Raw genomic sequence first — 72,089 nt, 5'->3', positions numbered from 1 at the left:
CCCAGAAAACTATTGAAGAGGATTAGACATACTGATAGCTTCCCTTAGTATGTTAAATTGCTCACGAGCCAAGGGCTTCGTAAAGATATCCGTAAGCTGTTCATCTGTTGGAATGTAGGTCAGCTTGATCTCACCCTTGAGTACATGGTCTCTGATGAAGTGATGCCTAATATTGACATGCTTCATCCTGCTGTGTTGGATTGGATTTTTGGATAAGTCAATGGCACTCTTGTTGTCGCATTTGACTTCGATTGTTTCAGTTTGTACTCCATAATCCTCCAGATGTTGTTTAATCTATAGGACCTGGGCCACACAGCTTCCAGCAGCAATGTACTCAGCTTCAGTCATTGACAGGGCCACTGACGATTGCTTCTTACTGAACCAAGACACTAGACAACTTTCAAGGAAGTGACATCCTCCTGAAGTACTCTTACGCTCTAACTTATCTCATCCATAGTCAGCGTCAGTGTATCCGATGAGTGTGAAGTCATTTGTATTTGGATACCATAAACCTGCATTAACTGAGTTCTGCAAATATCTAAAAATTCTTTTGACAACTATATAGTGAGATTCCCTGGGGTCAGCTTGATATCTTGCACAATAACATACTGAGTACTGAATGTCAGGCCTACTAGCAGTTAGATAAAGTAGAGAGCCAATCATACCTCGATATAACTTGCTGTCTACAGACTTACCTTTCTCGTCAGCACAAAGCACAGTGTCAGTACCCATTGGGGTAGATATGGGTTTACATTCTTCCATATCGAATTTCTTCAATATTTCTTTGGCATACTTAGATTGACTAATGAAGATGCCGTTCTTCCCTTGCTTAATTTGAAGTCCAAGGAAGAAGTTGAGTTCGCCCATCATTGACATTTTGAACTCAGTTTGCATCTGTTTACTAAATTCCTTGCACATAGTTTCATTAGTAGCACCAAAGATAATATAATCTATGTAAATTTGTGCCAGCAGGGTATCTTTACCCTTTTTCTTAATGAATAAGGTTGTGTCAGCTTTACCTCTGACATAGTTCCTGGTCAGTAGGAAATTGGTCAACCTTTCGTACCAAGCACGTGGTGCTTGTTTCAGGCCGTACAAGGCCTTCTTGAGTTTATAAACGTGGTTTGGAAATTTTAGATCTTCAAACCCAGGAGGCTGACTAACATATACCTCTTCGTTTATAAATCCATTAAGAAATGCACTTTTGACGTCCATTTGAAATAGTTTGAAGTTCATGAAACTAGCATATGCACATAATATTCGTATAGCCTCTAACCTAGCAACGGGAGCCTTCTTGCTGACTATAGCCTTGAGCTACAAGTCGGGCTTTGTTCCTGACTACATTACCTTGCTCATCTAGCTTATTTTGGAAGACCCACTTAGTTCCTATGGTCTTTTGATTCCTAGGTTTCGGCACTAAATCCCATACTCATTTCTCTTGAACTGATCAAGCTCTTCTTGCATAGCATTGATCCATAATTCGTCGTGCTCAGCTTCGGTGAAGTTCTTTGGTTCATGGACTGAGACAAACGCAACATTGCTAAGATATCTCCTGAGTTGATTTCTAGTCATCAGGCTGTTCTCAACAGCATCAAGAATGAACTTCTCCGAGTGTCCTCTTGGAATTTTGATCTCTTTGGGTAGTGTTGAGTTGTCAGGAGCAGGTGTTTCAACAATCTCTGCAGTTTTAGATTGGTCAGCAAAGGTAATTTCAGGTTCGTTTTTACCTTTGGTCAGCCCGTGTGGTAATGACTCAGCGGCTCCATTTTGGTCAGCGGAAGCTGAGCATGTGTCATCTTCGACAGACTGACTTGACTTACCTGCAGGGTCAGTTTCATCAAACTCGATATGGACGGACTCTTCTACTACTTGAGTTCGTTTATTGAACACCCTATATGCTTTACTGTTAGTTGAGTATCCTAGAAAGATCGCTTCGTCAACTTTAGAATCAAACTTGGCTAGGTTGTCTTTCGTATTGAGTATAAAACATTTACAACCAAAGGCACGAAAATATCCAATATTGGTTTTTCGTCCTTTGCAAAGTTCATAGGGAGTTTTCTTAAGTATAGGTCTAACTAAAGCCCTATTGAGTATATAGCACGTTGTGTTGATAGCTTCACCCCAGAAATACTTTGGAAGCTTATTCTCACTCAGCATTGTCCTAGCTATTTCAACTAATGTTCTGTTCTTCCTCTCAACTACCCCATTTTGTTGAGGAGTTCTAGGAGCAGAAAAATTATGGTCAGTGCCGCTGACTTCACAGAATTCATCAAACTATTGGTTTTTGAATTCTCCGCCATTATCACTACGGATGTGAGCTAATTTTAAATCTTTGTCATTTTCAAGTTTTCTGATCAGTGTTGAGAACATCTCAAAAGCTTCATCCTTGCTACTCAGCAAGATGACCCAAGTATACCGAGAGAAATCATCTATAATAACTAAGGAAAATTTCTTACCGCCCAAGCTGAGTGGCTGGACAGGTCCGAAAAGATCCAAGTGTAGCAATTCCAATGGTCGTTTGGTTGAGACAATATTTTTACTTTGAAAATACTTTTTGGTTTGTTTACCTTGCTGACAGGCATTACATAATTGATATTTCTCAAATCTAAGTTTGGGCAAATCCTCAACTAATTGCTTTCTTGCTAATTTGGCAAGGAGGTCCATGCTTACATGACCAAATCTCCTATGCCATAGCCAGGAATTATCTTCCTTTGATACTAAGCATATATTTTTTGAAAATTTCTTTTCTAAACTCAACATGAACACATTGTCAACATGAGGGGCAGTTAAAATCAAATCATTTGTTTTTCCCTCGAGTATCCGACACTCAGTGGCATCAAATACAACCTTTCTACCACTATCACACATCTGAGCTACGCTCAATAGGTTATATTTGAGACCCCTGACTAAGGAGACTGACTCAATAGTAGGGTTTCCTCCGATAGTACCTGATCCTACTATCTTACCCTTTTTGTTGTCTCCGAAGCTTACACTTCCACCTCGTTTACGCACAAGTGTGATGAACTGAGTTTCATCACCAGTCATATGCCTCGAGCATGTGCTGTCAATATACCAAAGCTTTGACTTCTCCGCGCACCTCAGGCTCACCTGAAATTTAAACTATTCATCTTTAGGTACCCAATTATTTTTGGGTCCTCGTCGGTTAGCATGAACTGGTGACACATCATATTTTATTTTGTGACGACATACATTTATAGAGTGGCCATCTTTTCCACAGAAGTCACAATAAGCTACCCTTTGAGGGTGATTTTGTTTTTGGTCAGCACGATTATGCGGAGCATGCCAGCATACCTTAGTGGTATGGCATTTCTTTCCGTAGAAGTCGCATTGGACATTCTGCCGAGTATACCAACACACATCTATGGTGTGTCCTCTTTTTCTACAACAGTCACACTGACTGTTCTGCTGAGTGTACCGTCCATGCTGACCAGTACCATGATACTCAGCATTGGGATAGAACCTTTTCTTAGCCGATGTACTCAGCTGGTTCTGTATAGTTATGATGTCCTTTCTCAGCTTCTTGGAATCTGATTGGACTTTCGAGACAAACCGATGCATGATTTTTAGATTTTCATCTTGCCTGGTGTTGTCCTGGAGCAGATGTCGGAGGTCACTCAGTTTGACCTCCTCAATCTCATCACATCGCCTGCTAAGTGCCTTTATTTTCTTCTTACACTTTTTGGTCAGTGTATATAGATCACTCAGGGCGTTAACCATTTCATTTCTAAGCAAGAGAAGAGATGTTACCTCATTGGAGTGTTCCTCTTGGTCAGATTCATCTAAGAGGTCAGCTTGCTCAGATCGGCATTGGTCAGCAGATTCATCAGCCATAAAACATATGTTTGCTGACTCCGTGGCATCAGCTTCTGATGAGGTTGACTCATCACTGTCACTCCATATTGCCACCATTGCTTTTCTGCTGCCTTTCTTTTCTTTCTTTAGAGTGGGACAGCTTGATTTAATATGCCCAGTTTGATGGCATTCAAAGCATGTGACAGGCTTCGAGCTGTCCTTTTTGTATCTGCTGTCGCTGGGCTCAGCTTTGTATTTATCGCTTCTTCTGAATGGCCTTTTGTTGTTCTTTTCGTTCTTTCTGAACAGTTTCTTCATCTTTCTTGTGAACATGGCCATCTCCTCATCATCTGATGAGTCAGCTTTCATGATAAGATATTTTTGCTTCTTGTCCTCTGATTTTTCTTTAGCTTCAAAGTTTTTCATGGAGATCTCGTGGGTCAGCAGAGATCCGATCAGCTCATCATATTTGTATGTGGTCAAGTCCTGAGCCTCTTCCACAGCTGTCTTCTTAGCTTGCCAGCTCTTGGGTAGACTTCTCAAGATTTTCTTCACCTGCTCTTCTTCTGTGAAGTTCTTGCCGAGTCTTTTCAGCTCATTTATGATGTTGGTGAATCTTGCGTTCATTTTAGAGATGTCTTCATTGTCATTCATCTCGAACAGCTCGTATAGTCTCATGTGTTGGTTCACCTTTGATTCATTGACCTTGCTGGTACCTTCATAGGTCACTTCCAGCTTCTTCCATATTTCCTGTGCTAACTCACAACCTGAAATTTTGTTGTACTCTGCAACATCTAACGCACAGTGAAGCATATTGATAGCCGAAGCATTATTTTGCAGTTTGCTAAGGTCATCCTCTAACCACTCAGTTTCACTCTTAACAACTTTCTCGTTGTTTACCATTTTGTAAGGCACAAACGAGCCTTGGACTATTGCAAGCCATGCACTCATGTTTGTAGCCTGAATAAAAATTTTCATCCTGTTCTTCCAAAATGTATAATTTGATCCAAAGAACAAGGGAGGCCGACTAATAGATAATCCCTCGGGGAGTATCTGTGTTGTTTGATTTCCAGGAAGGAAACGAGTGCTGTTCTCAGCCATTTACAGGGATCAGCTCAAGATAGTTTTATTTTTGAGTAGTGAGCTACTGAGCTCTGATACCACTTGTTGGTCCCGTGTAATTAGTTCCAAGGGGGGCGTTAGGAACTAATGTAACTTTTTCCCTTAATTGCTGACTTAATTTAATTCTTTGAACAACTTAACTCAGTTTAGGTCAGCAAGGCTGAGCGCGAAGCAAGACAGCTTCAGTCAGAGGCTGACTAGAACTGTTTTATTTGTTAGTTGGGAAATAACACTTAAGGTCAGCTTCCAACTCAGCACTCTGATTACTCAGCGTCAGCTTATACAGATTATATACTGAGTAATTTAAACAAGCAACACATACATATATATATATATATATATCAAGAGAAGGGTTAGAAATTACTCAACAGTCTTATCCTGGTTCGACCTCACCGCCTACGTCCAGTCCCCAGAATCCTTCCGGGCTTTTTCAATCCACTACTGAGCTCTTTAAAGGTAGAGCACAAACCGTTTACAAGCAATTGAGTATGCAAGAGTACCGTCCTCTATTCGTCTACTCAACCCTACTAAGCGCTATAACCAAACACTCAGATTTTCTCTACCGCTGAGTACTAAAACCAAGTACTCAGCACCACTCTCTCAATCTTTATAATTGATACAAATTTGTTCTTTTTAGATGAAGAACATTTTAGATGAATACAAATTCAATCTAGACTTTTACACAGAGATAGGATTTGGGTGTAAGTATTTGCTTTTCTTGTTTGTATTTTCTTTTGTACTTCGGCAAAAGATCCAAATGATGAACTTGTCCTTTTATAGTGAAATCTGATGCTTCAATCATTTGAATTCGGATGTATCCGTTGAATTCAAACGGTCTTCTTGCGTCATTCACTGGTCAACATACAGTTTTGTAGGGCAATCCTGTCGTCTGATTTTAGCAGGCGTCAGACTTGTCTTCTTCCGCCAGGTTCGTCTTCTAGCGCCAGTTTCGTCTTTTAGCCACATGCCAGTTGACCCATGCGTCTCGAAACTGTATCCTTGCGTAATTCCAAAACTTCTGAATTGGCGCAGATCCTTGTCAGTTTTTATCTTTTAGTTAACGGATCATTGACGCTGTCCTGATGAACACTCAGCTTGACTTTAATAGACGTTGTCTTCGATCTTTATCTTTGGCAAGGCTGAGTCACGTTCTACTCAGCTTCTTCGGTCAACTTCGTCTTCAAGCGTTTGTTCTGAATAAGACTTTTCTCCTATGATGCTGAGTTGTGTTCTACTCAGCTTCTGTGGCTCATGCTGACTTCATTCTGTCTTACTTTTTATTTCTGTTCTCATTTATAATTATACTCAACATTGAACAAACACATTAGTACAATTAAATCAAAGCACTTAAATTTAATTGTCTTAATCATGGGATTAACTTAAATAATCTTGTCAAATCAAAATCATGTGGAAATGTGTTTCAACAAGGGTAACCTAGCTATAAATAGATAGCTATTGAGGCTAAAACTCTAACACAAGTTAAGACAACATAATAGAAAAGAGACTCTCTCTCTCTTTCTCTCTCTCCTATGCGCCCCCTCTCTATTCTTTATCTTGGAGTTTCGTTCTTAGTTCGTGAATCAAGGGTGATTACTCCTTTGGTGTGGTAACCTCATAGATCGGTGATACGGAGCCAATGTCAATTACTTCCGCTGCTATTCAACGGATATGCACTATAAGAGATAAACCTAAATCTATTTATTTACTTATTGATTAAATCCAGGTTCATTACTCGTCCATTAAAGGTTAAAGAAATACATTAGTCTTCTCCATTGAAGCCTTCATTGGTATCAGAACCCTTTACCTCTATGTTCCATCAGTTAGGAACATTTTATGCATGATTTATGATTCTATTAATTTATTTGATTGAATAAATACATTAGTTGAGTCAAGTTTCAAATCCGTGGTTGTCTTAAGATGCTTTTAGTCTGCCGAAATCATCTCGGGGGTTGCTGGAATTTTATGGCGATTTTTAGTGGTTTAACATGCGCTATCTAGGATATGTTTGCTCTATAACGTCTATTTTTAGTCACCGAAACTTGAAACCGACCACACTATCGAACTCAGAACCCCCCCCCTCCCCAAAGTTTCCAAGTCATCGAAAGCCGGGAGGGCGGCGCGTGGCCCACACGTGCAGTAGGGTCACCACGCACACACGCACGACGTGCGTTGTCTTTCTCGAACTCCGTCCGACGTCGAATTTTACAAGCTTTCTCATAATATTACTTGGGATTTTTCTATAATTTTTAATTTATTTTCAAATGTACAGAATAATTAATATTGAATTAATTAGGTTTCTGTAATTTTTAATTTATTTTCGGATGCACAAAATAATTAATATTGATTATTAATTAGGTTTCTATAATTTTTAATTTATTTTTGGATGCACAGAATAATTAATATTGATTATTAATTAATGATACTATTTTTAATATTTTTGCCTATAGTTATATGACTATAGTCAGTAACAAATATTGCATGTCAATATAATCATATAAATACGTAATCTGAAAAATTGTTTTTTTAACATGAGTCATATGTTACTCAAAGAAATGGATTGAAGTTGGTTTTTTATCTCCGAAATATTTAGTTCATGACTTAATCTTTTTTTTTTCTATACCTTGCCAGTCATGGTCGGTACTATGAGATATAACTTTTTATAAATTAATCAAATTTAGCCTCCTTTATTGAGAGCCTGTCTTCAAGACTTAAGATTCACTCTTTCAAGCTAGGCTTGAGAAGAAGCATTCTTTGTGTATTTAAGATTAAAATCCTCGCTTGACGACTGTTCCGTTTCAATTGCGTAAATGATGAGAAGTGAAGTAGAATCAGTGTTAATATACACACTAAAAGTATTTTGAGAAAATTAATTTTAAAAATGTCTAATTTGATAAAAAATAATATTATACCGAATCTAATTATATAAATTGAACATTTTAATTGGATCAGTTTTGTAATTTAACATTTTATTATTCGGTGAGAATCTAATTCCATGAACTATAGATAAGCTAAAAGCCGGCCAAATCATTCCGACGCATCGTTCACGAACTCCTGTCCAAAACGGTGACGTTTATAGTAAGAACACCAAACAGAACTGTATGCGTATGCCATCATTATATTTATAAGTAATTATCAGTGTTTAGGCCTTTTAATAATAATGTAAGGCGACGGAAGAAGAAAGTGAAATTGAAAGCAAAGAGTGTCAGTTTTCAAAGAATATAACAACATTCCGTGAAGAGAATTAAGATAGATCCTCGTAAAAAATGAGAGCTAAATCCAAATCTAAGCAAATCCAACTCCTCCATTAAAACCCTTTTCTGCAGCTTCACAGGAAAGAGATGGTGGTGTTGGTGGTGTTGCATTCATGGATATCTCTTAGAAAATCAATCTGAAAAACCACCCATTACCTAAAAATTCCTTCTTTTTCAGTTTTGCAATTTCTTTTCTTTTTTGGGGCAAAAGGGTAGAGAAAGTTCATCTTTGAGGGAGATAAAGAGAGATGAAGGACCTGTTTGGGAGTCCAGGGAGAGCGAGTGGGCTTGGATTGAGGGTGGGTCAGTTCGTCTTTGCAGCTTCTTCGATTGGGGTTATGGTTTCTGCTCGGGGGTTCTTTAATTCCACTGCTTTCTGGTATTCTCATTTCTTATCTTTCTCCTCTTTGCTTTTTATATATATATATATATATATATACATACATATAGATAGACAATGGTCTTAACTTTATACTAATTAGAGATTGCTGAAATTGATGGTATATTTGAATGGGTTAATGATGTTTGAGCCTATCAAACTTTGGGCTAGTTTCTAATTAGCAATTCGAAGATTAGAGCAATGTCAAGCAGCAACCTTGTTTTTCTTATCTAATCAACGGAAAAATTTGAGAGAAAAAAGGGAAAGGAAAGTAAAGAAAGGAAGGGAAGAACAAGCCCCTGATATTCCCATCCTCTCATGCTTATTTTGAGAGGTCATGTGGAAGTGCAATTGAATTGTTGAGATGTAATTATCCAATTAAACATCATTATTATAAAATTTTGAACTTCTATTCTGAATTGAATAGTTGAGTTGAGATTATTTCAACATGACCTCTCTTCTGTGTATAAACATAAGAGGATTCCTTTGGCAACTAATATCTGTGAGGTTACTTGTCTGGTTAGTACTCAGGATTAATGTGAACAACTTGTAACGTGGAGAATGCGTAATATGGCCATTTTTGTTTATCCCATTGCTCTATAATTCTGGTTCTAGTAAGTGATTGGAGAGTTTTACTTTGTTAATTCCATCATCGCGCCTAACCATAGAGAAAAGGAAGCCTCAGCATAATTGTTTCGCCCTTTCCCTTGATAAATTTGTTCCTTAATGAGAAGGGGAAAATTGAGACTTTTCCATATAGCTTGCAATTAAAACAGATCTAAATTTAATTTTGTTGAAGAGAAAATTAAGCTGTGGTTGACATGGAGTTGATTGTAATGATCTCATTCTAGTTAGAAGATTTGATTGGTTATGAAAAATTATGAGCTTATCCAGCAGTACAGGAAGGATATAATGACGGTATTGGAACTTCCGAATTTGAGATAATGAACCCACATTTTGAAATGAAGAATAATACTTGCTATAAATAAGTTGGTGTTTTATTATGTGCTTTCCTAGTTCCTATCAATGTAGAGTTTCCTGATTTTGAACAACAGAGGGTATGCTATGACTGAAATGATGGAGACACAAGAATGCAAAATACCTTTGCTTTTCTACAATTTATATGGATTTTTAACCTATATTTGAGACCTTGCTTTCTTCCAAACGGCATCATTAGATTACAATAAAGGATGTGACAATGACCAAAATTGAATGACCATGGATGCTTTTCACCCCAAAAATTTGCACCAATTAGCTTTTATGACTGTGCATTGCGTATATAGAGCATTGCCAAGTCAATATTCTAAATGTAGCTCCATTAGATAAAGTTGTTGATAACTGAGCTTCATCTTTGGCTCATCCATGGGGATGATGGATTTGATATAGAAAGCAATTAAATCATTACTTTGAGTGGAAAAAGAATTTTTTATGTTTTTTGTATATGATGTCTTCATTTAAGCATTCATCTCGTAGTAGGCCTTTTACTGTTTTGTTAGTGTTAGGACTTGGTTAGATGGATTTCCAGCCTAAGTTTGTATGCATTTAGGGAAGAATATAATGGACATTGTTATGTTCAATTATCCTCATTCTAATTCTCTATCTGCATATAGTAGCTTTCTTTTTTGCCCCTCGTGAATTTGCCATTTTATTTGTGGCCAGGTGATGGATTTGGAATCTAATCCTAAAGACATTTTATATCCCACAAAATCGCTTATGATTGTAGCATTGTTTTGTATGCTTTCGTTATTTAATAGCCTTGGCATGACTATACTAAGAATTTTGATAAGACGGTCTCTGCAACTCGTCCACATCAATGCTTATTTTTGGTTCTTCCATTTTATGTGTCATTTCTTTTATGTGTTTCTTCTACAATTTTTTTGACTCGTTTGCACTGAACTCAGCTATTTGATCGCATCAATGGGGCTTCAAGTGCTTTGGAGTTTTGGGCTTGCTTGCTTGGATCTGCATGCTCTGAGATCAAAGAGAAACCTGCAAAATCCTGTCTTAGTGAGCCTATTTGTTGTTGGTGACTGGGTAAGCATATTTCTTCGTCCCTCAAGTCTGATTTATACTGATGCATTAACATACTTCTATGCACGTGTATGGAAGGAAAACTTAATAACAATTACATCTTTTGTATTTGTGTTTCGAGCCCATAGATACATTTTGGAAAAGTTGCTTTGCTTATGTAGAATCCTAATTGACTGTTTCTTAGTTTGATTTCTCCTGTTTCGTTACTCAGAAATCATTTTATTTACATCAAATTATATTCTATGATCCAACTTGACTCTGTATAATTATTGTATTTACCTTTATGCCGGAACAAGGTAAAATTTAGTCCTTGTATTTGGCACAATTTGTCATTTTAGTTCATGTTCTTTAATTTTTTGATATATTTGGCCCCTCTATTTGCCACAATTTGTCATTTAGGTCTCATGACTTAACTTTTTAATTCATTTGGCTCCTCTAAGCTGTTTTAGACCCGGTTTTTAATTTGTAATAGTCATGTTATTGAAAAGTTCAGTTCTTTTACCATTTTCAGTTTACTGAAAATTTTGTTGGTTATAATGCAGGTTACATCAATTCTGTCACTCGCAGCAGCATGCGCATCAGCTGGAGTTACAGTTTTATACACAAAAGACTTGCATTACTGCAAATCACCACCGTTTTTCCCATGCATCAGGTTCCAAATCTCGATCGCTTTGGCATTTATTTCATGGGTTCTTCTTGCTATATCTTCTCATGTTATGTTTTGGCTTTTGGCGAACGTTTGAGTTAATCAACATCTCAATGGTATGGAGCCAATATTCTTCATTTGTATATATTGTTATTTCTGGAACATGCCTGTTTTTCTTGGAAATGTCAGAATTTTTCCCTTGATAGCAATTCTCTTTTTCCGACCCCTTAAGTTAGTTTTGTTGCTATCGCATTCCGAAACTCCCTCCCTTTTTTCTTGAATTGACATTATTGTCACAAGGAGAAATGTTGTTTTGTGTATTACATTTTGCTGATGAGGAAATCATTTGTAGTGAAATAGCTAGAGTTAGGTGGTCATGTGTTCAAAACCCGAGTCGCGACGCATTAGCCAGACGACATCTTATTACAGAATGAATGAACACTTTCAGGAAACATAGTGTATTTCTTGACACTTGTTTTGCAGTAAAGCATTGCAGTTATGATAATTTCATGAAATAAGATGCATACTCTTTGTGCCATTTATCTATCTAGCTACTTGCCCATTTAAGAATGCCCCAAACCATATAAAATCTAGGCTATATTGCGTGGAAACGTTTCACATTTCTGAAACGTTTCCAGACACTGAAACGTTTCCAACTGGTATGCTATGCAAGTGGCTGTGGACTAGAATGTTCTGTTAATATTCTATTTGAATTCTTGAAAAGCAACAATTAAATATTTAAATGCACAAGTTTCTTTCTTATATTCTTTATTGGTGCCTCTATACCATGCTATAAAATTACAGTGTAGTAAGTGCCAGTTTGCGGATGTTTCTATTTTTCGGAACTGCCTTTTGCCTTTGAGATAAAAAAATGTATTTAGTATAATTTCGAAATAGTTGCTTTTAGTATGAAAATCAACTAACATCTACTACTTACCAGCAACAACAAACAGATAAACTAAACGCAACGGGTCCTAAATTACACACATTATTATTGAACTTTATCCCAACTAATATTATGACCACTAAATTTCTAACATAAAAGTCACTTAATCTTGACTACTTTTTTAATAATAGGTTACGTTTCATTATAAAACTGATGGAAATGATATTCTAAACAATTTTAATTCTTTAATTTTGAAGTTATTTAGGTATCGTTTGGTTAAGAAAAAGAAAATGAATGTTTAGAAAGAGAAATCTCCGAAAATTGTGATTTTTGAAAAATAAAAAAATGTGGTTTCATCATAAATATGGTTTTAAATAACTTTAACTTTTGTATTTTTTTATTTTGAAGTCGTTAACAGTTATTTTGAGGCTTTAACTATAAGTTATAAAGTGTGGTTTTTATAAGCCTGAGAGAAAAGAATATACTATTGGATAGAGATAAGATTCTTTTTCATCAAACTTGTGAAAACAACGTTTCAACTGCTTTTCAGTTAAATAATCTTTATTCCTTGTCACTGTTATCAATTATTATGATGTGAGGGATTGTATTTTATAACTACAAGTATAGTATTACATATTTTTAATCCATTAAGAGATGACATTTTTGTATTCATACATATAAAAAGGATGAAACATGTATAGTAAAAAAAATTAGGGTAAATTACATCCATGGTCACTGAATTTTATTCATTTTCATGATATGATCACTTAACTTCGAACCGTAATATAACTTCTAAGCAACTTTAATTCTTCAATATTTTCTTTTTGAGATCATTTAAGTGTTTTTTGGTTAGAAGAGAAAAAGTGAATTTATAGAGAGAGAGGACTCCATAAAGGGTGATTTTCGAAAATAAAAATGTGGCTTCATGGTAAATATCGTTTTAAACTATTTTAATTCTTGACCATTTCTATTTTGAGGTCGTTAACGGTCATTTTGAGGTGTAAAATTTAGTGGTTGTAATATGAGAAAGTGTAAAGTTAGGTGGTTTTTATATTACGTTTTAAAATTTAATTGTCATAATTATGCAAACTATTCTAGGTTGGCTTTCTTGGCCTTAACAACCTCTTTCCAGGGCTCACCTTACAATTGATCAAACCAAAACAAGAGACCCGTACAGGCTCCTTTATAGAGTAAATTGCATAATCGATGGCCGGAAGAAGGGGGTTTACCTTTCTTGGCTTTAACAACCTCTTTCTATAAGGCTTATCTTACGATTGATCAAACCAAGACAAAAGACCTGTACAAGCTCCCCTATAGAATAAATTGCATAATCAATGGTCGGTACCTTTCTTGGCTTTAACAACCTCTTTCTATAAGGCTTATTTTACAATTGATCAAACCAATACAAAAGACCCATATAAGCTCCCTTATAGAATAAGCTTATAGAATAAATTGCATAATCGATGGCCGGAAGAAGGGGGCTTACCTTTCTTGGCTTTAACAACCTCTTTCTATAAGGCTTACTTTACGATTGATCAAACCAAGACAAAAGATCCGTACAAGCTCCCTTATAGAATAAACTGCAGAATCAATGGTTGGAAGAGGGGGGCTTCCCTTTACCTTAAGACTCCCTATAAAACCAAGGTCATTATCGCTCCACCTTGTATTCTTGGCCGGTTTCAGTCTCAAAAGTGGTGGCATTCAGTTCTCCTCTGCCTTCAAGCCTTTTTCAGTTGGAGTTTCTTTTGTGAGAGTTTTCAATTGAAAAGTCAGCAGAAGAAGAAAGCGAAAAGTTGGTAGTAGGAAGGTCACCAATATGTCTAATGTAGAAGAACTCCCTTCAAGAAGCAATTTCTCGTTTTTTGGACCAACCTATGTCATACTGTACAAATGAGTAAAGTAAAAGTTAGTGGCCATGGGTGCAATTTATCCTAAAAAAAGTTATGCATAAGGAAACACGTTTTACATTTTCTTTAATGTAAAAACGAATTTGGAAAATATTAAACATTACGGGAATGTTTGTTACCTACTTTTCTCCTCTTGTTTGTCTTTTCACTTTAAAATGCAGAGTTTTAGGTGGTTTGGTTAGACACCTGCTTACCTTTTAAAGCTGAAAAGCAGCTTTTCTACTTTTTGGAAAAAAAAAACAGTTTTTTACAACAACAAACAACAGGTAAACAAATGGGCTCTAAATAATCCAAACGAAAGAGATATTAAATAATGCATTAATTTCTCTAGGGATGCAAGTGGGGCGGTGACCCGTCCCGACGACGATGGAGAATCGCCGATAAGAATCCCTATGGGACGGGGATATTGATAATTTTATCCCCTGTGAGTGAGATGGGACGGGGATGGGGAATGGTATCCCCGCCCGTGGGGATCCCCGATCCCGCCTCGTTAATCCCCGATGAGGAATCCCCGACGGATCCCCAATTATTCCACATTATAATTAAAATTATACTTTAAATATTATAATTTATAACATTTAACTTAAATTAAATAGACTTATTTTCAAATAAAAAATTAAATGGGATAAATAAAAAATTAGCCAAGGACTAAATGGATATTTTCCCTAACTTAAACTAAACTAAATGCATAGTATCTCTGTCATTCTTTTTAACAAGGCCTAGAATTAGAAAGGAAAAGAGAAAATAAATATATACTGATTTTTTTTTTAATATAAATGGTGATTTCCCGCGGGAACAGGGATGTGGAATAGGAAAAAAATGTTTTTAAACGGGGACGGGGATTTCCGCGGGGAAGGAGATTCTCCGCGGGACGGGGATGGAAGACAAATCTATCCCCGTCTAACTCGTGGGGATGGGGACGGGGAATCCCTGACTAGTCGGGGACGGGGATGGAAAATGCATTCCCCGCCCTGCCCCGCCCCGTTTGCATCCCTAAATTTTTCTGAACTTGTTCAAAAAAGGAAGAAGTGAGTTCTCTGGTTCGGTTGATGTTTAGTTTTTAAATATCCATCAAACCTGATTGAATCATTTGAACCAGTTGAGTTAATTGCAAATCGGTCTGGTTGAACGATATGGTTCAATTCATATTTCACCCATATTTAATTTTAAAATATATATGTGGAGACAAATGTTTGAACTTGAGCCACTCATTGAGTATTAAACATGTACTACTACTAAGTTAACTTTCCACTCGTGACTATTATTAACAATATAAATTTACATTTTTTTTTTATAGAAATTGGGACGAGACAGAACTTGGGCGGGGTGAGCACCTGTGGCCCAAGAACTGACAAACCCGCAATATATTAATAAACGAAAAATGAGTGTTTGAACAAAAGAAGAGGAAGGAGAACAAACAAAAAGAAGGGGGAGGAGAAAAGTTTAGGAAAGTCAAGAAAAACGCAAGTGAGAAATACTACAAATGTCATCATTGATAAACCTGTGGCAAAAAGCAGAAGCTGAAGGCCACCAATTGATCACTGAGGAAGAGACTCCAAACTTTGCCAGTGCATCAGCAACTCTATTTCCTTCCCTAAAGATATGTGAAAAAAGAATATTCATCCTAGAGCAAATGCTGAGACAATGCAACCATTCTTGACGAATACTCCAATGAACATCCATGGAACGATGTCTAAGCAGATTAACAACGTACATTGAGTCTGACTCAACCCAAAGCTGATGCCAATTTTTCTCCCAAGCAAGTTCAATTGCAAAAATAACGGCTCTCAATTCAGCCATATAAGCAAAAGAAGGAGAGGTAGAAAAAGCAAAACAACCTTTGGGAAATCCACGATAGTTGCGAAAAATACCTCCCGCTCCTGCCTCGCTTGGAGTGCCAAAAGCAGAGCCGTCCACATTGACTTTAACCCAGCCCGGAGGAGGTTTAAGCCAATGGACCGGTATAATGTTGGGAGCCGGAGGCGGCCTAGGAGAAGCCAGAAGACGGGATAAGATAACATCATCTCTCCGTGAAGAGCAAAAACCTTTAGAAGTGGCAAAGGACTCTCGAATCATTCGAAAGAGGGTGATCTTCGAGTGCTGAATAGAAGGAGAAACTTCCTTAAAGATTGCTTCATTCCTGCAATGTCAGATTAACCAGATGCAAGTGACATCGGCAACACGCCAGATCATCGACACCTGTGAGCCAAAATAAATGCTACTAAGAGAGCTGAAGAAGTGGATGAATTGTGAATAACGAGGCAAAGAGGAGTCAAAGTGAAACTCAAGGGCCCTTCAAAGAGAATATGCAAAAGAACAGCTAATGAATAGGTGGTTAATGGACTCAACATCCCTACCACATAGAACACAACGAGAGGCAAAGGATTTCCAAGATGTGCAGGAGGTCGTGAGTCGGAACCCGACCATGCAAAACTCTCCAGAAAGTGAAGGAACGAGAAGGGGGAGTGTGAGCATTCCAAACAAATTTATATCAGTCCACCGAAGATGAACTAGGACTGATAATCGAATAGTACTCTTTGGCAGAGAAAATACCCTTCGTAGAGGGCTGCCAAGCGCAGAAATCAAGATCATCTCTACCCCTGTGAATAGATCGAATACTGTCTTGAACAACCAAAGGAGTGCCTAAGTCAAGCCACTCCGAATTAACCAAAAAATATCAACAGAATTAAAGCGTGAACGCTTATCCTAATGAGACCCAATTTGTCCGCCACCGATGGAATGATCCACCTATCTGTCCAGAAATTGAGCTTTGAAGACTGGCCAATCCACCAAAAGGTCTGGTCCCAAATGGATGAATAAACATACTTACAAGAAGACCAAATCGATGACGGAGCAATGGAAGATTTAGGCAAACCAGAGACAGCCAGAAATCTAGACTTCATCAGAGAAATAGCAAGACTGGTGCCTTGAATTAATTCCCAACACATCTTACCCAATAGAGCCTGGTTAAAGATCCTAAAGTCCTTAATGCCCAAACCTCCATCCTCTAAACTTTTGCAACAAGTTTGCCCGGGAACCGTGATTCACTTCCTCTGGTCAACACAACCCGTCCAAAGGAAATTCCTAACACTTCTATTGAGCTTATTCAACAAACCCATTGGCCACTTATAGATCAAGAATGAGTGAACCAGAGAACCAGTAATAGCAGATTTAATTAGAGTTAAACGCCCTGCAAATGAGAGAGAGCTACCTTTCCACTTGCTAAATTAAGAGAGAAATTTGTCTACAAGGCTGCTGAGATAACAATCTCTTGGAGCTCCTTTAAATAGAGGGACTCCTAAGTAACTGAAGGGGAGAGACTCCAGACGGATGCCAAGACAGTGAGCAAGACGAACCCTCCTCGGGGAACTCACCTGAGAACCAAAAAAGACAGCAGATTTGTCCCAACTAACCTGCTGACCGGAGATCTGTCCATATAGCAGGAAGAAATTCTTGAGAGCATGCAAATTGCTCAAGGATGCCACTCCAAAAATGAGCATGTCATCAACAAAAAGAAGGTGAGAGGGAAAAGAATTTCCACCAGAATAATACATAGGAGAATAAGTACCCTCCTTCACCATCTTAGCAAGCCAACGAGAGAAAAAGTCCTCAGCAATGTCAAACAGAAGAGGAGAGAGGGGGTCCCCTTGTCTAACCCCTCTAGAACAAGAAAAGTAACCCTTTGGAGAACCGTTAATCATCACAGAAATACGAGTAGATGCCAGAATGTTTAGGATCCAATCTCTGAAAGTGAGAGAAAACCCAAAAGAGTCCAATACAGCCAAGAGGAAGTTCCAATCTAAAGTATCAAAAGTCTTACAAATATCAATTTTTAAGGCCATGTGACCACCAAAACGTTTTCTGTCAAGCATATTAACTCCCTCAGAAGCTAAGACAATGCACTGGTGAATGTTTCTACCTTTAAGGAAACCATACTGGTTGGGAGAGACAATCCTTGCTGCAATAACTACAAGTCAATCTGCAAGAATTTTTGAGATGATTTTGAAACCAAAGTTACTCATTACAATTGGACGAAAATTCTCTATTCTGTCAGCTTCAACAACTTTAGGAATTAGAGACATAATACTAGAGTTTAAGCCAGAAAGGATGCAACCATGATCAAAGAAAGCATGAACCATATTGCAAACATCCTCCCCTACAATATCCCAAAAGAAACGGTAAAAAGTTCCCCCAAAACCATCAGGACCAGGGGCACTGTCAGGATCCATGGAAAAGACCGTATCTTTAATAGCTTCAATGATAGGTTTAGAAATTAATTCCTCATTCTCCAAGGAAGTTACTAAGTTAGGAATTACCTCATTAATTGGAGAAAGATCAATATGCTCCCTAGAACTACGAAATAGATTAGAGAAATACTCAATAACATGATCAGCTAATCTTACCGTGTCAGAAGTGGGACCCCCATCGCCGATTCTTAAATGATGAATGTCGGCCCAAGTCTTTCCAACTTTAGCAGACCTTTGGAAAAAAACTAGTGTTTCTATCCCCCTCTTTAAGCCACTTAACACGACTTTGCTCTTTGTACATCATCTCCTGCCGAAGAAGTTGTAAATCAAGGTTGGAGCAGGCGGCAGAAGCAGCACTACTCAACTCCGGAGAATCTCATTGCTCTGAAATTTGCTTTTGAATATCGGCAAGATGAACTTTTGCCAGATGGATATTAGAATCAATTCTGCCAAACACGTTTTTATTCCAATCCCTGAGAATAGGCCTAAAAGTGCGAAGTTTATGACATAATAGTTGTGCAGGAGGGAGAGAGATGTGGGATGTTGTCCAGTGATTAGCAATTACCCCCTTTAAAGAATCATTAGTGGTCCACATGGAATGGAATCTGAACCTCGCAATCCTTGGTTCCCCAAATCTGCATTGAAGGAGCATCGGGCAATGATCAGAACTATACTTTGCCAAAGCCGTGCAAAAGATAGACCCAAGAATCTAAAAAGCCATCGGACACCAAAGTTCTATCCAGACGACATTCAACATGAGCCGCCCCATGCCGACCATTGGACCAAGTAAACCTCTGACCCAAAGTATCAATATCAATAAGATCACAATCATATAAATTTACATATTATACTAATACTTAAATATTAAAAATTTAAAATATTGTTTAGTATTTTTTTATATTTCGATAAAATTATTTAAAATTTAATTTATTTACAATATAATCAAAAGGTTTACTTAATATTTAAATTTTAAGTATACACAAAACAAAATTTAAAAGTGGTGTAGATTCTATAATAATATATATTATGATTAATTGTAGAGAAATTTATTTTATATATATATATATATATATATATATATATATATATATATATATATATATTATTTATTGATGTCATCGAGTTTAATCAATTTGAGTCAACCGGTCAAACTCATTGACTCTTGATTCAATTTCAATTTGATTCAACTTCTAGTCTGACTTTTAAAACATTGCTTTTTAATAATAATTTTATACTTACAAGTTCTTTATTGATAAATTAATCACTTATAACTATAAAAATTAAATCAAAAGGTGGTGAAACAAAACAAATAGAAATAAAGTTAATTTTAAAAAAAATAATAATTAAATAAAATGTATAAGAAGGATATTTTAAAAAAAAAATAATAATTTTAAAACAAATAAAAGTAAATAATAAAATTGAAATAAAATGGCTAGTCTGAAGATAAAAGAAGTAAAAGTAAATAAGTATAACTGATATTAATATAGAGAAAAAAAAGTAAATATAATAAATACAGGGATAAAAAAATTAAAATTAAAATAGTGACTAAAATAAAACATTCTTATATAATGTTTGATATTTGAATTTTTCCATTCACAGAAAAAAAAGTTTGTTATCCTCATTTATAACTACATTAAGTACATTAGATATATATAAAAATATCTTTCTAAAATATAATGTCTTGTGTAAATTGCATCAATAGTTGGTAAAGTTTGGGATTGGTTTTAAAAAGATCACTGAAATTGAGGTTAGTGTAAAAAAATATTAAGTTTCAATAAAGTCATTAAACTTTTTTTTTATTTCAATAAAATTATTCTAACCAATTTAGATAAAAAAACTGGAATACTAACATGATAACCACGTTATAAAAAGCTTTTTTTTTTTTTTTTTGCATAACATGACAATCACATTACATTTGCAATCACGTATATCTTGCGTGACATAAAAAAGTACATTAAATAAAAAAATATAATATTTTTATATCTCATATCACGATAAGAATGAATTATTTCCAATGTGGTTGTCACGTTACTATTTTGGTGATTTCTTTTATTTGAAATAATTAAAATAATTTTATTAAAATAAAAAAAAAAGTTAACAAAATAAAATAATTTTCCTTTAAAAAATAAGTTGATTTAAAAAATAAAAAATTGGCTCTAAATTTCAGAAATCATTGTTACAATTTTTTTTTTTAAAGTTATGCACAATGCACTTACATTAAACAAAGAAATATTACATTAAAGAGAAAAGAAAACCCTCAACCCACCCATCCATGTGATTCGAACCTATAACCTCTAGGATCATAGGTAAGCTCTCAACCAACTGACTAAGAGTTTCACCATAATCATTGTTACAATTTACACTGAAATAAATTACACATTTGTTTTTGCTGATTTTGATATTTAATTTATTAATCAACTGTTTAATGTATTAAATTAAAAGATTCAGAATTCCATATAGAAAAAATCAGGAGCTCATAATTTTTTTTTTTTGAATCATAATGTGAACGAGTGCGATGGTAGGTCCATGTACATGATATTGGTAGGCCATTTATCTCTTAGCAATAATGCATAATGTATTTTATTATGGATGAGTGTTATTATAATCATTGATTTCTCTTTTCACCTGAATTTTTCCAAAAGTTTGGTTCGCTCTCTAAACTTTTAAAGTATCCTAATAATTCTCTGAACTTACATAGAATATTCAGTTAATTTCATGAACTTGCATAAAATGTAATCAGTTAATCACTCGATTGTAAAAAAGTAAACTAAATACAAAAGATATGTTGCACGTGCCTTATAATGTTATTACATAATTCACAAAATAAATTAAAATATATTAAAAAAAAATTACTTGTTCAACTATAAAACTTTTACTTCTCTAATATTAGAATTGCTAACCCTAACATTGATCATTTTACTTTTTTAAGATGTGTGTAACACATCTTCTGCATTTAACTTATTTTTTTACAACCGAGTGATTAATTGATTAGATTTTATGCAAGTTCATGAAGATAACTAAACAATTTATGCAAGTTCATGGGCTATTGGGACTTTAAAAGTTCAAGATGTCAATCAAGCTTTTTAGACAAATTCATGAGACAAATGATATATTAAGCCATTTCTCATCAATAAGAAACTCAAATAATGATAAATTTGGTAAATTATATTATGCCATTTTTGAACAACTTTACTTTTATTAATATTATGTCTACTTAATTTCAAAACCTATTTAAAAATCATTCAATTTTGCTATTTAAAAATCATTCAATTTTTCTATTTATTAATAATGGAGTATTTTTTTTTTTTTTTTTGATAAAAGTGCCATATTTCATTCCATAGAATCATAAAGTACAAATACAACACAATAAAACTTCCCACCCATACAGGCTATAGCCAGAATAAGATCCACAAAGGGAAGAAAATAGACTACAAAGAGCAAGAAAAAGACTATAAAGAGTAAGAAAAAGACTACAAAGAGCAATAAAAACCCACAAAGGGTACAAATACAACAAAATAGAAATCATATACTTCTCGGAAGTCGAATCCCATTGAAAAACAGCTATAATCCATTCTTCATCATCTAGCATCTTCCGGACATTCGGATCTGAGTCCTTTCCTTTTTTGCAACCACGCAGATCTATAGATCTGCGGACAAGATGAACCTTTTTCGCTCTTTCTAAGACCGAAAAAAGAATAAACGATAAAAGTATAGCTAACAGGTGTAGATCTGACGGAAAAGAGATTCGAGAAAGTATATAGACTTCAAACTAGGAAGAAAAGATAAAACTGAAGCTAAAAAAACAAAAACTAAAACATAAATGGGAGGAAGAAGGAAGACAAGCTTCCTCCTTCCTCCTCTAAAAGAACCTGAACAAAAGGAGGCGAAACGGTGATGGTGGCGGAAGCTTGAAAAGAAAAGGAGCAAAGGGGAAGAAAAAGGGTTGAGAAATGGAGGAGCCCTTGAAAGGTTTAATAATGGAGTATTACTTACTATTAGAATGGTAAAGATTGAGTGACTTTAAGTTAATAAATTATAAAGTTGAATCATAACTTTTATGTCAAAGTTTAAAGTTAAATGACTGTAATATTAATAAGCGGAAAAATTGAGTGATCATCGGTATAATGTATTCTTCTAAATTTGTTAATTTATTAACAGATCTGGATATTTCATATCTAATGTTGAGGGGCTAATTAAAATAAATATATTTTTTAAGATAAAAAAAATAAATATTTTTTTTACAATTAATTAAAATAAATATTGAGATGGAAAAACAAGTCTATCTTTGTATGCTTACCATGTCACCGTATCGGTATCTAATTTTATTGCATTCGTGATTTATTTTTAATTTAATTTTGTTTAAGTTCCACTACACTTTTGAAACTCTTTTTTTGTTGTTTAGTAATATTTGGAAGTCAACATAAGACAGTAAAGTCGTCCTCCAAAAATAGTTTTTTTTTTCTTCTTAGTACATATTTGATTCAAAAAGTTGATTGATATTTAATTACGAAATTTTCAAAACAATTTTTTAAATTTACTTAAAATAATATATCGATCAATTTAATTAATTTAACATAATATATTAATCATTGAATTTGTTTAAAATAATATAGATTTCAATTGTCACTAAAGTAACATACAAACGTCCATTTAATTTATCTAGTGTTTGCGGTTGGAAAAGACTATGCAAGTATTTTTTTTTAATTTTAGGAAAAAGCTATTTTTCAAGCATAAAAGCAAATAGTAATTTTCTAACCAAACATTTGAAACTCTCATTTTTAATAGGAAAATGTAAATGAAAACCGGATACATATTTATGATGATTATAATTGAAAGCAACATATTTAAATCCAAATAGACAAGAGATTAACAACTAATCCACATATATTGAAAGTAGGGTCTTATAAATATGAAATTATAAACAGCCTTTCATAATCAAATTTATTAAATACCAACAATGGTATCAAATTGGGACCCTATTATGATTATGTACATTTTCATATATTCATTAAACATATGGGCTTTCCTGTCTTTATTAATGCCCACTTCTTCTAATTTTTAATTCTTTCATTTATCTCATACAACTACCCTTTTTGGGTCCACCATATTTTTGCATTCTAACCCTTTTTATTGGGTTAAATTACACCCATAGCCACCAAACTTTAAAATGTAACATAAATATCATTCAATTTCATACTTATAACATAAAACTCACTCAATCTTAACCGCTTTAGTAACAAGTAACCCTCCATTGTAAAACTTATGAAAATAATATTCTAAACAATTTTAATTTTTTTACCTTTTGATTAAGGTCATTTAAGTGTTATTCAGTTAGGAGGGAGAAACTGAATATTCAGAGAGAAAATTTTCTAAAAATGGCGGTAATAGAAAATCGAAAACGTTAATGACAATTATGGTTCTAAACTTTCATTTTTAGACTTTTTCATTTTGACATTTACTTTAAAAGACTAGAATGTTACAAAATGTACACAGTTTGAAACTTAAATGGTCATTATAAAATTTAGGGATAAACTTCAGTAGCCATGAATATAATTGACCTTTTTTATTATTATTAATGATCCACCAAACCAGCATAATATGGCCAAATCTATGCAATAATAATAATAATAATAATAATAATATAAAGTAACTCAATTATCAATTCACTGCATTTATGAGAAAGATTTCAAATTTATAAATTTAATTCTTCCTAAAAATATCTGCAGAAAAGGGAAAAATGTAATTAAATACCAAACATGATTAAATCAATAAAAATACATGTTATTAATTGAAAAGAAAAATGCAGTAATTGAATAATAAAGGAAAAATTTTCTATGAAAATTACATGAGCATTGAAAAAGAAAATTCATAATTATGCCCCTAATAAAATAATCAAAGAAAAATGACCCATAAACAATGAACTTTTTGCTCCTAATAAAATTACAGAAAGCCTGAACATACAAGTATAGAAATTTTATTCCTATATACATACATAGCAAAGTAAAACTTCTCACACTTATGACCTCCATTACAGACAACAGAAAGAACCAAACACATTAAATTCCTTCACTTCACATAACTATCTCAGGCTTCAAAATACTTGTTTTGATCTCTTTATGGGGTAAAACCACACCCCCATTGCTATAAATTTCATCACATACATGAACATCCTCACCCAGGATCGTCATGTTCTCTACACGAGCCCATTGGCCGACGGTCGAGTGCCATCCAATGATGCTGCTAGATATACAAGCATGCTTCTTGATGCGAACACCACGCATCACAGTGCACCGGGAGAGTCTGACTCCTGACTCAACAACACAGCCTGGACCTATTGCAACATCAGGTCCAATTAAACATCCCTCTCCGATCTTGGCTGTCTCATCGACCAAAACGTTTCCTACAATGTGGGATCCAGAGGCCAACCTAGTCGGAGAATTTTTCCGTAGAGATTCTAGATAGAGTCTCAGGCCAGTAATGTAATCTCTTGGTTGTCCAATGTCCATCCAGAACCCTGGAAGGACCATTGCAAAGAGCTGTTTATCAGATGCAATTTTCGGGAAGACCTCTTTCTCAATTGAAGTCGGCCTCAGTTGAATTCGATCAAGAACAGATGGGTTCAACAGATAAATTCCAGCATTGATTTTGTTGCCAACAAATATCTTTGGTTTTTCAACAAATCTTTCAACTTTCCCTGTGGAATCTTCCATAACTACAACACCATATTTTGATGGCTCATCCACCTATTCAATCGTTGCAATTAATAAAACATTGTTTTCAGTTTCAGAACATCTCCAAGTGCATAGAAATAAGTTTACAATAGTTGTTACCTTTGTCACCATTATGGAAGCTTCTGCGCCGTGGGCCTTGTGGAACTCAATCATTTGTTTCAGTGGGTACTCACTGATGACATCACTGTTGAGAACAAAAAATGGATCACCAGATTCATCAATCAATTTGTCTCTAGCCAAAGCCAGAGGACCAGCAGTGCCTAGTGGCTCAGTCTCTTGTGAGCATGTTATCGTGATCCCCAGCTTCGCCTCAAATTCCTTCAAGAAGTTCAACATCACCTGCAGAAAAATACAGCAAGAACTTCATAAGAATCAAACTCTCCGGCATGACAAGGAAACCAAGAGAGCGAAGTGTTGATTCATTCTTTACCTCTGGTTGGTAGTTAATAGCCAAGACCACTTCAGTCACTCCAATTGCCTTAAGCGCTTCAATCTGTAAGAAACACCAGAGTCATAAATTAAGGGGAGAGGAGCTCATATAATGTCTACTATGAGGTCAACCTTTTGTAACTACCTAGATTTAAGATTTAATTGTTTTGCAATCACGGATCTCATTAACCGATGATAAACCAGAAATAAGCATTTGTCATGAATCTGGTAAACCAAGTATTCAATATATTCTAGTTTTCAAGAACCATGATACTGGCAAATACAATACCTGATGCAGGATCATTGGTTTGTTGGCAAACTCAACAAGTGGTTTTGGGACACTGAGTGTCAACGGCCTCAACCGAGTACCAAATCCTCCAACAAGAATTAGAGCCTTCATTCTGTTATGCTCCTACTTTTCCTGTAAATTAAGGTCAGAAATTAAGCAGCAGTTCAGCAAAGACTAAAACAGTTAGAATCTAAGACATTATCCATAGTAGCAAAACCTTTATAAATAGCAAGACTTTTACTTTGTCTCACATGACAAAGTTGATACAACTCAATTATTAGGCATGAAAATTAGCTTGTACAAATTGAAGACAGAAAGTACGGGAAGAGGACCATAGATTGAGATAAATTTTTAGTGAAGCACAACACTTGCCCTAAGATTCTGAACACATGACAGAGAATAGCCAAAAGAGCAAAGCCTAATTGTCCAAATGACTTAGCTGGTATTAGCAAACTTCCAGCTAGATCACAGGTTGGATATTTTAATTAGATAGAGACTAAATTGATTTTATTTGTCATAGGTTTTTCCAAAAAGGACATGGAATCTTAACTGGAATGTATACTAAATATCTTTTAGTTCAATCAAATGACAAATATTATAAACTCTTCATCGAAAAAACAAGAAAAATCTAACCCACCTTTATCTCAATGATACTGAGAGCATCTCTATCCTTCAATTCCCAATGCCAGAAAATCGTTTTTTTGATTTATAATTTTCTAGTCAGAAAACATATTTTCATAAAAAAAATCCTGCAAAAAGAAGCAAGCCACAAAAAGCCTGCAATAACAAATCAAAGAGAGGCAACGCAGACAGAGGTGAGGAAAAAACAAACACCGCACAAAGAAGCCTGCAATAACAAATCAAAGAAAGGCAACGCAGACAGAGGTAAGGAAAGGGAATGAGCGTGAGCGTACATGGATTGGGAAGGAAAGGGAATCTAAATCCCCAATCTCACATTTGGAGTTATCCAAGAAATATTTTGCATTTTCTCATGTACCATAAAGCAATAATCCCAATTTACGAGTTTAAAAGTTGCTTAAACAAAAGCAAAATTGCAGCTATCATTGCAGAAGGTTAAGATGCCAAGTAGCCTATATTACTCAAACAGAAAAAGGGGAATGCCCACAGTTTTTTTGTGATGCAAAAATAAAGTTAGTCGCGCATAAAGCACCTTCCATAACATAGAAGAGCTTAAAACTCTAGAAAAATATACCTGAGACATTAACACAACTTAGAAAACTCGACTTACTACACAAATTGGCCTACATATTTATATTTAGAAAGATCTTAGACATGGAAAGAAACAAAATTAATTATAAGAAAAGTCTATAGTTTTCACAGAAATGACCAAGTAAATGGAGACACCTGACCTGCACCTAAAAACCAGATCGCTCTCCCTTTACTGGATCTAATAACACAATACACAAAAATACCTCACCAATTAACGCCATCAAAAACGCATAATTTGGAAATGGAGACAGAATGAAAAAAAAAATTGAGAAAAGAAGTTGAAAAGAAAAAGTCATGATAAAGTTGAACATTATCCACATTCCAAACACCCAAAATCACACCGACACCACAACAAACACCTCGAGAAAACACAAAAGAAGAATCAGAAGAACCATAATGTAGAACAGATAGATCCAATTAGAAGCAGCAATTACCATTAGCAACACAGGAGAATTACCTCAAAAGTCTCACCAAGCTCAACAAAATTCGAATCAAGCAAAGCTCGAACTGAAATCCGGCCGAGTCAGAACGGGGCAAACTGAGTCGACTCGGCTATCTCCTCTCTAACTTCTACCGGTAATTGAGATGTACACAGAGCGTGAATCGAAGAGAAGTTTATTTATATTCAGGAGAAAGGAAGCCATTAACTAACGTGAAATTGGCGGATTTATATAAAATACTAAATCTTATTTTATTTATGGAACTTTACTTTTTATTCAAGAAATTGCATTTTTATTTATTGAGGACAAATGTTACAACAAATTACGAAACTACCTCGAAATTTATTGGGAAAAGAACGCATTAAGGTCAATTTGGTGTTTTTCTAGCATAATATATTTTTTTCTAAATCCTAATCTAATAAGTTACTACAGAATTGTTTAAATGCAGACAGAAAACTATCAATTATTTAAGTTTAAGCATTTAGTCATATATTATTGAAAATATGAAAAGTCTAACCCACTATTATTAAAACTTAAAACTAAATCAGTCACATATAAATTAAGTATAAGTTGTTTTTTTTTTTTTTTTTTTTTTTATCAAAATGTGTAAAATATTTACTATTATATTAGTATATAGTTACAAATAACTAACCAAAAATATACGAATTGCTTCAGTTTATCGATAAATAATTAGAGGATCCAACATGACAGTTAAATAACAGTCAATCCAGTATTTTTAAATTTTCGATAACATATGTCTAAAATTGATCTTGCTTGAAAATATTAGAATTAAATTTGTACCATTTTGACAGTATGTATTAGTGTGGGAAGAAACAAGTGTTATCCCCCTTCCTCTCTCTAACTCAAATTCTCTGTACTCTTCTTCTCTCATCCGAACATCCACCCCACTTACCATCTAAGACCGTTGCTTCCTCCCCCTCCACCGACTGTGACACTATTTTGGACGGAGAAGACGTCTTCCTCAAGGTGGTGCCAAGCGTTCCATCGGCACTAAACGTCTTTTCACCGCACGATGGATGTCTTGCTTCTTGAAATCCATCGTATTGTTTCTTCCCACCTGTAACAATATATCTATCTTTTTTCTGAACAAAAGTAACTACATCTACTTGGAGGAAGGAGAATAAAGATTGTCTTCCTTCTTCCTCCTCTCATCTCTATGTTTACTCTCACAATTTTAGTGTTATTTCCTTTTTCAGTGTTTTTATTTCCGTTGAAATTCATACATCTTTTCGGATTTGTTCCGTCTGATTACATTTGTCAACTATAACTCTTTCATTTACACTTTTTTTCAGGTTTACCAAGAGTGGAAACGTATTATCTTATATGTAGATCACTTGATTTACAAGGTTGCACCAGTAGAAAAGACTCAGATCCGATTAGCCGGAAGAAACTAAACGATGAAAATTCTTTTGTAACTTTTTTTTTTTTTTGCAGATTTGGATTTATGAGAAGTATGAGACTTGTCATCTTTTTGTTTTAGTTGTATTATTTATGGTTTTTATTATCCTATGTCGTCTTTTTCTTTCCTTTGTGAATCTTGTACCCGCTGTAATCTGTATTTATATGAGATTTTATTTCTATTTATGTTCGTGTTGTATTTTTTTTCTTAATGGAATGAAATATGTTTTTTCATAAAAAAAATGTATGTAATACCTTCAAACATTAGAGTTATCCCTAAAATAATACATTAAATTGTTCCTTCGTAAGTTTAGTGTTAGTTCACCGAAATTACTTTTTCTACTAATAATTTATAAACTCCCTGATACATAATTTCTGAATTTGTCCAAAATAGTAGATTGATTTTTTAAATTTTATAAATGTCTCACCAGTTCTATAAACTTATTTATTTCGTACCAGTTCCCTAAACTTGTCAATAAAAGTAGATTAGGTTCCTGAACTTTGCAAGTGTTTCACCAACTCCAAAAACTTGCTTATTCTGTAACAACTAAATACAAAAACTTATTAAATCTAAATTCAGAATAAGTAAGTCTAGAGAGTTGGTAAAACACTTACAAAATTTAGAGAGCTAATATATTTTTATGGACAAGTTTAAAGAGGTAGTGATACGAAATAAACAAATTTAAAAAACTAGTGAAATACTCAATCTACTAAAGTTCAAGGAGAGCTGGTGGTAAATGAGTGGATTAGAAAAGCGTGACAACTATAGCTGATTATATGGTGGCATCATTATGATGACATGATTTTCCATTTTGATTTTTTTTTCTTTTATTATAAAAATGTCATATTTCATACCATTAAATCACAAAGTATAAATACAGTACGATAAAACCTTCCATCCTACAGGCTACATCCAATATAAGATCCACAAAGAGCAAAAAAAAAAGACTATAAAGAGCAACAAAAACCATAAAAGGTACAAATACAACAAAAACATAAATAATATACTCATCGTAAGTCGAATCTCATTGAAAAACAGTTGTAATTCATTCATCATTTAGCCTTTTCCGGACATTCGGATCTGAGTCCTTAGAGGAGGTAATGGAAGAGGAAGGAAAGTGATGGAAATAAAGGTTAAAATTTACCATTGTTTGAGAGTTGATGGAATGTAAATAAGAGTTAAAAAGCAAGTTTACATTAAAAAGTTTACGTTACTCCCATTAACCCCCGTTTTGGAGTTGTGGTAAACTATTAACTTTCATTAATCTTTATTTACTCTCAACAAGAAGCTCCTAAAAAAAGTTAGTTTGAAATTTTACATATCATTACTTCCATTAACCTCCTTTCAAACAAGGACTAAGTAGAGTTTTACGAAAAACTTTTGAAGATATCTAAAAATCTCATCGTTAAGAAACTGTCGTATTCTTTATAGAGGTTTAGAATTTTTTTTCTAACTTTTAACCGAAAGATAAGTCTCTTTGCTTTGTTTTTTTTATTGAATAATTTTTTTGATTAGACCTACATATAGTAGCTAGATTTGGTAGTTTCTTGTTTATTTGTAATTTGTTGTTTTTTTTTCTTTTATAGGTTGTTGTAGTATGTCTCCTTATATGGGCGGTTGTCGTCTGTCTCCATATATGGTGAGGGCCATGGTATGAAAGACTGTAGGCAACTCGTTTCCAAGCTGGAGAAACTAGCGACTCAAGGAAAGCTAGATCATTTCTTGAGAAGGTTCAGACAAGGTTTGGCGTCTATAAAAGACGAAGAAGGTGGTAAGAGCAGAGCCCCCCAAGGTGTTATCAATGCCGTCTTCGAAGGTCATAGCCTAAGACAGCCATTCAAAAGAGGAAGTACCCCGAGAAGGATGGGTCTGACAAACCAATAAACTTCTTATTCGTCAAGACATGAATTACCCCTAGAAAAGCACATGATGATGCATTGGTAATCAAAGTCTGAATTGATACAGGAAGTTCAGTTAATATCATCACAAAGAAAGCCTATGAGGCACTTCGCCTCGACCCAAGCATGTTAATTCTCACAAAGACTCCTCTAACAAGAATCAGCGGGCACTCAATCCCATTTTTAGGCAGTATGGTCATGAAAATCGAAATTGGGGACTACTGTACAACATAGTCATTGACTGACCCTTGTTATCTGACTCAGGTGGCACACTATCCATTCGACACTTGGCATGGCAGATCCCCACCTCCAAAGGAATGGCCATCACATAAGAAAATCATGTGATAGCCCAATAAGCATACATGGCGTCGCTAGAAATGAAACCACCAGAGGTTGAGTCCAACGAAGAGGAGCATGGGAGAGCAAAACCAGTAGGGACCCTGGAACCCGTATGCCTAGAAGAAGGAAAATTATTGCAGACCTCAATAGGAATCCCTTCTGTAGTAAAAGAAGAGATTATCCAAACTTTAAAAGACAATATCAGAATGTTCTTCTGGTGCCCTACAGACGTAATGAGAGTATCTCCTGATGTTATGCTCTTGTAGTGTAGCAAAGACCGTAGCTAGGTCAGTTGAGGTTATGCTCTTGCAGTGTAGCGAAGATCGTAGCTAGGTCAATTGCATGTTTCTATACGGTTTGACTTTTCACAATCATATCGTCCATATATATTTCAACTTTAACTCATATTATATCCTTGAAGATCTTAGCACTAGTCTTTAGTACATAGCTCCTGCATTTTTTTTAACCAAAAGACATTACGTTGTAATCATAAATACCTTCATGAGTTCAAAATCATGTCTTTATTAGATCTTCTGGATTCATCGAGATCTTGTGATATCATGCTACTGCATCTAGGAGCGAATAGATTGCATACCCTACCGTTGAATCAATCAACATATCAATACATGGCAGCCGATATGAATCCTTCGAGTATGCTTTATTAAGGTCTGTGAAGTCAAGACATAAGCGCCATGTTTCGCTAGCCTTCTTAACTAGAATAACATTGCCCACCCATTTGGGATAGTAGACTTCTTTAATATGGCTGCAATCCTTCAATTTTTTTTTTACTTTAGCCTGAATAATCTTTTGTTTTTCAGCCCCATGGTTCCTTTTCTTCTGGATGACTGGTGTTGCTTCTGCATTGATATTTAGAGAGTGCATCATAAAGTCACGAGATACTCCTGTTACATCTTCAGGACTGTTGAGCGATTTCCGCAAGTGCACGGTATACGCTTGTAGTAATAAAAGATATCGATCCCACAGGGAACGTTTTTCGAAACAAAACTTATTTATAATTGGTTAAATTTACTTTAAGGTTTATAATATGGAAAATCGTTTAATCGATTTTGGTTTTGAAATTGCTAGAATGAGAATTAGGTTAGAGTATGAAAACGTTAGAAAATACTCTGATTTAAGAATGAATTTTCAAGATAGGAACGTTTAGTACTTTTTAGAAAAGTAAACAAATGTATTTGTTTGCATTAAGCAAAGAAAACAACTTTAAACTTTGTATGAATTATAAAGATGAAATAAATGACGGAACCTCTAATTATTTGGCTTTGAACATGACAAAACCCTATCCGGGATAATTGCCCTTAATCAAATTAAAACTCTTTCGAGATAATAATTTGCTTAAGTGTTCAACAAAGTTTCCTTGTAAAGATTTTGAATTAAATACGTTTTAATGAAAACACCGGCATCCACTTCGGATCCTTTACCAAAGTGCTGCATAACAATCTATCGAATAGAACAGACTTTATTAGATGAAATATAAATTGATACAAGTTTACAGAGAACATGGAGCATGAAAACATTCGACGGCTTGCAAGTGAACGGGTTGTCAATCCTTTCCTTGGGTTTCGTTATAGTTTGTCAGGCTCAAGGGCGGATCCTCTACTCAATCTTCTCGTTGAATCTTCGTAATAGAGACTGGGTCGGTCTACTACCAAAATGAAAACTAAATTGGAACAATGTCTAAATGCTACTAAACTTGTTATTATTGAATAAACAATGTGTGTACATCATATTGCTTTTTACAGAATCGAAATCTAACTTCTGAATCACTTGACTCGGAATTTCTGCATAAATTCTATACTAATCTCTTTCTTCTACATATATTCAACTCTCCATCAACTCTTTATTTATAGATGTTGAAGAGTCTTGATTGAAGTGTCGTGTCCGTTATGGAGAGTCGTATTGCGAAAGGACGTCTTTATCCACCCGAACGATCGTGTTTCGTCGAAAACGAAAGTGTGTAACTAGGCCTCTACAGACTCCTGCTCGTACCGAGAATGTTAAATTCTCTACCGAGAATGGGGGAGCATCAATTGGTCTTCAAACGAAGGGAAGGAGAAGCTGAAGAACGCGTGTCGTGACCGAGAATTTGGGGGCCGCGGTCGCGGCACGGAACGTTTTTCACTTCTTCGGCTTTCGTTCTCGTCCTTGACTTGGCGTTATTAATTTTCGTCGTCTTCGACTCCTTTTGTAGGGTTTTTCTTCTGTTTTTGAGCTCTTTTCATTCCTATTTGGATTTTACCAAATATTTATGTACCTTACAAGAAAGAAACATATTCGAGAGTAAAAGCTTTCTAAACAGTTATAAATAGCATAAATTCGTAGCAATATTGATGTAATTATTGATGATATTTTAGGTATATTTTGGGCTTAACAAATCTCCACACTTAATCTTTTGCTAGTCCCGAGCAAAATTTCACTGAATTTAGTCTTTAACTAATCTCTTTATGAAAATAAAACATATATCTCTGTATTACCTTTTGAATTAGTTAAGCCGAAAAGACTAGCTTCGCATGGCAAATTTATACGCAAAACATCAAACTAACTTAGTATAAATACGATATATCATTCGTCTTGTATTTTCAATTTGGAATTGAAGCATTCAGGACGATATAAGCACGCATGTTATTGAGTCTTTCGTCTCAAGGCATTTCAAAGCACAAAATTTCTTTCCCAAACCTAAACTAATATGTGAGATATATTAAATTAAAATAAGTACTTAGGTTAATTTGCTTAGTTACGCCCGAGATAAGGGTGGTCTTGATCGTAACTTTATACGTATTTTATTGCTTTGTGTTCGCTTAAGAGGTACCGACCATGCCATGGGTGGACACAATCGTTACTTTAAACTTAAACACGCTTATTATTTTTATTGCTTTTAACGTTCCTTCCATACCTCGATTGTGATAAGGGCGGTCGCAACCATGGCCAAAAGTAAAGGTACTTAATTTTCTTCCCTTTCATACCTCGATTGTGATAAGGTTGGTCTCAATCGTGGCCAAAAGTTAAGAATTCAACTAATTCATTAATTAATATGAATTTTGTAAAATTGTAACTTTGGAAAAAAGAAAGATAGCACATTCATCCTATATTGACTTAAAATTCAACATGTATTATGGCTAAAGTTTCCTTAAAAACTTCAATTGGTGTTAATGTAAGACGAAATCAAACCGAGCTAAAAATGTTAGTTCAATTTAATGCCTATAAACCTAATTGAAAATTTAAAATAAGATTTATTGTATCATGAATTGCATGATATAAAATAGAGATTAAAATAAAGAATTTATTTAATTAAAATATATTCACTGGAGACAATTTTACTAAAAATCGTATCGGAGATTTGTGAAAAATTTGAAAAATATTATTGTCCGTATAGAAATATTATTTCTAACGATAATGATAACCTAAAAACAATCATAAGTTAAAAATATTTTAAACATATATAAAAAAAATGTAACGTTATGAAAAAATAATGTTTAAGAAATTGTGTTGCAATATATGTTGCATTTGCATAAAACAAGTGTTGCAAAATGTTGCTAAAAAAAAAAAATTCGTTGCATTTATTCGTATATATGTAAATGATATATGTATATCTCCTCCCACACTTAAATTGGACCATGTCCTCATTGGTGCAAAAATGGAGAAAACATAAAAAGTAAGGACGAAATAAGGCATACGATAATAAAGATATAAATTGTAGCAAATAAAACATTAAAAAAAAATGGAAAATTCTACCATACATAGTAAAATTAAAATTGTACCAAATGATAACATGATAAAAATAAAATTAAAGAAAACAACCTACGCTTGAGGCGGGGAATCCGGAGGTGTAGGTGAAGTCTCCACATTGTGGCGTCGGAAAAAGGAAAGCATCCGATGCCGAGTCGATCTATGCTCACGCCTCAAAAGGTTGAGGTTGTCATTCATCACCATGTTGTTTTCTACCAAATCATCAATTCTTAAGTTCATTTGATGATTGTTGGAATTGATTTGGTTCAAAATCCTCCGTAAATCCACCGGATCATCCGTTTGAGGTGCTTGGGGTTGTGGGTGAGCTTGGGGTTCATCCTCCTCTCCTTCCGCCTCTCCACCGCCTTCGGTACCTACAAATTGAGAACTTGAAGCGCCACCACCCATAGTGCCACGAAGATGGGCAATACGGGAGGCATACGAAATAAAGACGGGGGGACCTTGCGGAAGCAATAAATGAGCCCGCTCAAGAGCCGAGATGTCCAAAAGTGGAACATACCCACGGTAGGTGGACATGTCAAAATCAGCCAATTCACCCCGTGCTCCCAACACAATAGCGGTGATAAAATTACAAAGAGGGATCTGAATGGTAGTAGCCCTCGAAGCACGGAACAAATTATCAAACAACATACCAATGCTATCAATCCTCAAGCCTTTAAACAAACTATCCAAAACATACAAATCCCGAACCTGAATCTTTGAACTCTCAACACGCCCAAACAAGGAGAAACTCAAAAATTTGTGAAAGAAGAACACACAGTTGTCCTTAATCAACTTGCTTGAGGTGTTTTTCGAATTAAAATAGTCTTGGTCCGAAAGAGTTTGCCAAACAGCATCATTATCAAAATCCTTAGGCTTGTCATAGAAATCAGAAGTTAGGGAAACCAAACATGTTTCCCATCGCTTCATAATCAATGGTGTAAGTGGTACCATTATTCCTAAAAGAGATTGAGGTTTTCTTCTTGTTCATGGTCAAAATGACCAAAAATTCCACCACATACTCATTAATACGCGGAAAACGCATATTAACGAATTCTTGCCAACCCAACGCCTCAATAAAAGCATCAATTCTAGTAGAGAAATTCAATGCTCTTACCGAATGGAAATCTAGGAAGTGCATATCCACAAATTGGCGATCGACTTGTGAAAAATGTTTGAAACGAGCGGCTTCCTCCTCCGAAGCGATGTCGAAATAAGCTCCACATTGAACCCGAAGGCGATTAGCTTCCGTAACAGCGGGCTTGTTACCAACACGCTTAGTCCTTACCATGGTAATGGTGTTTAGGGTGTTTAGGGTTTGAGAAGAAGAAGAAGAAAAAGGAATTGAGAGAAAGAGTAAAGCTTGAAGATGAGTTTGAGAGTTGTAATTGGAAATGATTGAATGGAAAAGATGATAGAAATTGGAATGAATAAATTGGGAAGAGTAAAAGTAGGTTTATGGGGAAGAGTTTGGAGTAAGTGATTGGGTAAAAATAGAGGTGATGTGAGGTTTGTGTAAGAGGTAGGTTTATATAGGGTGATTAGGTAGATGTATAGGTAGAATAGGAATAGGAATAGGCAAAAATTGTGTCAAAATCGGAATCAAAAGGGCATGTAACACGCGTGTCGCGACCGCGAATAGCAAAGCCGCAGCCACGGCACGCGACTTTCAGGGAATTTTTCCCCTGAAATCCGTCCGTTTTTGCTGCTCATACCGAGAATTATTAATTCTCGGTAGAGAATTAGTCAAAATGGGCTATTCGGGTGCCTAATGACTTGGTTTGTGCAATTTTGTTGATGGATTGGTTCCTGAATGTAATATAAAGTGTCCCTGCACTTAAAAACTAAAATAAATAACATTAATTGCAAGGAAAACCAAAGATTTAACCTTAATAAATTGAATTAAAGTGGAATAAATTGGTATATGAAGAATTAATGAAACTTAAATGTTCAGTTATGCATATAAGTTAAAAGAATCATATTAAGTGCATAATAAGTGCATATAAATATATATTAATTATATGAATTTAATCAATTGAATGAATTAATGTTTTAAACTTAATGAATGAAGTTTGTGAAATTGGATTATGTGTGAATATATGTGTTAATTAATAAAACCATGATTGTTCAACATTATGGATTATATATAGATTTAACCATGATTATATAAGAAATAGAACAATCATATATCTAACCTTTGTAAAATTAATAAATGAACTAAAATGAAATAGAAATTTTATTGAATAAAACAAAGTAGAAAAACAAAGAATGAACACAAAATACACAAATATTTACAAAAATAAAACTTATAAACCTAGACTATTCTATATATTCATCCCGTTCAAGCGGGATATTTCTAGCCTTAATACGTTCAATTTGAAACTGCACGAAAGTTTCACGTTCCGGTGCAGACAGAAAGTGAGGCCCTGCTCGAAAGACAAGTTTCACAAGTCCTTCGTGCTCGAGAAATTCATAGTCTATCGTCGAGAAGAATTAATCATCACTCCAGGGAACATCAATTGTACCCTTGGTACCAAGAATTATTCCACAAATTATATTGCCGAACCCAATCTTTTTATCCTTGGATCGAGAAGCGGCGACAAGACCCTCCATCAGAATCTTTGAAGAATCTACTGCATTTCCCTGGAATACATCTCCAAGAACATAAAGATCTGTGTCACGGACCACACTACTAAATGTGCGACCGAATAAACTGTGACACAAGAATTTGTGCAAATACAGCATGGAGTTGGAGCGAAAGGAGTGATTATAGGCGAGTTTTGAATTGAATCGCCAGAAACCGGAAAGCATTCTCTAAACATCCGTGGATGTCATGTCTCTTCCAGGATGACGTTTGATTGTATCCCTCGGGGGAAACCAAACCAAGCATGTAATTCGGGATCCGAAAGTGAAGATTTCGCCATCTCGACGAAAACTGAGACGTACCCGTCGTTTGTTAGTGAAACGAACGGTACAAAAGAATTCAAGTATCCAGTCGCCTATTATTGGAAATCGCATTTTGGCGAATTTTGCCCACCCTAGGCGTTCCATATAGCGGCTTATGTCATCACTAATGCCAAGTTGGTTGTTAAGAAAATCATCCATATACAACATTCCAGTGAAGAATTTGTAACGGAGATTCCAGTAACGCCTACCTTCATCGTGATTGAAGATAGGAAAAAGCGCCCCATATCGCTTGGATAAGTCTGGGCGTTTGTTGCTTGAGGTAGCATTGTGCCTTGAAGGTTTGTATTTGGTAGGCATGGTGTTGAGTTTGAAGAAACAAAGTTTCTGTACTTAATGAAAAATGGTGTTTTTGAAGAAATCAGAAATCTGATAAAGATGAAAAGAGTTGTAACAGAACTTGAATCTTCTAGGACTAATTTATAAGATTTTAGATGAAAGGAGGTGTTGTTTTAATCATGAAAAGGTATAAAATTACACCTTTCAGGAATGAAGAAACTTAAGGTTTCGTTTATCAAAGGGTTCGTCTAAAGGTTTAGGATGATTCAGACCTGAATGTGTAGGAAAAACGCGTGTCGCGACCGAGAATTCCAAATTCGCGATCGCAACACGCTGATTTCCTTGCGGAAATCAGGCGTCGTAACCTATTTCCTGGTTCAGAGAAAATCTAACCTATTTGGACAAATCTGAAAAATAGAATTCTCGGCAGAGAATTGCCTGAAACTTCAATTTCATTCAAATTTTCTAAAATTAAATCTAAAATCATGAAATAAACATATTTTATACATTTAAATCATAACATAAAGTCATCTAATCACAAAAATTGGCATTTGGAAAAATAAAATAAAATAAAATAAAATTAAAAATAAAATAAAGTAACAATAAAATGAACAAAAATATAAAAAGAAATAAAACAAAAGAAACTGTGATCGAAAAACTGAGTGATTTATACGTCAGATAATCTTGTTACGAACGGAATTCCTATTTTTGAAATATTTTCGTAATAGATTTTACATCGATTACCATTAACTTTGAAACGAATTCCGTTAGGACCTTCCAGTTCTAAAGAACCATAATCGAACGTTTTGACGACTAAATATGGTCCTATCCATCTGGACTTAAGTTTTCCTGGAAATAAACGAAGTCGTGAATTAAATAACAGCACTTTATCCCCAACATTAAAGTGTTTGACTTTAATTTTGACATCGTGCCATTTTTTCACTTTTTTTTTTATAAATCTTTGCATTTTCGTAAGATAGATGGCGTAACTCATCTAACTCATTTAAATCGAGCAAACGTTTCTTACATGCTTGTCGTAAATCAAAGTTAAGTTCCCTAATAGCCCAAAAGGCTTTATGTTCTAATTCGACTGGCAAATGACATGCCTTCCCATACACTAAGCGGTATGGAGTCATTCCTATTGGTGTTTGAAATGCAGTACTGTATGCCGATAACGCATTATTTAGTTTACAAGACCAATCTTTTCTTGAGGATGAAACTGTTTTCTCTAGAATCCATTTGAGTTCTCTATTTGATATCTCCGCCTGACCATTTGACTGAGGATGGTATGGCGTTGATACGCGGTGGCGTACTCCGTATTTTTTCATAAGCGTTTCAAAACTTCGGTTTATAAAATGAGTACCGCCATCACTAACGACGACTCTTGGACAACCAAATCTACAAAATATATCGTCAAGAAAATTAACGACAACTTTAGAATCGTTCGTCGGTGTTGCAATTGCTTCAACCCACTTTGAAACATAATCGACGGCAACTAATATGTAAGTTTTACCATTAGAAGGAGGAAAAGGTCCCATGAAATCTATTCCCCACATATCGAAGACTTCAACTTCTAATATGGTTGTGAGGGGCATCTCATCTTTCCTTCCTAGATTTCCTGTTTTTTGGCACTTATCACAACGAGTAATAAATGAACGGACGTCTTTAAACATCGTAGGCCAAAAGAAACCACATTCAAATATTCTAGCTGTTGTCTTGTTAGCTCCATTATGTCCTCCATAAGAGCTAGAATGGCATTCCGACATTATGAATTCAAATTCATTTTCACCAACGCATCTCCTAATTATCCCGTCACCACAAGTTTTGAACAAAAAAGGATCTTCCCAAAAGTACTGTTTAATGTCGAAGAAAAATTTCTTCTTTTGTTGGAAATTTAATCCTTCCGGAACAATATTGGCTGCAAGATAATTAGCAATATCCGCATACTATGGTGACATGATGCTTTTCATTTGATAGAGATGTTCATCAGGGAAATCATCTCGTATACCGTTAGTTTCACCTATAGGACCGTTCTCATCTTCAAGTCTCGATAGATGATCAGCGACAAGGTTTTCTACTCCCTTTTTGTCTTTTATTTCTATATCAAATTCTTGTAACAATAAAACCCATCTAATTAGACGCGGTTTTGCATCATTTTTAGCAAATAAATATCTTAATGCTGCATGATCAGTATAAATAATAACTTTCGAACCTAACAAGTATAACCTAAACTTATCACATGCAAAAACTACAGCTAACATTTCTTTCTCAGTTGTGGTGTAGTTTAATTGTGCACCGGAAAGTGTGTGACTTGCATAATAAATGACATGAAGTTTCTTATCCTTCCTTTGACCTAAAACACATCCGACATCTAAATCACTTGCATCACACATAATTTCAAATGGTAAATCCCAATCAGGTTTAGCAATAATAGGTGCACTGACTAAAGCTGTTTTCAATGTTTCGAAAGCTTTAACGCAATCTTCATTAAAATCAAAGGTGGAATCTTTCATGAGTAGATTAGTGAGTGGTTTGGAAATCACAGAAAAATTCTTAATAAATCTTCTGTAAAAACCGGCATGTCCTAAAAATGATCTTACTCCCTTAACAGTAGTTGGAGGGGGTAATTTTTCTATTACTGAAGTTTTTGCTCTATCCACTTATAATCATTTTTTAGATATTTTGTGACCTAAAACAATTCCTTCGTCAACCATGAAATGACATTTTTCCCAGTTTAATACCAAATTTGTTTCTTCACACCTAGACAAAACTTTATCCAAGTTTTCTAGGCACGAATCAAAAGAATCTCTATAAACTGAAAAATCGTCCATAAAAACTTCCATGATATCTTCAATGAAATCATTAAAAATCGCAGTCATACAGCGTTGAAATGTTGCAGGTACGTTACATAGACCAAAGGGCATTCTCCTATATGCAAATGTTCCGTAAGGACATGTGAAGGTTGTTTTATCTTGGTCATCCAGGTAAATGTATATTTGAAAGAATCCGGAGTAACCATCTAGAAAATAGTAGAAAGCATGACCAGCTATCCTTTCGATCATTTGATCAATGAAAGGTAGAGGAAAATGATCTTTCCTAGTTGCTTTATTTAGATTTCTATAATCTATACAAACTCTCCAACCAGTGGTGGTTCGTGTAGGTATTAATTCACCTTCTTCATTCCTTACAACTGTTATGCCTCCCTTTTTAGGTACACAATGGATTGGACTAACCCATTCACTATCCGAAATAGGGTAGATGATTCCATTGTCCAGAAGTTTAGTAATCTCATTTTTGACTACTTCCTTCATATTGGGATTTAGGCGTCTTTGCCTATCCGCTTTAGGTGGTTTATCTTCTTCTAAGTGAATTCTGTGCATTACGATGCTTGGATTGATACCTTTTAAGTCTGAAATTTGCCAACCCATACTTCCTATCCTATTTCTAACAACTTCTTTCAATTTCTCTTCTTGATCTTGTGTTAATTTGTTAGAGATAATTATAGGTAGAGAATCGCCTTCCCCTAAGAAAGCGTACCTCAAATGACTTGGTAATTCTTTAAGTTCTAATTTAGGTGGAACTATAATCGAAGGCGGAACTGGTCCATCTTCTCGAATCAAAGGTTCTGGGTCCTTATCTTCTAGTTCCTCACTTATTATAGGTTCTATTATTTCTTCTTTTTGAACAATGTCATTTACACATTCTTCAATCAAATCAAGTTTCATATAAGCGAAATCCTCCATAGGATATTTCATCGCTTGATTCATATCAAACTCAATCTTATCATCTCTTATTCTTAAAACTACTTTCCCTTCCGACACATCAACTAGAGCACGTCCCGTGTTCATGAACGGTCTACCAAAGATTAGCGGACAATTTACGTCATAAGCAAAATCTAAAATAACGAAATCGGTAGGAAAAATAAATTTGTCAACTTTAACTAAAACATCCTCAATTATACCGTATGGTCTTTTAGTGGTTTGATCCGCTAATTGCAAAACCATATTAGTACGTTTGATGTCTTCTTCTAGGCCTAACTTATTAAAAATAGATAATGACATCAAGTTAATGCTTGCTCCTAAATCACAGAGACAACTAGGAAATTCAATATCTCCCAATTTACACGGAATGGTGAAACATCCGGGATCTTTGAGTTTTATGGGCAAATTGCTTGACACAATCGAACTGCAATCTTCAGTTAGCGAAATGGATGAAATTTCTTCCCAACTGATTTTCTTTGAAATTAAATCTTTGAGGAATTTACCATAATTGGGAATTTGCGTAATCGCATCCATAAACGTTAAATTAATATGCAAATTTTTAAGTTTGTCTAAAAATGTTAAAAGTTGTTTATCATAGTCCTTATTGCGGACTTTGTGTGGAAAAGGTGGTTTGGGTACAAAAGTTTTTGTACTAGAGTCAATTGGTGCATCTTTTTGTTTCAAAGTATCTTCTTTGGGCTTTGGTAAATCAGTTCCAGGTAAGGTCGAATTTCCGGGCATTTACGGGCCTATGTAATTTTTCCCTGAACGAAGAGTGATAGCCTTAACATGCTCTTTCGGATTTTCTTCCGTATGGCTTGGAAGACTTCCCTCTTTGCGGGATGGAATTGATTTAGCGAGTTGTCCAATTTGAATCTCCAAATTATGGATGCTAGATGATTGGTTTTTAATAAGCTGATCGAATTTATTCTCGATCCGTTTAAAACCATCGTCGTGATTACTTATTTTTCCGCTTATAGCATCAATAAATTTATCGATTTTAGAAGATAAAGTGCTAATCATATCTCTTGATTGATTTTGATAATTAGCAGTACGATTTTGACTAGCATTAGTATTATTATTATTATCTCTCCAGTTAAAGTTAGGATGATTTCTCCACCCAGGATTATATGTATTGGAGTAAGGGTTATTAGGTTGGTTTTGCCCTTGGACAAAATTTACCTGTTCAATTTCACTCATACCTTCGTAGTCCACATCCGTTTGGATTGGCTTACCATTAGAATCACACGGTGCCATAAACCTATCAATTTTGTGCGATAAGGCAGAAAACTGGGCTTGCAACATCGCAACTGGATCAAGATTCACTATACCTTTAACTGATGACGTAGTTGAGGATGATGGTTTCGCTAATGGTACGTGTCCACGTTCCGCGGGCCACATACTGTTGTTGATTGCCATTTCCTCCAAAAGTTCTCTTGCTTGGGCAGATGTTTTCTTCATGAATAACCCTCCAAACATAGCGTCCAATGAACCTCTAGTTGTAGGATTTAGTCTATTATAAAATGTCTGCATTAAAAGTTCAACGGGCAACTGGTGGTGTGGGCATAAACGTTGAAGTTCTTTAAAACGTTCCCAAGCCTCATAAAGAGTTTCATTATCATTTTGAGAAAAAGATGTTAACTCTTTAATGACTCTTGCGGTTTTTGCTAAAGGAAAATTTTTTGATAAAAATGCTTGGGCTAATTGTTCCCAAGTCTCAAATGATGCGGCTGGCATAGAAGTTAACCATTCTTTGGCTCGATCCTTCAAAGTAAAAGGAAAAAGGCGAAGTTTGATTGCTTCTGCAGTTACATCAGTAATTTTAAAAGTGTCACAAATTTCTAAGAAATTTGTCAAATGGGTGTTAGGATTTTCGTTAGGTAACCCGTAAAATGTTACGTTATTTTGCAACATATTAAGCAATGCTGGCTTAATTTCAAAATGGTGTGTATTAATTTGGGGTCTAACTATACTGTTTGTTACACCGGCCACTCCTGGCCTAGCGTAATCCATAAGTGTGGCCATAACTTCTGGCTCGGTAATTCTAGTTTTTATTGGGGTTTTGTTTTTGTTTTTCTTTTCTTTCTTGTTCTTTTTAAGAGTTCTTTCAATTTCTGGGTCAATAGGATTTGGTGACGTGCCTGAACTTCGAGAACTGCGCATGAACCTGAAATTTCGCACGAATCGAAACTACCTACAAAACAGAATTTGAAAAATAAATATGTTAGTAATTTAAAATAAATAAAATATAAAAGTTTGAATAAGTATAAATAACCTAGATTCGAAATAAAACACGAAAGATTTAAAATTTTGTCGAAAATTTTGGCGTTCCCCGGCAACGGCGCCAAAAACTTGTTGAGCGATTTCTGCAAGTGCACGGTATACGCTTGTAGTAATAAAAGATATCGATCCCACAGGGAACGTTTTTCGAAACAAAACTTATTTATAATTAGTTAAATTTACTTTAAGGTTTATAATATGGAAAATCGTTTAATCGATTTTGGTTTTGAAATTGCTAGAATGAGAATTAGGTTAGAGTATGAAAACGTTAGAAAATACTTTGATTTAAGAATGAATTTGCAAGATAGGAACGTTTAGTACTTTTTAGAAAAGTAAACAAATGTATTTGTTTGCATTAAGCAAAGAAAACAACTTTAAACTTTGTATGAATCATAAAGATGAAATAAATGACGGAACCTCTAATTATTTGGCTTTGAACATGACAAAACCCTATCCGGGATAATTGCCCTTAATCAAATTAAAACTCTTTTGAGATAATAATTTGCTTTAGTGTTCAACAAAGTTTCCTTGTAAAGATTTTGAATTAAATACGTTTTAATGAAAACACCAGCATCCACTTCGGTTCCTTTACCAAAGTGCTGCATAACAATCTATCGAATAGAACAGACTTTATTAGATGAAATATAAATTGATACAAGTTTACAGAGAACATGGAGCATGGAAACATTCGACGGCTTGCAAGTGAACGGGTTGTCAATCCTTTCCTTGGGTTTCGTTAGAGTTTGTCAGGCTCAAGGGCGGATCCTCTACTCAATCTTCTCGTTGAATCTTCATAATAGAGTCTGGGTCGGTCTACTACCAAAATGAAAACTAAATTGGAACAATGTCTAAACGCTACTAAACTTGTTATTATTGAATAAACAATGTGTGTACATCATATTGCTTTTTACAGAATCGAAATCTAACTTCTGAATCACTTGACTCGGAATTTCTGCATAAATTCTATACTAATCTCTTTCTTCTACATATATTCAACTCTTTATTTATAGATGTTGAAGAGTCTTGATTGAAGTGTCGTGTCCATTATGGAGAGTCGTATCCGTTGCGAAAGGACGTCTTTATCCACCCGAACGATCGTGTTTCGTCGAAAACGAAAGTGTGTACCATTTTGGGCTTAACAAGGACACCACGCAAAAGCCTTGATATTTGCTTTTAAAGTTTCAACAACCACTACCTTCGTTTGCTCTGGAATTTTTGTAGAAATCTAAATAGATTTTCCTTCGGGTAATTAGATTGTCTCTAGAGTGCCCACAAGTTATGCTCCTTCTTTCTCCTATTCCATAGGATCCTGCAGTGGTATCATATTCAAAGAAGAAATATATGTTTCTTGAGCAACAATTTGGTTCCACTGTGCCATTGTCATGCCTCTTTAAGTTGGGATCTACCATGCCAGATGATGAGTAGAAGTGGCCTTTGCTAATTCTGATAAGAGTAGCCTTCCAATAATCACACTATAAGGAAGAACATAATCAATTACCAAGAATTCAACCTTAGTGTACCATTTTGTCGGGTCACCCCTATTGCCACTCTCATTTACGCACTGCCGAGAAATGGAATCGAATGGCCAAAAATACCTACAAAAGGTGATAAAGTAAGATCTAATCGCTCCGGGTCTAGGCATAATGCTTTAAACTATTTTCACGTTTTTATGTTGACCGAACTGCCTATATCGATGAATCAATTGTTCATCCAAAATTTCAGCACCCTAGTAGCCCCACTAACTGAATGCCTGAAGAAGCGAAAGGGATTCAAATGGGAAAGAGTGCAGGAAAATAGTTTTTCATTGACCAAAGAGAAATTGAGTACAACGTCTGTGTTAGCCTTTCCTGATTTCGATAACTGTTTGAAGTTGAGTGTGATCCCATGGAGCTATATGAAGCAACGCAAACGTGGGCTACTTATGATCAAGAGTTCTATATCGTGGTCAGGGCTTTGAAGACATGGGAGCATTACCTGGTGGGGGAAAGAATTTTTCCTTTACACGGACCCCCAAGCTCTTAAGTATTTAGGGAGTTAGAAGTAGCTCTGAAGCTCCATGCATGCCCGATGGTCCGCCTTCGTAGATAAGTTCCCCTATAAACTTATCTATAAGGCTGAACAATAGAACAAAATGGTGGACGCCTTAAGCAAAAGGGTGGAAGTTTTGAAGACAGTGAATCTCGAGATAGATTGTTTCGAGCACATCCGAGGAGACTATAGGGCGGATCCGAACTTTGGAAAAATTTGGGAGAGTTGTAGAAGCCAACCTGGGGATGGGGGTGTATCATCTTCTTGATGAATATCCTATGAGAGGAAACAAGTTTTGCTTACCGTGCACCTCCATCCGGGAGAAGGTCATCCGAGATTTACACGGTGGGAGTCTTGGAGGGCACTTCGGGAGAGACAAGACCTATGAGGCAGTGAACTCCTGGTACTTTTGGCCTAAGATGAGAAAGGATGTCATGTACTTGGTGGAACGGTGCTATATCTGCCAAACTACCAAGGGACATGCGACCAACGCCTGCCTACACCTTCCACAACTCGTGCCAGTGGTAGTATGTGAAGACTTATCTATGGATTTTATGCTCGGATTACCCAGAACCAAGAGGGGCATGGATTCCATTTTCGTTGTGGTTGACAAGTTCTCCAAAATGGCCCACTTTATCCTATACTGGAAGACGAATGATGTCCCAACGATCGTCAAACTGTTCTTCAAGGAGGTAGTAAGATTAGACGGGGTACCAAAGAGTATCATTTCAGATCGAGATACGAAGTTTCTAAGCCACTTTTGGCGGACGGTATGGGCTCTCTTCGATACGACCTTAAAGTTCAGTACTACCGCCCACCCGTAAACTGATGGTTAGAGAGAAGTGGTTAGTCGAACCCTAAGTAACTTGTTAAGAAGCAAGTGTAAGGACAAGCCCAGGATATGGGACTTGGTTCTGGCTCATGTAGAGTTTGCTTATAACGGCTCAGTACATTCAGGAACTAGGAAGTCACCATTTGAAATGGCATATACAATAATCCTCAATCACACCCTGGATATAGCAAACCTTCCAAAAGGAGATAAGGGAAATGTAACCGCCCACTAGCTGGCGAATGAATATCTGCAGATGCATCAAGAGGTGAACAAAACTCTTGAGGAGCGAAACCAAAAGTTGAAAGCTAAGGTAGATGAGCGTAGAAGATATCTTCAGTTCGAGGTAGGGGAAGAAGTACTGGTATACCTAAGCAAGGAAAGACTCGCCAATGCCCCAAATAGCAAACTTTGACCAAGAAAATATAGACCGTATAGAGTGACCAAGAAGACCAATGCCAATACTTATCACGTGGCCCTACTAAATTAGCTACGCAAGATGTCACCTATTGGTCCCTAGTAATTAGTTCCAAAGGGGGGGGATAGGAACTAATGTAACTTTTTCGCTTTTAATTATGCTGACTTAATGTTATTTTAAGAGTTTGTTAACTCAACGTGTTGGTCAGTATGGCCGATTGATTAGTCAGACAGTTTTAGTTCTATGCTGACTAAGACTGCTTGACTTGAGAGTTGGGAATTGACTCTTGAGAGGTCAGCTTCCAACTCAGCACTCAGATTTACTCAGTTTCAGTTTTAACAATTTATATGCTGAGTAAATATCACAAGCAACACATGCACATATATATATATATATATTGAGAGAAAGAGTTTAGAAGTTACTCAGCACGACTTATCCTGGTTCGGCCTCTGTGCCTACGTCCAGTCCCCAGTTCCTCCTGGGATTTTCAATCCAATACTGAGCTCTTTCAAGGTAGAGCACAAACCCTTTACAAGGAAGTGAGTATGCAAGAGTACGTCCTCTATTCGTCTACTCAGCTCCTACTAAGTACTACAACCCAGCACTTAGATTTTTCTACCACTGAATGCTTACAACCAAGCACTCAGCATACACTCTCAATATTACAATTGATAAAAACTTGTTCTCTTTTCAGTAAAGAACACTTTAGAAGATTACACAGAATCACTCTAGCATTTACACAAAGAATAGAAGATTTGGTGTAAGATCTTTGTATTTGAGTGCTTTGAAGATTTCTCTCTTGGATTTTTCTTCTTTGTAATTCGACAATGATCCAAGGTTCTTGATTGTCCTTTTATAGATGGAAATCTGCAGATGGATCATTTGAATTGTTTTAGCCGTAAACACCAAAACGACTCTTTTAGGGAACATCTTCTAGTCAGCTTCAGACTGTACATGCCATTTCCTTCCTCTGTTTTCTTCAGGCGTCAGGCTTTGTCTTCTTGCGTCAGACTTGTCTTTTTTGTGCAGTTGTCTTTTACCAATAATCCATTGACCCATGTTTCTTGGAATTAGTCTTCTGTGTATTTTCGAGGCTTCAATTATTGGTGTAGAAGATTGGCAGACTTTGTCCTTTAGTGAACGGATCCTTCATGCTATTCTGACTGTCACTCAGCTCCATTCGTTATCTTCGAATGTTCAACTTCCATGCTGAGTTCCTTCTTAGTCAGCTCCGTTCTGTTTATACAATTCTTAAGGAGTCTTCTAATTTAGTCAGCCTCGTTCTGGCAACTTTGAAGGAGACTTCTGATACTGAGTTCTACTCCACTCAGCTTCTATTCTTTCATGCTGAGTTCCGTTCCACTCAGCTTGGCTTATGCTGACTTTTGTCCTGTCTAACTTTATATATACATTTTTGCACTCAATATTGAACAAACACATTAGTACAATTAAATCAAAGCATTTAAATTTAATTGCCTCTTAATCATGGATGATTTTGTCAAATCAAAATCTTGTGGAAAGGTGTTTCAACAAACTCCCCCATTTTGATGTTGGCAAAATACATAATTATGGAACTCAGTTATAAGTTACCCCATGATTGATATATTTTTGAAATAACTCCCCCGTAAGGGTTGCACATATTGTCTTAACTTAATTCTAAACCTTCCAAGATTTAATTGAATTAACCTTAAGACATTTGTGTATACTGACTTAGTTTAATGTTAGATTTGTCAAGATCTGAGCTAATTGGATTTAAGTCAGTTTTCAAAAATATTAGAAGTATGTTGTTACTTAGTTTATTACATAAGTATTTTAGTATTAATGTATACTGAGTATGTTTTACTTCTTAATTTGTTTGTTCAATTTTATCAGCCAGGTTGAGAAAATGGTACTTGTCATAGATTAAGCAAAAACATATGAGGAAAGATTCTATGCTAAGTTCTAAACATTGACTAAGCTATATCTAGTTCTTCTTCTTTTCCTTCATATTGACCTTGTTGAAACACCTTTCCACAAGATTTTGATTTGACAAAATCATCCATGATTAAGAGGCAATTAAATTTAAATGCTTTGATTTAATTGTACTAATGTGTTTGTTCAATATTGAGTGCAAGAATATATATATAAAGTAAAGACAGGACAAAAGACAGCACACGCAAAGCTGAGCAAAACGAAAACTCAATGTAAGCGGAGTGAAGTAGAACTCAGAAGCAAAACGAAGCTGACTAAAGTTAAAGATTTCTTCAGAAGCGGTTAAACAGAACGGAGCTGACCAAGAAGGAACTCAGCTCAGAAGTTGAACATCCAAAGATAACAAATAAAGCTGAGTGACAGTCAGGACAGCATGAAGGATCCGTTCACTAAAGGACAAAGTCTGCCAATCTTCTGCACCAATAATTGGAAACTCGAAGACACACAAAAGACCAATTCCAAGAGACATGGGTCATTGGATTATTGGTAAAAGACAACTGGCACAAAAAGACAAGCCAGACGCAAAAAGACAAATCTGACGCCTGAAGAAAACAGAGAAAGGGAATGGCGGAGCAGTCTGAAGCTGACCAGAAATTGTTCCCCAAAAGAGCCATTTTGGTGTTAACGGTAACAACAATTCAAACGATCCAAATCTACAATCTCCTTCTATAAAAGGACAATGAAGAACCTTGGATTATAACTGAAGCATCAAGAGAAAAATACAAAGAGAGAAAATCTTGAAAGCACTCAAATACAAAAAGATCTTACACCAATTTTTCTATTCTCTGTGTAAATGCTAGATTGATTGTTGTGTAATCATCTAAAGTGTTCTTTAGTATAAAAAGAACAAGTTTCGTGATCAATAGGAATATTGAGAGTGTTAAGCTGAGTGCCTGGTTGTAAGCATTTAGTGGTAGAGAAATCTAGGTGATGGGTTGTAGCACTTAGTAGGAGTTGAGTAGACGAATATAGGAAGGTACTCTTGCATATTCAACTGCCTTGTAATTGGTTTGTGCTCTACCGTTAAAGAGCTCAGTATTGGATTCAAAAAGCCCGGAGGACTCTGGGGACTGGACGTAGGCAGAGAGGCCGAACCAGGATAAGTGATACTGAGTAATCTCTGAACTCTCTCTTATATTGTATGTGTTGTTTGCTATATTTAATCAGCATATAAATTGCCTAAGCTGACCTTGAGTAAATAAGTGGTGCTGAGTTAGAAGCTGACCTCCAAGAGTGTCAATTCTTAACTCACAAGAAAACAACTTTAGTCAACATCTGACTAAAGCTGTCTTGAAATATATCTCACCAAGCTGACCAAAAGCTGAGTTAATAAACTCTCAAAATAACTTCCAGTCAGCTTAATTAAAACGCGAAAAAGTTATATTAGTTCCTAACCACCCCCTTGGAACTAATTACCAGGGACCAACAAGTGGTATCAGAGCCTAAGCTCACTACTCAAAGATTTGACAATCTTGAGCTGATCCCTAAAAATGGGTGAGAATAGCACTCGGTTCCTTCCAAGAAACCAAACAACACAGATACTCCCTGAGGGACTATCAATCACTAGACCTCCCCTATTCTTTGGGTCAAATTATACATTCTGGAAGAATAGGATGAAAAACTTTATTCAAGCCACAAACATGAGTGCATGGCTTGCAATTGTTCAAGGTCCACATGTGCCATACAAAACTGTTAACGATGAGAAAATTGTTAAAAGTGAGGCTGAGTGGACAGAGGATGACCTCAGAAAATTACAAGATAATGCTTCGGCTATAAACATGCTTCACTGTGCGTTAGATGCTGCAGAATACAATAAGATTTCAGGTTGCGAGTCAGCACAGGAGATTTGGAAGAAGCTTGAAGTAACCTATGAAGGCACAAGCAAAGTTAAGGAGTCTAAAGTCAATCAACATATGAGACTCTACGAGCTGTTTGAAATGAATGAGAATGAAGACATCTCAGAAATGAACGCAAGGTTCACAAATATTATAAACGAGCTAAAAAGGCTTGGAAAGAACTTCACTGAAGAGGAACAGGTGAAGAAAATTCTGAGAAGTCTGCCTAAGAGTTGGCAAGCAAAGAAAACAGTCGTAGAAGAAGCTCAAGACTTGACTACCTATAAATATGATGAGTTGATCGGATCCCTGCTGACCCATGAAATCTCTATGAAAAACTTTGAAGCTAAAGAGAAAGAAAAATCAGAAGATAAGAAACAAAAGTCACTTGTCATGAAAGCTGACTCGACTAAAGCTGAGTCAACTGATGATGAGGAAATAGCCATGTTCACCAGAAAGATGAAGAAGCTGTTCAGAAGGAATGATAGAAACGGCAAAAGGTCATTTAGAAGAAATGACAAGTATAAAGCCGAGTCAAGTGACAAGTACAAGAAGGACAGCTCAAAGTCTGTCACATGCTTTGAGTGTCATCAAACTGGGCACATCAAGTCAAGTTGTCCCAACCTCAAAAAGGAGAAGAAGGGAAGCAAAAAGGCTATGGTAGCCACATGGAGTGACAGTGATGTGTCAACATCATTCGAAGCTGAGCAAAATGAAACAGCCAACATATGTTTCATGGCAGATGATGGAGCTGACCAATCCCAATCTGAGCAAGCTGACCTCTCTGAAGATTTCGAGCAGGAGGAAAACAACAATGAGGTAACATCCTTACTTTTGCTTAGAAATGAAATGGTAAATGCCCTGAGTGACTTATATACACTAACTAAGAAGTGTAACAAAAAGATTAAGGCACTCAGCAGGCGCTGTGATGAGATTGAAGAGGTCAAACTGAGTGACCTCCGATATCTTCTCCAGGACAACTCTGACTTGCATACCAACATGCAAATCTTACATAAGTTTGTCACGGAGGTTCAATCTGAGTCAAAGAAACTTAGAAAGGATATCACAATGTTACAGAGTCAAGGGAAGGGCTCAAATAGAAATAAACCCCATGCTGAGTACGCAAATACTAGTCAGCATAAGCAATTTACTCAATGTGAGTGTTGTGGAAAAAGGGGACACACAAAGGATGTGTGTTGGCATAACAAGCGGATTGTCCAATGTGACTTCTACGGAAGAAAAGGGCATACCACAAAAGTATGTTGGCATGCCCAACACAATAATGCTGACCATACTCAGTTCAACCCACAAAGGGTACCTTTTTGTGATTTCTGTGGTAAGCCAGGCCACACCATAAAAGTATGTCGTCACAAGTTAAAATATGATTTTGCACCTGTTTATACTAACAAGAAAGGACCCAAAAGGAATTGGGTACCTAAAAATGAATAGTTTAAACTGCAGGTCAGCTTGACATGCATGGAGAAGTCAAAACTATGGTATATAGACAGCGCATGCTCAAGGCATATGACAGGTGATGAAACTCAGTTCATCACACTAGAGCTTAAACGAGGTGGAAGTGTAAGCTTTGGAGACAAAAAGAAGGGTAAGATAGTCGGCTCAGGTACTATCGGAGGTAACCCAACTATTGAGTCTGTCTCCTTAGTTAAAGGTCTCAAATACAATCTGCTGAGTGTAGCTCAGCTTTGCAAGAGCGGCAGAAAGGTTCTATTTGATGATACTAAGTGTCAAATACTCGAGGGAAATACAAATGAATTGATTCTAACTGTCCCTCGTGTAGAAAATGTATACATGTTAAACCTAGAAAAACAGTTTTCTAAAAACATATGCTTGGTGTCTAAAGAGGACAACTCCTGGCTATGGCATAGAAGACTTGGGCATGTCAGCATGGACCTTCTTGCCAAATTAGCTAGAAAGCAATTAGTTGAGGGATTACCCAAATTAAAGTTTGAAAAAGATCAACTGTGTAAAGCTTGTCAGCAAGGCAAACAAACTAAAAAGTCATATCATAGCAAAAATATTGTCTCAACCAAAAGACCATTGGAATTACTACACTTGGATCTTTTCGGAACTATCCAGCCACTCAGCTTGGGAGGTAAGAAATTCTCCTTGGTTATTGTAGATGATTTCTCTCGGTACACTTGCATCATCTTGCTGAGCAGTAAGGATGAAACTTTTGAGATGTTTACCACACTGATTAAAAAGCTTGAAAATGACAAAGACCTAAGAGTAGCTCACATTAGAAGCGACAATGGTGGAGAATTCAAAAACCAACAGTTTGATGAATTCTGTGAAACCAGTGGTATTGACCACAACTTCTCTGCTCCTAGAACACCTCAACAAAATGGGGTCGTTGAAAGGAAAAATAGAACTATTGTCGAAATAGCTAGGACAATGCTGAGTGAAAATAGGCTTCCAAAGTACTTCTGGGGTGAAGCTGTTCACACGGCATGTTACATACTGAATAGGGCTCTAGTTAGACCTATACTTAAGAAAACCCCATATGAGCTTTGGAAAGGACGAAAGCCCAACATTGGATACTTTCGTGCCTTTGGGTGTAAATGCTTTATACTCAATACAAAAGACAACCTTGCTAAATTTGATGCTAAAGCTGACGAGGCGATCTTTTTAGGGTACTCAACAAACAGTAAAGCATATAGAGTATTTAACAAAAGAACTCAGGTTGTAGAAGAGTCTGTGCATGTTGAGTTTGATGAAACTGACCCTACAGGTAAGCCAGCTCAGCCTGAAGAAGATGAACCAAGCTCAGCTTCCGCTGATCAACCAGAAGCCTCTGTGTCATCTATACAGGAGCTGACCTAAGGTAAGCAAGAAATTGAAATATCATTTGCTGACCAATCTATTCCTATAGAGATTGTAGAAACACCTCTTCCAAACGACTCAACATTGCCCAAGGAAATAAAGATCCCAAGAGGACATACAGAACATGCCATTCTTGATGCTGCCAACAACAAGTTGATGACCAGAGATCAGCTTAGAAAATACCTTAGCAATGTTGCCTTCGTCTCAATGCTTGAGCCAAAGAATTTTGCTGATGCTGAGCAAGATGAATATTGGATAAATGCCATGCAAGAAGAACTTGATCAATTCACCAGAAATGAGGTATGGGATCTAGTACCTAGACCTAGGAATCAAAAGCCCATAGGAACCAAGTGGGTCTTTAGAAATAAACTAGATGAGCATGGAAATGTGATTAGAAACAAAGCTCGACTTGTAGCCCAAGGCTATCGTCAGCAAGAAGGTATAGACTATAGAGAAACATTTGCACCTGTTGCTAGGCTAGAAGCTATACGTATATTGTGTGCCTATGCTAGTTTCATGAATTTTAAACTATACCAAATGGATGTAAAAAGTGCATTTCTTAATGGCCTTATAAACGAAGAGGTACATGTTAATCAACCTCCTGGGTTTGAAGACTCAAAGTTTCCAAACCACGTTTATAAACTCAAAAAGGCCTTATATGGCCTGAAACAAGCTCCAAGAGCTTGGTATGAGAGGTTGACCAATTTCCTGCTGACCAGGAACTATGTCAGAGGAAAAGCTGACACAACCTTGTTTATTAAGAAAAAGGGTAAATATACCCTACTTGCACAGATATACGTAGATGATATAATATTTGGTGCTACTAACGAGTCCTTGTGCAAAGAATTTAGCCAACAGATGCAAACTGAGTTTGAAATGTCAATGATGGGTGAACTCAACTTCTTCCTTGGACTTCAAATCAAGCAAGGTAAGAATGGCATCTTTATAAGTCAGTCTAAGTACACCAAGGAAATGTTAAAGAAATTCAGCATGGTAGATTGCAAACCAATATCAACCCCCATGGGTACTGATACTGTCCTATGCAAGGATGAGAAGAGTAAGTCAGTTGATAGTAAACTCTATCGAGGTATGATAGGTTCTTTACTCTATCTCACTGCTAGTAGACCGGATATTCAATACTCAGTATGCTATTGTGCTAGATATCAAGCTGACCCCAGGGAATCTCATCTAACTGCAGTGAAAAGAATTTTTAGATACTTGCAAAGCTCAGTTGATGCAGGTCTATGGTATCCAACCTCAAATGACTTCACACTCATTGGATATACTGATGCTGACTATGGACGAGATAAGCTAGAACGGAAGAGTACTTCGGGAGGATGTCATTTCCTTGGAAGCTGTCTAGTATCTTGGTTCAGCAAGAAGCAATCATCCGTAGCTCTGTCTACAACTGAGGCTGAGTACGTGGCTGTTGGAAGCTGTGTTGCACAAGTCCTATGGATAAAGCAACAGCTTGAGGATTATGGAGTCAAAACAAAGACAATAGAGATCAAATGCGACAACAAAAGTGCCATTGATCTATCTAAGAATCCAGTCCAACACAGCAGGATGAAGCATATTAGCATAAGGCATCACTTCATCAGAGACCATGTACTAAAAGATGAGATCAAGCTGACCTATGTGCCAACAAATGATCAGCTTGCAGATATCTTCACTAAGCCCTTAGCACGAGATCAATTCAATACACTGAGGGAAGCCATTGGTATGTCAAATCCACTCTAAATAATTCTGTATGATTGAATGACTGCTATACTGAGTGGAAATTTGAATGAATGTGCAAATGTCATGCTAAGTAAATTAACAATAAGTATCTACTCTCTATTAAGTTTAAAAATAGAAAAATAACCTCATGCTAAATAGACATAAACATTGAGTGGTTATACTGAGTAGATACAAATGTTGAGTAAATATCCTATGCTGAGTAGATAGACATATTGAGTCTTTATCTTATGCTGAGTAGAAGCACATACTGAATGCTCAAATGTATGCTGAGTTATTTAGAGATAGACAAAACATGGGCACTCAACATCACGAATGCTTCGAATTCTAGAAAAATAAAAAAGAAACCCACTCGCGTAAAATGAACCTACACGTGTAACCTCTGGCACCTTGGAAAGACGCACATTAATGGCAAATCCCATGAGCCGAAGATGTCATAAATGACAGAATCTTTGTCGGTTGAACGTCCCTAGGTAAAACGGCTAGTTAATGAATAAGGGCCGCCGTAAATCTATATAAAAAGTGGAAGAATCCCCACTCTTCACTCTTTACGCTTGTAATCTCCTACAATCGAACTTCTCTCTCTCCTTAAAACCTCAAAACCTTCAACAATGGCTTCCGAAAAAATTCAAATCCCTAACCTCACCACTCCGCTCGGACAAACCTCTGGCACACCTAATCAAGCTGACCTCGCCGGTTCCTCACAACCAGTGAAAAGAACCATGATCAAGGTTCACAAAAAGATCGCCAATCTGGAGGTTCTAAAATGCCGATGGTTTTCTCCAGGCTTTGTCTCGTCTGAGAAACCATTCTGTGAATGGAACGAGAAGAACAAGTGGACGGGGTTCTTCTCTCTCTCAAAAAAAACTTACCCCAGGTTAGTACGGGAATTCTACTTGAATCTGCATGTTGATGAGGACGATTCTGATTATTTGGAGACCTCGGTTAAAGGTCAGAAAATCACCGTTACTCCTGCCTATCTGGCCACGTTACTAGACTTACCAGACGAAGGGATTGAGTTTAGGACAACTAAGGAGAAAGTACCAAAAAAGACGCTTGATAAAATAAAGGGGTTCTGTAAACCCAAGGATCACAAAGGCGAAATTCCCAGCACGTGTATGGGGCAAGCACAAAAGATGGCTCACTACATGCTGACCAACTTTATCTTCCCCAAACTCAACTCAGCTTCATCCGCATCCAACTTCGAACAGTGCTTCATCTGGAACATGTTGACCTACACTCCGCTCAATCTTCCCGTCTTCCTAGTTGGAGCTCTTCAACGAAGTGGTAAGAAACTCCGCTTGGGCTCTCTCATTACAAAAATTATTGAGGGCAAGAAGATAGAGACAGTAAATGAAACAAGTAGCTTGGGGAGTGAAATCACTGCAGTCCTGCTGGATGGACTGTTATATAATCAACCCTTTAAAGGATATAAAGGAGCTGGAGATGCTGAGGAAGATGAAGAAGCTGAGCAACCAGATGCTGAGCTTGAACATGAACCTGAAAAAGAAGTGGAGACTCAAACTGAGTCCCCTAAGATAGCTCAGCCTGAGCAGAAGAAGAAGAAGAGGAAGGCTCTTGAAACCTGCTCTAAAGACATCCATGTTGTCCCCAAAAAGGTGAGACTTGTGTCTCAGGAAAAAGCTAAAGCTGACAAGGCTAAAGAGCAAGCTGAGTTAGCAGAGAAGAGAAAAAGGCAAGAAGAGCCTCAGGATGAAGAGGAAACCCCTGAATCCCCTTTGATGAAAAGGAATAAGGTTAACACCTTACAAATAGTTGAAACTGCACCACTCAATGAGGCTATCTCTACAGGTCATGGAACTAACCTAGACGAAGCAGCTGAGAAAGGAACTGAGCAACAAGCTGTAGATAAAACTCATGCTGAGGAAGAAGTTAATACTGAGCAGGAAGAACATACCAATGTTGAGAAATCTCAGGATGATGCTGAGCAGGGAAAAAGAGAAAGTAATGATGTTGAGGGTCATATTGAGCAATTTGTAGAAGAGGAGACAGTTGCTACTGAGTCCAGTGAAGGTATTCAAGCTGATCCTTCACCGCCAAGAGCTGAGACACGGCGAAGACTCAAAAAGAAGGCACAAAAACAAATTGATCTCATGGATGACTTTCCTATTGATGAGCTTGAAACTGACCTCTCTACAATCCAGTTCCAGTACTTCTCTAATGAGACTGAGTCACCACCGGAAAATCCTGTAGAAAAACAAGCCTCTGTTACTCAGGATGAGGAACATGCCAAAAATCCTGACGATCCAATCCAAGCTACTCAAGGTGGCACACCCTCTGTTTCAACTTCACCTCTCCAAGCTGAGCAGACTACCTTGTCTAATCAAACTCCACCTCCAACACAACATGTTAATGACTCAGCTCATCCAATCAATCAAAGTCCAGGTACCAATCAAGGTACTCAATCTGGCAGAGAGCCAACTCCTCCACCACCATCAAACTCAGTACCAGCCTCTGAGTCTAATGCTGCTAAATTTGCATACTTGAATGCTACTGAGTCTGGCTGACGTGTCATTGCTTCTGCTCAGTCCTTGCTTCAAGATTTCAATACTACTCAAGCTGATGGTCACCAATCTACTCAAGCTGAGTCCTCCCATCTGTCAGGTATTACTCAGCTTCTGAATGAACTTCGAGGACTAAAGGATCTGGTCAGTGTTATTACTGCGGTTCAAACTCAGCAACCAAATCAAGGCCATATAGCCAAACTGACTGAAATGATGCTGACAATGGCAACCTATATGAATTCGCTTGAAGGCAAAATTCATCAACTGTCAGAAGTCAATCCAGGGTATGCCACTTCCACTGAGCTTCAAAGCTATTTTGCTAAGCTATCAGCGGAACTGACCACCTCTAACTCAACTGCCAATCCTGAGTCTGTTACCTCTGCTGAGTTGCAAGACTGCTTTACCAAGCTGAATGCTGAGCTGACCAATACGCGTGACTTGGTATCTTCTACTTCTCAGTGCACCATCGACCAATTAAGTGAAGCTGTGAGTCTCCTCAATGTCAACAAAGTCCAGATGGATGTTGATCCAGTTTCCAACAGTGAACTTCTGAGCTTTTCACAGGCCATTATGAAAGCCATGCGCATCAACAATGCCCAGCGGATGTTCTATGATTCTGCCTTGCTCAAAATGTACCATCAATCATTTGGTCAGATCACCGCCTCGCTTATCTGGCTAAGCAAATCCCATGAATGCCTACTCAGCATGATCAGTAGCTCCCTCAGGGTTCCTCAGCATGTCCAGGATGATAGTGTTCCTGTAATTGATGGTTTGGGTGAAAGCACTAAACGACTTCAGCGCTATTCTCACTACCTCTCCAATGCCGCTCGCAATGAAACTTTTCTCTACAAACCCGATGATGGAAAAACGGGGGAGAACATTCAAGAGGGAACTCAGCCTGCAGTAGGTGCGTCTGGGAGCAAAGATAAAGGGGAGGGAGTATATCAACCTGACCATCAAGCTCAGGTCAACTTGAAGAAAAAGAAGAAGAACTAGCTTCGTCATTATCTAGGACTTAGCTTTCTATCCTGTCTTTGAATGTATGTGTTTTTAAAAGGTCAATATATGATAAGTATTAATTTTCTTCCTGACCTGACTGATAAAAACTTGAACAAACAAATCAAGAAGTTGAACACACTCAGTATGCATTAACACCAAAACAACTTATGCAATAAACTGAGAGACAACATACTTCTAATATTTTTGAAAAACTGACTTAAATCCAAACAAGCTCAAATCTAAAACTAAGTCAGTATACACAAATGTCTTAAGTCTAATTCAATTAGATCTTGGAAGGTTTAGAATTAAGTTAAGACAATATGCGCAACCCTTACGGGGGAGTCATTTCAAAAATATCAATCATGGGGTAACTTATAATTGAGTTCCGTAATTATGTATTTTGCCAACATCAAAATGGGGGAGTTTGTTGAAACACCTTTCCACAAGATTTTGATTTGACAAAATCATCCATGATTAAGAGGCAATTAAATTTAAATGCTTTGATTTAATTGTACTAATGTGTTTGTTCAATATTGAGTGCAAGAATATATATATAAAGTAAAGACAGGACAAAAGACAGCACAAGCAAAGCTGAGCAAAACGGAAACTCAATGTAAGCGGAGTGAAGTAGAACTCAGAAGCAAAACGAAGCTGACTAAAGTTAAAGATTTCTTCAGAAGTGGTTAAACAGAACGGAGCTGGCCAAGAAGGAACTCAGCTCAGAAGTTGAACATCCAAAGATAACAAATAAAGCTGAGTGACAGTCAGGACAGCATGAAGGATCCGTTCACTAAAGGACAAAGTCTGCCAATCTTCTGCACCAATAATTGGAACCTCGAAGACACACAAAAGACCAATTCCAAGAGACATGGGTCATTGGATTATTGGTAAAAGACAACTGGCACAAAAAGACAAGCCAGACGCAAGAAGACAAACCTGACGCCTGAAGAAAACAGAGAAAGGGAATGGCGGAGCAGTCTGAAGCTGACCAGAAATTGTTCCCCAAAAGAGCCGTTTTGGTGTTAATGGTAACAAAAATTCAAACGATCCAAATCTACAATCTCCTTCTATAAAAGGACAATGAAGAACCTTGGATTATAACTGAAGCATCAAGAGAAAAATACAAAGAGAGAAAATCTTGAAAGCACTCAAATACAAAAAGATCTTACACCAATTTTTCTATTCTCTGTGTAAATGCTAGATTGATTGTTGTGTAATCATCTAAAGTGTTCTTTAGTATAAAAAGAACAAGTTTCATGATCAATAGGAATATTGAGAGTGTTAAGCTGAGTGCCTGGTTGTAAGCATTTAGTGGTAGAGAAATCTAGGTGCTGGGTTGTAGCACTTAGTAGGAGTTGAGTAAACGAATAGAGGAAGGTACTCTTGCATATTCAACTGCCTTGTAATTGGTTTGTGCTCTACCGTTAAAGAGCTCAGTATTGGATTCAAAAAGCCCGGAGGACTCTGGGGACTGGACGTAGGCAGAGAGGCCGAACCAGGATAAGTGATACTGAGTAATCTCTAAACTCTCTCTTATATTGTATGTGTTGTTTGCTATATTTACTCAGCATATAAATTGCCTAAGCTGACCTTGAGTAAATAAGTGGTGCTGAGTTAGAAGCTGACCTCCAAGAGTGTCAATTCTTAACTCACAAGAAAACAACTTTAGTCAACATCTGACTAAAGCTGTCTTGAAATATATCTCACCAAGCTGACCAAAAGCTGAGTTAATAAACTCTCAAAATAACTTCCAGTCAGCTTAATTAAAACGCGAAAAAGTTATATTAGTTCCTAACCCCCCCCCCCCTTGGAACTAATTACCAGGGACCAACAGACCTGAGCTTAATGGTCAGCTCGATATACTCCTTTGCCTTTATCTTTACTTCCTGAGGCATTACCTGCAAGCTGAGGTCCTTCTTGGCCTTTCTCCCCCGTTTTGCCATCATCGGGTTTATAAAGGAAGGTATCATTGCGAGCATGAGTGGAGAGGACACTTGAGTAACGCTGAAGCCTCTTTGTGCTTTCACGCAAGCCATCGATTACAGGTACACTGTCATCTTGGACATGGCGAGGAATTCGGAGAGAGATGTTAATCATGCTGAGTAGGCATTCATGTGATTTGCTAAGCTAGGTGAGCGAGCTGGTTATCTGAGCAAAAGATTGGTGGTACATCTTCAGCAGGGCAGAGTCATAAAACATGCGCTGAGCATTGTTGATGCGCATTGCCTTCATAATTGCTTGGGAAAAACTCAAGAGTTGACCATTGGAGACTGGGTCAACATCCATCTGAGCCTTTTTGACGTTAAGTAGACTTACCGCTTCACTTAGTTGGTCAATGGTGCATTGAGAGGTAGAAGATACTACTTCACGCGTACTGGTCAGTTCAGCAGTTAGCTTGGCAAAGCAGTCTTGTAACTCAGCAGAGGTAGCATACTTAGGATTGCCAGTTGCGCGTGATTTGGTCAGTTCTGCAGTTAACTGAGCAAAAGAGCTTTGAAGCTCAGTGGAAGTTGCATACTCTGGATTAACTTCCGACATTTGTTGGATTTTGCCTTCAAGCGAGTTCAGATGGTTTACCATTGTGAGTACCAATTCAGTCAGCTTTGCTATTTGGTCTTGCCTGGGTTGCTGAGTTTGAACGGTGGTCATAACACTTATAAGATCCTTGAGTCCTCTTAGTTCATTGAGAAGCTGAGTGATACCAGACAGTTGGGAGGACTCAGCATGAGAAGATCTAGTAGCATCAGCTTGAGGAGGGTTCAAATCTTGAAGCAAGGACTAAGCAGAGGCAATGATTCGTCGTCCCGACTCAGTAGCATTCAAGTATGTAAATTGAGCAGCATTTGTCTCAGAGGCTGGAATTGAGCTTGATGGTGGTGGAGTTGGCTGTTTGCCAGATTGATCATCTTGATTGGTGATAGGACTTTGATGCAGATTGGCTTCAGGAGCTGATTTATCAATATGCTGTGTTGGAGGTGGAGTTTGGTTAGTCATGTTGATCTGCTCAACTTGAGTGGGTGAAGTTGAAGCAGGATTTGTTCCATCTTGAGCAGTTGGATTTGGATTTTCAAAGGTTTTGGCTTGTTCCTCATTCTGAGTAATAGAGGCTTGTTTTTGCACAAGATCCGTTGGAGGAGACTCAGGCTTAGCATCATGGGAGAAATATTTGAACTGAATTTTGGAGAGTTCAGCATCAATATCTTGAGGAGGGGAATCATCCATAAGATCAATGTGCTTTTGTGCCTTCTTCTTAAGTCTCCTTAGTCTCGGAGCTTTTGGGGATGAAGGGTTAGCTTGAATACCTTCACTGGAATCTGAAGATGAGTGCTCCCCATGGTCAGCATTAGTGTTCTCAACTTGCTCAGCATCATGAAGCTCAGCATGATCTTCTTCCTCAATGTTAAGCTGAGTATCATCCTGATGTTGCTCAACATCAGTAGGTTGTTCCTGCTCGGTATTGACTTCTTCCTCAGCATCCTTGACCGGCTCAGCATGAGTTTGGTCTAGGTCAATTCTATGGCCTTTTGGAGGTACAATCCAATCCAAGGGATTAGCTTCAACTGTTTTTAAGGTATGATCCTTCTTCTTTTTCATCAAAGGGGATTCCAGAGTTTCCTCTTCTTCATCCTCAGGCTCTTCTGGCCTCTTTCTTTTCTCTGCCGACTCAGCTTTCTCCTTAGCCTGGTCAGCTTTAGCTTTCTTTTCCTGAGACACTAGTTTTACTTTCTTTGGGACAGAATTGATGTCTTTTGAGCATGTTTCAATGGCCTTTCTCTTCTTCTTCTTCTTCTTCTCAGGCTCAGCTGACTTAGGTTCTTCAACCTGTTCAGTATCAACATCTTCTTCCTCTTCATCTTCAACCTCTTCAAATCCTTTTAACGGCTGATTATATAGTAACCCAACCAGCAAGGCGACTGTAATCTCATTCCCCCAGCTTTCAGTCTCATTGATTGTCTCAATCTTTTGGTCCTCAATGATCTTAGTGATCAGAGACCCCAGCCTGAGCTTCTTTCCAGTGCGTTGAAGAGCCCCAACCAGAAAGACGGGCATGTTAAGTGGAGTGTAGGTCAACATGTGCCATATGAAGCACTGTTCAAAATTGGAGGCAGAGGAAGCTGAGCTTAGCTTGGGGAAGATAAAGTTGGTCAGCACGTAGTGAGCCATCTTCTGTTCTTGCCCCATACAGGTGCTGGGTATTTCACCTTTATGATTCTTGGGTTTGCAGAACCCCTTGACCTGGTCAAGCTTTTCCTTTGGTACCTTTTCTTTTGTTGTCCTAAACTTCATTCCTTCGTCTGGTAAGTTTAGCAGAGTAGCTAGATAGGCAGGAGTTATGGTGATTTTCTGTCCTTTGACCGTGGTCTCCAAATAGTCAGCATCTTCTTCATCAACAAACATGTTGGAATAGAACTCTCTGACCAACCTAGGGTATGTTTTTCCGGTGAGTGAGAAGAGACCGGTCCATTTGTTCTTCTCGATCCAGTCACAGAACGGTTTCTCAGAAGTGATGAATCCTGGAGATAACCATCTGCATTTTAGAACCTCCAAGTTGTTGACCTTCTTATGGACCTTGATCATGTTCCTTTCTACTGGCTTTGATGAACCGGCGGGGTCAGCTTGAGTGGGTTTGCCAGAGGTTTGGCCATGCTGAGTGGTAAAGTTAGGGATTTCATTTTTGCCGGAAGCCATTATTACAGATGAAGGTTTTAAGGTTTAGGGAGAGAGAAGGATTCGATTTCAGAAGATTTTAAGCGTAAAGAGTAATGAGTGGGGATCCTTCCACTACTTATAGAGTCTTGAATCATTCCTAATTAATGAACTAGCCATTTTCTTCTTGGGATTTTAATCGACAAGGATTCTGCCATTTATGACAGGTTCGACGCATGGGTATTCATTATTACTTGCGTTTTTCTAGGTATGATTTGTTACACGTGTCATTGTTCATTGGTACAAGTGGGCTTTTACTCAGTTTGCCAGAATATGAATCGTTTATGATACTGAGTATTTAATTCTACGTAGATGGATTTTCTATCTCTTAGTAACTCAACATACATTAATCACTCAGCATGTACATCTACTCAGCATAAGGTGATTACTCAATATGTTTATCTACTCAGCTCAGAATATTTACTCAATATTTGTATCTACTCAGCATAGACTATTAAGCTCAATGTGCAGTAGTTACTAGATTGATATCAGTCAGCATGACAATCACTCAACATTTATTCAAATATTTAGAATTATTAAAGAGGATTAGACACACCGATAGCTTCCCTTAGTATGTTAAATTGCTCACGAGCCAAAGGCTTGGTGAAAATATCTGCAAACTGTTCATTTGTTGGCACATAGGTCAGCTTGATCTCACCCTTTAGTACGTGATCTCTGATGAAGTGATGCCTTATGCTGACATGCTTCATCCTGCTGTGTTGGATAGGATTCTTGGATATATCAATGGCACTCTTGTTGTCACATTTGATCTCTATTGTCTCAGTTCTTACTCCATAATCCTCAAGCTGTTGCTTTATCCATAAGACTTGAGCTACACAGCTTCCAGCAGCAACGTACTTAGCTTCAGTTATAGACAGAGCAACTGATGACTGCTTCTTGCTGAACCAGGATACTAGACAGCTTCCAAAGAAATGAGATCCTCCTGAAGTACTCTTACGTTCTAGCTTATCCCGTCCATAGTCAGCATCAGTGTATCCTATGAGTGTGAAGTCATTTGAAGTTGGATACCACAAACCTGCATCAACTGAGCTCTGCAAATATCTAAAAATTCTTTTTACAGCAATTAAGTGAGATTCCCTTGGGTCAGCTTGATATCTTGCACAATAACATACTGAGTACTGTATATCAGGTCTACTAGCAGTGAGATAAAGTAAGGAGCCTATCATACCTCGATAAAGATTACTATCTATTGACTTACTTTTCTCATCTTTGCATAGGACAGTATTGTTGAAACACCTTTCCACAAGACTTTGATTTGACAAAATCATCCATGATTAAGAGGAAATTAAATTTAGATGCATTGATTTAATTGTACTAATATGTTTGTTGAATCTTGAGTGCAAAAATATATAAGGTAAAAGACAGGACAAAAGTCAGTACAAACAAAGCTAAGTAGCAAAGAACTCAGCATGACAGAATAGAAGCTGAGTAGAGTTAAAGTTCAGAAACAAAACGAAGCTGACTAAAGCTGAAGATCTCTTCAGGGGCCGTTACACAAAACGGAGCTGACCTTGAAGGAACTCAGCATGAACCATGAACAAACGAAGCTGAGTATTCATCAGGACAGCATGAAGGATCCGTTTTACTAAAAGACAAAGTCTGCCAAATCTTCTGCACCAATAATTGGAACCTCGAAGATACCTAAGAAGACTGATTCCGAGAGTCATGGGACGTTGGATTATTGGAAACAGACAACTGGCACAAACAAACAAAACAGACGCTAGAAGACAACCTGACGCCTGAAGAAAAACAGAAGCAGGGAATGGCGTACAGTCTGAAGCTTCCCAGAAAAATGTTCCCCAAAAGAGCCGTTTTGGTTACAACGGTCAAGAAATTTTAAACAATTAAGTCTACAGGTTTTCGTCTATAAAAGGACAATCGAAGAACCAAAATAGTGATAGAATATAGAAGCATCAAAAGAAAAATACAAGAGAGAAAGTTTCAAAAGTACTCAAATACAAAAAGAATCTTACACCCACGTTTCTATTCTATGTGTAAATGCTAGATTGAGTTGTAATCATCTAAAGTGTTCTTTAGTTCAAAAAGGAACAAGTCTGTGATCAATAGCAATATTGAGAAAGTAAAGCTGAGTGCTAAGTTGTAAGCATTTCAGTAGTAAAGAAATCTAGGTGCTGGGTTGTAGCACTTAGTAGGAGTTGAGTAGACGAATAGAGGAAGGTACTCTTGCATATTCAACTGCCTTGTAATTGGTTTGTGCTCTACCGTTAAAGAGCTCAATATTGGATTCAAAAATCCCGGAGGACTCTGGGGACTGGACGTAGGTAGAGAGGCCGAACCAGGATAAGTGATACTGAGTAATCTCTGAACTCTCTCTTATATTGTATGTGTTGTTTGCTAAATTTACTCAGCATATAAATTGCCTAAGCTGACCTTGAGTAAATAAGTGGTGCTGAGTTAGAAGCTGACCTCCAAGAGTGTCAATTCTCAACTCACAAGAAGACAACTTTAGTCAACATCTGATTAAAGCTATCTTCGAACATATCTCACCAAGCTGACCAAAAGCAGAGTTAATAAACTCTCAAAATTACTTCCAGTCAGCTTAATTAAATCACGAAAAAGTTATATTAGTTCCTAACCCCCCCCCCCCCTTGGAACTAATTATCAGGGACCAACAAGTATCAGTACCCATAGGGGTTGATATAGGCTTACAATCTTCCATATCGAATTTCTTTAACATCTCCTTGGTGTACTTGGACTGACTAATGAAGATGCCGTTCTTACCTTGCTTGATCTGAAGTCCAAGGAAGAAGCTGAGTTCTCCCATCATAGACATTTCGAACTCAGTCTGCATCTGTTTGCTAAACTCTTGACACAAAGATTCGTCAGTAGCACCAAATATTATGTCATCTACATAGATTTGTGTAGGTAGGGTGTGTTTACCCTTTTTCTTAATGAACAAGGTTGTGTCAGCTTTTCCTCTGACATAATTCCTGGTCAGCAGGAAGTTGGTCAACCTTTCATACCAAGCTCTTGGAGTTTGCTTCAGGCCATATAAGGCCTTCTTGAGTTTATAAACGTGGTTTGGAAATTTTGGATCTTCAAAACCCGGAGGTTGATTAACATATACCTCTTCGTTTATAAAGCCATTAAGAAATGCACTTTTAACATCCATTTGATACAATTTAAAGTTCATGAAACTAGCATATGCACACAATATACGTATAGCTTCTAACCTAGCAACTGGTGCAAAAGTTTCACCATAATCAATGCCCTCTTGCTGACTATAGCCTTGGGCTACAAGTCGGGCTTTGTTCCTAACTACATTTCCATGCTCATGTAGTTTGTTTCTAAAAACCCACTTAGTTCCTATAGATTTTTGATTCCTAGGTTTAGGTACTAAATCCCATACCTCATTTCTCGTGAATTGGTCAAGCTCTTCTTGCATAGCATTGATCCAATACTCATCATGCTCAGCATCAGCAAAGTTCTTTGGTTCATTAACTGATACGAAAGCAACGTTGCAAAGGAATTTCCTAAGCTGGTCTCTAGTCATTACTTTGTTGTTGGCATCATCAAGGATGGACTTTTCTGAATGTCCTCTTAGAATTTTTATCTCCTTGGGTAATGTTGAGTTGTTTGGAACAGGTGTTTCTACAATCTCTGCAGGGACAGATTGGTCAGCAAAGGTAATTTCAGTTTCGATTTTACCTTTGGTCAGCTCTTGTGCTGATGGCTCAGCACCTCCAATTAGGTCAGTATGAGCTGAGTTCGGCTCATCCTCCATGGGTTGAGTTGTCTTACCTGCATGGTCAGTTTCATCGAAATCTACATGGACTGACTCTTCTACAACTTGAGTTCTTTTATTATAAATTCTATATGCTTTGTTGTTTATTGAGTACCCTAAAAAGATTGCTTCGTCAGCTTTGGCATCAAATTTTGCCAAATTGTCTTTTGTATTGAGTATGAAACATTTACACCCAAAGGCACGAAAGTAGCCAATGTTGGGCTTTCGTCCTTTCCAAAGTTCATAGGGAGTTTTCTTTAATATGGGTCTAACTAAAGCCCTATTCAATATATAACATGCTGTGTTGACAGCTTCTCCCCAAAAATACTTTGGAAGCCTATTTTCACTCAGCATTGTCCTGGCAATTTCTACTATTGTCCTATTTTTCCTTTCAACAACTCCATTCTATTGAGGAGTTCTAGGGGCAGAGAAATTGTGGTCAATACCATTGGTTTCACAGAATTCATCAAACATTTGGTTTTTGAATTCTCCACCATTATCACTTCTAATGTGAGCTACTCTTAGGTCTTTGTCATTTTCAAGCTTTTTGACTAATGTAGTAAACATCTCAAATGTTTCATCTTTGCTACTCAACAAGATGATCCAAGTATACCTAGAGAAATCATCTACAATAACTAAGGAAAATTTCTTACCTCCCATGCTGAGTGGCTGGATAGGTCCGAAAAGATCCAAATGTAGTAATTCCAATGGTCTTTTGGTTGAGACAACATTTTTGCTATGAAAAGACTTGTTGGTTTGTTTACCTTGCTGACAAGCATTACAAAGTTGATCTTTTTCATACTTTAATTTGGGTAATCCCTCAACTAATTGCTTTCTAGCTAGTTTGGCAAGGAGGTCCATGCTGATATGCCCAAGTCTCCTATGCCATAGCCAGGAGTTGTCCTCTTTAGATATTAAGCATATATTATTTGAAAATTGTTTTTCTAAACTCAACATATAAACATTTTCTACACGAGGGGCTGTTAAAATCAAATCGTTTGTTTTTCCCTCGAGTATTTGACATTGAGTATCATCAAATATAACCTTTCTTCCACTCTTGCAAAGCTGAGCTACACTTAGAAGATTATATTTGAGACCCTTAACTAAGGAGACTGACTCAATTCTGGGGTTACCTCCGATAGTTCCTGAGCCAACTATCTTACCCTTCTTATTGTCTCCAAAGCTTACACTACCTCCTCGTTTAAGCTCTAGTGTGATGAACTGAGTTTCATCACCTGTCATGTGTCTTGAGCATGCACTGTCTATGTACCAAAGTTTTGACTTCTCCATGCATGTCAAGCTGACCTGCATTTTAAACTATTCATCTTTAGGTACCCGATTCCTTTTGGGTCCTTTCTTGTTAGTGTAAACAGATGCAGAGTCATATTTTAGTTTGTGACAGCATACTTTTGTAGTATGGCCACTTTTACCACAAAAGCCACACTGAGTTACCCTTTGAGGGTGATGTTGAGTGTGGTCAGCATTGTTGTGCTGAGCATGCCAGCATACCTTGGTAGTATGACCTTTCTTACCACAGAAGTCACATTGGACAGTCTGTTTGTTATGCCAGCACACAGCTTTTGTGTGTCCTTTCTTCCCACAACATCTACATTGAGTAAACTTGTTATGCTGACCAGTACCTGAGTACTCAGCATGGAGTTTATTCTTAGTTGAACCTTTTATTTGGTTCTGTAAGGTGGTGACGTCCTTTTTCAGTTTCTTTGAATCTGATTGGACTTCCAAGACAAACTTGTGCATAACTTCTATGTTGCTATGCAATGTTGAGTTGTCTTGGAGGAGATATCGAAGATCACTCAATTTGACCTCCTCAATCTCGTCGCAGCGCCTGCTGAGTGCCTTAATCTTTTTGTTACACTTCTTAGTTAGTGTATATAAGTCACTCAGGGCATTTACCATTTCGTTTCTAAGCAAAAGTAAGGATGTTACCTCATTGTTGTTTTCCTCCTGCTCAGAATCTCCAGAGAGGTCAGCTTGCTCAGATTGAGATTGGTCAGCTCCATCATCTGCCATGAAACATATGTTGGCTGTTTCATTTTGCTCAGCTTCAGATGATGTTGACTCATCACTGTCACTCCACGTGGCCACCATTGCCTTTTTGCTTCCATTCTTATCTTTCTTCAGATTAGGACAGCTTGACTTAATATGCCCAGTTTGATGGTACTCATAACATGTGACAGGCTTGGAGCTGTCCTTTTTGTATCTGGTGTCACCGGACTCAACTTTATATATGTCTCCTCTCTTGTATGGCCGTTTACTATTTCTTTCATTTCTTCTGAACAGCTTTTTCATTTTTCTAGTAAACATGGCCATTTCCTCATCATCAGTTGACTCAGCTTCTGTGGAGTCAGCTTTCATTACTAGTGATTTCTGTTTCTTATCCTCAGATTTTTCTTTAGCTTCAAAGTTTTTCATGGAAATTTCATGGGTCAGCAAGGAACCGATCAGCTCATCATATTTGTATGTGGTCAGGTCCCGAGCTTCCTCTACAGCTGTCTTCTTAGCTTGCCAGCTTTTGGGAAGACTTCGTAAGATTTTCTTCACTTGTTCTTCTTTAGTGAAGTTCTTCCCGAGTCTTTTGAGCTCATTTATTATGTTGGTAAACCTGGCATTCATTGCTGAGATGTCCTCATTGTCAGTCATCTCAAACAGTTCATACAATCGCATGTGCTGGTTTACTTTGGACTCCTTGACCTTGCTTGTGCCTTCATAAGTCACTTCCAGCTTCTTCCAGATCTCCTGTGCTGACTCACAACCTGAAATCTTATTGTATTCTGCAGCATCTAGAGCACAGTGAAGCATGTTGATAGCCGAAGCATTATTTTGCAATTTTCTGAGGTCATCTTCTGTTCACTCAGTTTCACTCTTGACAACTTTCTCATTATCAACAGTTTTGTAAGGTATATGTGGACCTTGAACTATTGCAAGCCATGCACTCATGTTTGTGGCTTGAATAAAGTTCTTCATCCTATTCTTCCAGAATGTATAATTAGATCCAAAGAATAGGGGAGGCCGACTAATTGATAATCCCTCAGGGAGTATCTGTGTTGTTTGGTTCCCTAGAAGGAAACGAGTGTTGTTTTCAGCCATTTATCGGGATCAACTCAAGATTGTTAGATCTTTGAGTAGTAAGCTTTTAGCTCCGATACCACTTGTTGGTCCCTAGTAATTAGTTCCAAAGGGGGGATAGGAACTAATGTAACTTTTTCGCTTTTAATTATGCTGACTTAATGTTATTTTAAGAGTTTGTTAACTCAACGTGTTGGTCAGCACGACCGATTGATTAGTCAGACAGTTTTAGTTCTATGCTGACTAAGACTGCTTGACTTGAGAGTTGGGAATTGACTCTTGAGAGGTCAGCTTCCAACTCAGCACTCAGATTTACTCAGTTTCAGTTTTAACAATTTATATGCTGAGTAAATATCACAAGCAACACATGCATATATATATATATATATATTGAGAGAAAGAGTTTAGAAGTTACTCAGCACGACTTATCCTGGTTCGGCCTCTGTGCCTACATCCAGTCCCCAGTTCCTCCTGGGATTTTCAATCCAATACTGAGCTCTTTCAAGGTAGAGCACAAACCCTTTACAAGGCAGTGAGTATGCAAGAGTACCTCCTCTATTCGTCTACTCAGCTCCTACTAAGTACTACAACCCAGCACTTTTTCTACCACTGAATGCTTACAACCAAGCACTCATCATACACTCTCAATATTACAATTGATAAACACTTGTTCTCTTTTCAGTAAAGAACACTTTAGAAGATTACATAGAATCACTCTAGCATTTACACAAAGAATAGAAGATTTGGTGTAAGATCTTTGTATTTGAGTGCTTTGAAGATTTCTCTCTTGGATTTTTCTTCTTTGTAATTCGGCAATGATCCAAGGTTCTTGATTGTCCTTTTATAGATGGAAATCTGCAGATGGATCATTTGAATTGTTTTAGCCGTTAACACCAAAACGGCTCTTTTAGGGAACATCTTCTGGTCAGCTTCAGACTGTACAGGCCATTCCCTTCCTCTGTTTTCTTCAGGCGTCAGGCTTTGTCTTCTTGCGTCAGACTTGTCTTTTTGTGCAGTTGTCTTTTACCAATAATCCATTGACCCATGTTTCTTGGAATTAGTCTTCTGTGTATTTTCGAGGCTTCAATTATTGGTGCAGAAGATTGGCAGACTTTGTCCTTTAGTGAACGGATCCTTCATGCTATCCTGACTGTCACTCAGCTCCATTCGTTATCTTCGAATGTTCAACTTCCATGCTGAGTTCCTTCTTAGTCAGCTCCGTTCTGTTTATACAATTCTTAAGGAGTCTTCTAATTTAGT

The 72,089-nt window shown here is 36.9% G+C and overlaps 2 protein-coding genes and 1 non-coding gene across 4 annotated transcripts; 2 read left to right on the top strand and 1 right to left on the bottom strand.

The window, feature by feature from the left end:
* Positions 1-8,070: 8,070 nt before the first annotated feature.
* LOC136225471 (CASP-like protein 5B2) lies at positions 8,071-11,747 on the top strand. The gene is made up of 3 exons (XM_066013493.1): positions 8,071-8,565; positions 10,467-10,599; positions 11,139-11,747. The coding sequence occupies exons 1-3, from the start codon at positions 8,435-8,437 to the stop codon at positions 11,337-11,339; spliced, it is 465 nt and encodes a 154-aa protein (XP_065869565.1). The 5' UTR covers positions 8,071-8,434; the 3' UTR covers positions 11,340-11,747.
* A 12,383-nt stretch (positions 11,748-24,130) lies between these two features.
* LOC136226251 (mannose-1-phosphate guanylyltransferase 1) lies at positions 24,131-27,624 on the bottom strand. 2 transcript variants are annotated; one of them, XM_066014615.1, is made up of 6 exons: positions 27,419-27,624; positions 26,369-26,508; positions 25,732-25,863; positions 25,444-25,506; positions 25,113-25,352; positions 24,131-25,025 (listed from the first exon to the last, which is right to left on the bottom strand). In XM_066014615.1, the coding sequence occupies exons 3-6, from the start codon at positions 25,840-25,842 to the stop codon at positions 24,354-24,356; spliced, it is 1,086 nt and encodes a 361-aa protein (XP_065870687.1). In that variant the 5' UTR covers positions 25,843-25,863; positions 26,369-26,508; positions 27,419-27,624; the 3' UTR covers positions 24,131-24,353. The 2 variants fall into 2 exon arrangements, with proteins under 2 accessions (XP_065870687.1, XP_065870688.1); XM_066014616.1 differs by lacking the exon at positions 26,369-26,508.
* A 15,731-nt stretch (positions 27,625-43,355) lies between these two features.
* Positions 43,356-43,462, top strand: LOC136228188 (small nucleolar RNA R71). Its single transcript, XR_010688521.1, has one exon. It is a non-coding gene; the product is annotated as a small nucleolar RNA R71 (small nucleolar RNA).
* The last annotated feature ends 28,627 nt before the right edge of the window (positions 43,463-72,089 follow it).

The sequence above is a fragment of the Euphorbia lathyris genome, chromosome 4 (assembly GCF_963576675.1).
Source record: "Euphorbia lathyris chromosome 4, ddEupLath1.1, whole genome shotgun sequence".
Classification (NCBI taxonomy): domain Eukaryota; kingdom Viridiplantae; phylum Streptophyta; class Magnoliopsida; order Malpighiales; family Euphorbiaceae; genus Euphorbia; species Euphorbia lathyris.
The sequence above is the reverse complement of the archived record's forward strand: the minus strand, read 5'-3'. Positions and strand labels throughout refer to the sequence as shown.

Coding starts and splice junctions, on each gene's coding strand:
- LOC136225471 (XM_066013493.1), top strand. CDS start 8,435: ATGAAGGACCTGTTTGGGAGTCCAGGGAGAGCGAGTGGGCTTGGATTG. Junction 8,566..10,466: donor TTTAATTCCACTGCTTTCTG/GTATTCTCATTT, acceptor CACTGAACTCAG/CTATTTGATCGCATCAATGG. Junction 10,600..11,138: donor TATTTGTTGTTGGTGACTGG/GTAAGCATATTT, acceptor GTTATAATGCAG/GTTACATCAATTCTGTCACT.
- LOC136226251 (XM_066014615.1), bottom strand. CDS start 25,842: ATGAAGGCTCTAATTCTTGTTGGAGGATTTGGTACTCGGTTGAGGCCG. Junction 25,507..25,731: donor AACCAATGATCCTGCATCAG/GTATTGTATTTG, acceptor TGTTTCTTACAG/ATTGAAGCGCTTAAGGCAAT. Junction 25,353..25,443: donor CTATTAACTACCAACCAGAG/GTAAAGAATGAA, acceptor ATTTTTCTGCAG/GTGATGTTGAACTTCTTGAA.